The following is a 72,089-nucleotide window of genomic DNA, read 5'->3' as shown; positions in this document are numbered from 1 at the left end:
CTCAAAGCGCTCCAAATGTCCACTTGCAGATTCTAGAAAATCAGTGTTTCAAAACTGCTCTAGCAAAAGAAGAGCTCTGCTCTTTGAGTTGAATGCACCCATAACACAGAAGTTTGTGAAAATGCTTCTGACTAGTTTTTGTGGGAGGGTGTCCCGTTTCCAATGAATTCGTATAAGCGGTCCAAATATCCACTTGCAGATTCTACAAAAAGAGTGTTTCAAAACGGCTACATGCAAACGAAGGTTCAACTCTGTGAGTTGAATGCACACATCACACAAAAGTTTGTCAGAGTGCTTGTCTATTTTTTGTGTGAAGGTGTCCGGTTTCCAACGAATTCCTATAAGCCTTCCAAATTTCCACTTGCAGATTCTACAAAACAAGTGTTTCAAAACTTCTCTGTCAAAAGGAATGTTCAACTCTGGGAATTTAATGCACGCACCACAATGAAGTTTCAGAGAATGCTTCTGTCTAGTTTTTATGTGAAGATATTTCTTTTCCACCACAGGCCTCAAGGCACTCCAAATGTCCACTTGCAGATACTAGGAAAAGAGTGTTTCAAAACTGCTCTATCAAAAGAAAGGTTCAATTCCGTGAGCTGAATGCTCACATCACAGAGAAGTTTCTGAGAATGCTTCTGTCTAGTTTTTGTGTGAGGGTGTCCCGTTTCCAATGCATTCTTATAACAGGTCCAAATATCCACTTGCTGATACTAGAAAAAGAGTGTTTCAAAACTGCTACATTTAAAAAAAGGTTAAACTCTGTGATTTGAATGCACATATCACACAGAAGTCTGTCAGAATGCTTCTGTCTTGTTTTTGTGTGAAGATGTCCCGTTTCCAACGAATTACTGTAAGCGGTCCAAATTTCCACGAGCACATTCTACAAAAAAAGTGTTTCGAAACTTCTCTGTCAAAAGGAATGCTCAAATCTGTGAATTTAATGCACGCACGTGAAAGAAGTTTCAGAGAATGCTTCTTCCTAGTTTTTATGTGAAGATATTTCCTTTCCACCACAGGCCTCAAGGCGCTCCAAATGTCCACTTGCAGATTGTAGAAAAGGAGTGTTTCAAAACTGCACCATCAAAAGAAAGGTTGAGCTCTGTGAGCTGCATGCTCACATCACACAGAAGTTTGTGAGAATGCTTCTGTCTAGTTTTTCTGCGACGGTGTCCCGTGTCCAACGAGTTCCAATAAGTGGTCCCAATATCCACTTGCAGATGCTATACAAAGAGTCTTTCAAAACTTCCCTGTCAAAAGGAATGTTCAAATCTGTGAGGTGAATGCACACACCACAAAGACGTTTCAGGGATTGCTTATGTCTACTTGTTATGTGAAGATATTTCCTTTCGAAAACAGGCCTCCAATCGCTCCAAATGTCCACTTGCATATTCTAGGAAAAGTTTGTTTCAAAACTGCTCTACCAAAAGTAAGGTTCACATCTGTGAGTTGAGATCACACATCAGAAAGGAGTTTGTGGGAATGCTTCTGTCTCCTTTGTGTATGAGGATGTCTCGTTTCCATCAAATTGCTATAAGTGGTCCAAATATCCACATGGAGATTCTAGAAAAAGTGTGTTTCAAAACTGCTGTAACAAAAGGAATGTTCAACCCTGAGAGTTGAAGGCACACATCACAAAGTGGTTTCTGAGAATGCTTCTTTCTAGGTTTTATGTGAAGACATTTCGTTTTTCACAGCAGGCCTCAGACCTCTCCAAATGTCCAATTGTAGATTACACAAAAAGAGTGTTTCGTGGCTGCTGTAACAAAAGGAATGTTCCACTACGTGAATTGAATGCAAACAACACAAAGTCGTTGCTGAGAACGCTTCTTTCTAGGTTATATGTGAAGATGTTACCTTTTCGACCACAGGCCTCATAGCTTTCCGAATGACCACTTGCATCTACTGCAGAAGGAGTGTTTCAAAACTAATCCAGTAAAAGAAAGTTAAACTCTGTGAGTTGAATGCACACATCGCAGATAAGTTTGTGAGAAAGCTTTTCTCTAGTTTTTGTGAGAACTTGTCCCGTTTCCAATGAATTCCTATAAACGGTCCAAGTTGCCACCTGCAGTTTCTACAAAAAGAGTGTTTCACAACTTCTCAGTCAAAAGGAATGTTCAACTCTGAGGGTGACTGCATGCACCACAAGGAAGTTTCAGAAAATGCATCTGTCTAGATTTAGTGAAGATATTTCCTTTCCACCACAGGCCTAAAAGCGCTCCAAATGTCCACTTGCAGATTCTAGAAAAAGAGTGTTTCAAAACTGCCTTATCAAAAGAAAGGTTCAGCTCTGTGAGCTGAATGCTCACGTCACAGAAGCATTTGTGAGAATGCTTCTGTCTAGTTTTTGTGTGAGGCTGTCCCGTTTCCAACGAATTCCTATAAGCGGTCCAAATATCCACTTGCAGATTCTATGAAAAGAGTGTTTCAAAACTTCTCTGTCAATAGGAATGTTCAACTCTGTGAGCTGAATGCACACACCACAAAGAAGTTTTAGAGAATGCTTCTGTCTACTTGTTATGTGAAGATATTTCCTTTGCACCACAGGCCTCAAAGCGCTCCAAATGTCCTCTTGCAGATTCTAGAAAATCAGTGTTTCAAAACTGCTCTAGCAAAAGAAGAGCTCAGCTCTTTGCGTTGAATGCACCCATAACACAGAAGTTTGTGAAAATGCTTCTGACTAGTTTTTGTGTGAGGGTGTCCCGTTTCCAATGAATTCCTCTAAGCGGTCCAAATATCCACTTGCAGATTCTACAAAGGAGTGTTTCAAAACGGCTACATGCAAACGAAGGTTGAACTCTGTGAGTTGAATGCACACATCACACAAAAGTTTGTCAGAGTGATTGTCTATTTTTTGTGTGAAGGTGACCGGTTTCCAACGAATTCCTATAAGCCTTCCAAATTTCCACTTGCAGATTCTACAAAACAAGTGTTTCAAAACTTCTCTGTCAAAAGGAATGTTCAACACTGGGAATTTAATCCACACACCACAAAGAAGTTTCAGAGAATGCTTCTGTCTAGTTTTTATGTGAAGATATTTCTTTTCCACCACAGGCCTCAAGGCACTCCAAATGTCCACTTGCAGATTCTAGGAAAAGAGTGTTTCAAAACTGCTCTATCAAAAGAAAGGTTCAACTCTGTGAGCTGAATGCTCACATCGCAGAGAAGTTTCTGAGAATGCTTCTGTCTAGTTTTTGTGTGAGGGTGTCCCGTTTCCAATGCATTCCTATAACAGGTCCAAATATCCACTTGCAGATACTAGAAAAAGAGTGTTTCAAAACTGCTACATTTAAAAAAAGGTTAAACTCTGTGAGTTCAATGCACATATCACTCAGAAGTCTGTCAGAATTCTTCTGTCTTGTTTTTGTGTGAAGATGTCCCGTTTCCAACGAATTACTGTAAGCGGTCCAAATTTCCACGAGCACATTCTACAAAAAAAGTGTTTCGAAACTTCTCTGTCAAAAGGAATGCTCAAATCTGTGAATTTAATGCACGCACGAGAAAGAAGTTTCAGAGAATGCTTCTGCCTAGTTTTTATGTGAAGATATTTCCTTTCCACCACAGGCCTCAAGGCGCTCCAAATGTCCACTTGCAGATTGTAGAAAAGGAGTGTTTCAAAACTGCACCATCAAAAGAAAGGTTGAGCTCTGTGAGCTGCATGCTCACATCACACAGAAGTTTGTGAGAATGCTTCTGTCTAGTTTTTCTGCGACGGTGTCCCGTGTCCAACGAGTTCCAATAAGCGGTCCAAATATCCACTTGCAGATGCTATAAAAAGAGTCTTTCAAAACTTCCCTGTCAAAAGGAATGTTCAAATCTGTGAGGTGAATGCACACACCAAAAATTAGTTTCAGAGAATGCTTATGTCTACTTCTTATGTGAAAATATTTCCTTTCGAAAACAGGCCTCCAATCGCTCCAAATGTCCACTTGCATATTCTAGGAAAAGTTTGTTTCAAAACTGCTCTACCAAAAGTAAGGTTCACATCTGTGAGTTGAGATCACACATCAGAAAGGAGTTTGTGGGAATGCTTCTGTCTCCTTTGTGTATGAGGATGTCTCGTTTCCATCAAATTGCTATAAGTGGTCCAAATATCCACATGGAGATTCTAGAAAAAGTGTGTTTCAAAACTGCTGTAACAAAAGGAATGTTCAACCCTGAGAGTTGAAGGCACACATCACAAAGTGGTTTCTGAGAATGCTTCTTTCTAGGTTTTATGTGAAGATATTTCGTTTTCCACAGCAGGCCTCACAGCTCTCCAAATGTCCAATTGCAGATTACACAAAAAGAGTGTTTCGTGGCTGCTGTAACAAAAGGAATGTTCCACTATGTGAATTGAATGCAAACAACACAAAGTCGTTGCTGAGAACGCTTCTTTCTAGGTTATATGTGAAGATGTTACCTTTTCGACCACAGGCCTCATAGCTTTCCGAATGACCACTTGCATCTACTGCAAAAGGAGTGTTTCAAAACTAATCCTGTAAAACAAAGATAAACTCTGTGAGTTGAATGCACACATCGCAGATAAGTTTGTGAGAAAGCTTTTCTCTAGTTTTTGTGAGAAGTTGTTCCGTTTCCAATGAATTCCTATAAACGGTCCAAGTTGCCACTTGCAGTTTCTACAAAAAGAGTGTTTCACAACTTCTCAGTCAAAAGGAATGTTCAACTCTGAGGGTGACTGCATGCACCACAAGGAAGTTTCAGAAAATGCATCTGTCTAGTTTTTTAGTGAAGATATTTCCTTTCCACCACAGGCCTAAAAGCGCTCCAAATGTCCACTTGCAGATTCTAGAAAAAGAGTGTTTCAAAACTGCCTTATCAAAAGAAAGGTTCAGCTCTGTGAGCTGAATGCTCACGTCACAGAAGCATTTGTGAGAATGCTTCTGTCTAGTGTTTGTGTGAGGCTGTCCCGTTTCCAACGAATTCCTATAAGCGGTCCAAATATCCACTTGCAGATTCTACAAAAAGAGTGTTTCAAAACGGCTACATGCAAACGAAGGTTCAACTCTGTGAGTTGAATGCACACATCACACAAAAGTTTGTCAGAGTGCTTGTCTATTTTTTGTGTGAAGGTGTCCGGTTTCCAACGAATTCCTATAAGCCTTCCAAATTTCCACTTGCAGATTCCACAAAACAAGTGTTTCAAAACTTCTCTGTCAAAAGGAATGTTCAACTCTGTGAATTTAATGCACGCACCACAAAGAAGTTTCAGAGAATGCTTCTGTCTAGTTTTTATGTGAAGATATTTCTTTTCCACCACAGGCCTCAAGGCACTCCAAATGTCCACTTGCAGATTCCAGGAAAAGAGTGTTTCAAAACTGCTACATTTAAAAAAAGGTTAAACTCTGTGAGTTGAATGCACATATCCACAGAAGACTGTCAGAATGCTTCTGTCTTGTTTTTGTGTGAAGATGTCCCGTTTCCAACGAATTACTGTAAGCGGTCCAAATTTCCACGAGCACATTCTACAAAAAAAGTGTTTCGAAACTTCTCTGTCAAAAGGAATGCTCAAATCTGTGAATTTAATGCACGCACGAGAAAGAAGTTTCAGAGAATGCTTCCGCCTAGTTTTTATGTGAAGATATTTCCTTTCCACCACAGGCCTCAAGGCACTCCAAATGTCCACTTGCAGATTGTAGAAAAGGAGTGTTTCAAAACTGCACCATCAAAAGAAATGTTGAGCTCTGTGAGCTGCATGCTCACATCACACAGAAGTTTGTGAGAATGCTTCTGTCTAGTTTTTCTGCGACGGTGTCCCGTGTCCAACGAGTTCCAATAAGCGGTCCGAATATCCACTTGCAGATGCTATAAAAAGATTCTTTCAAAACTTCCCTGTCAAAAGGAATGTTCAAATCTGTGAGGTGAATGCACACACCACAAAGAAGTTTCAGAGAATGCTTATGTCTACTTGTTATGTGAAGATATTTCCTTTCGATAACAGGCCTCCAATCGCTCCAAATGTCCACTTGCATATTCTAGGAAAAGGTTGTTTCAAAACTGCTCTACCAAAAGTAAGGTTCACATCTGTGAGTTGAGATCACACATCAGAAAGGAGTTTGTGAGAATGCTTCTGTCTCCTTTGTGTATGAGGATGTCTCGTTTCCATCAAATTGCTATAAGTGGTCCAAATATCCACATGGAGATTCTAGAAAAAGTGTGTATCAAAACTGCTGTAACAAAAGGAATGTTCAACCCTGAGAGTTGAAGGCACACATCACAAAGTGGTTTCTGAGAATGCTTCTTTCTAGGTTTTATGTGAAGATATTTCGTTTTCCACAGCAGGCCTCAGAGCTCTCCAAATGTCCAATTGCAGATTACACAAAAAGAGTGTTTCGTGGCTGCTGTAACAAAAGGAATGTTCCACTATGTGAATTGAATGCAAACAACAGAAAGTCGTTGCTGAGAACGCTTCTTTCTAGGTTATATGTGAAGATGTTACCTTTTCGACCACAGGCCTCATAGCTTTCCGAATGACCACTTGCATCTACTGCAAAAGGAGTGTTTCAAAACTAATCCTGTAAAAGAAAGATAAACTCTGTGAGTTGAATGCACACATCGCAGATAAGTTTGTGAGAAAGCTTTTCTCTAGTTTTAGTGAGAATTTGTCCCGTTTCCAATGAATTCCTGTAAACGGTCCAAGTTGCCACTTGCAGTTTCTACAAAAAGAGTGTTTCACAACTTCTCAGTCAAAAGGAATGTTCAACTCTGAGGGTGACTGCATGCACCACAAGGAAGTTTCAGAAAATGCATCTGTCTAGTTTTTTAGTGAAGATATTTCCTTTCCACCACAGGCCTAAAAGCGCTCCAAATGTCCACTTGCAGATTCTAGAAAAAGAGTGTTTCAAAACTGCCTTATCAAAAGAAAGGTTCAGCTCTGTGAGCTGAATGCTCACGTCACAGAAGCATTTGTGAGAATGCTTCTGTCTAGTGTTTGTGTGAGGCTGTCCCGTTTCCAACGAATTCCTATAAGCGGTCCAAATATCCACTTGCAGATTCCATGAAAAGAGGGTTTCAAAACTTCTCTGTCAAAAGGAATGTTCAACTCTGTGAGCTGAATGCACACACCACAAAGAAGTTTCAGAGAATGCTTCTGTCTACTTGTTATGTGAAGATATTTCCTTTGCCCCACAGGCCTCAAAGCGCTCCAAATGTCCACTTGCAGATTGTAGAAAATCAGTGTTTCAAAACTGCTCTAGCAAAAGAAGAGCTCAGCTCTTTGAGTTGAATGCACCCATAACACAGAAGTTTGTGAAAATGCTTCTGACTAGTTTTGGTGTGAGGGTGTCCCGTTTCCAATGAATTCCTATAAGCGGTCCAAATATCCACTTGCAGATTCTACAAAAAGAGTGTTTCAAAACGGCTACATGCAAACGAAGGTTCAACTCTGTGAGTTGAATGCACACATCACACAAAAGTTTGTCAGAGTGCTTGTCTATTTTTTGTGTGAAGGTGTCCGGTTTCCAACGAATTCCTATAAGCCTTCCAAATTTCCACTTGTAGATTCCACAAAACAAGTGTTTCAAAACTTCTCTGTCAAAAGGAATGTTCAACTCTGGGAATTTAATGCACGCACCACAAAGAAGTTTCAGAGAATGCTTCTGTCTAGTTTTTATGTGAAGATATTTCTTTTCCACCACAGGCCTCAAGGCACTCCAAATGTCCACTTGCAGATTCTAGGAAAAGAGTGTTTCAAAACTGCTCTATCAAAAGAAAGGTTCAACCCTGTGAGCTGAATGCTCACATCACAGAGAAGTTTCTGAGAATGCTTCTGTCTAGTTTTTGTGTGAGGGTGTCCCGTTTCCAATGCATTCCTATAACAGGTCCAAATATGCACTTGCAGATTCTAGAAAAAGAGTGTTTCAAAACTGCTACATTTAAAAAAAGGTTAAACTCTGTGAGTTGAATGCACATATCCCACAGAAGACTGTCAGAATGCTTCTGTCTTGTTTTTGTGTGAAGATGTCCCGTTTGCAACGAATTACTGTAAGCGGTCCAAATTTCCACGAGCACATTCTACAAAAAAAGTGTTTCGAAACTTCTCTGTCAAAAGGAATGCTCAAATCTGTGAATTTAATGCACGCACGAGAAAGAAGTTTCAGAGAATGCTTCCGCCTAGTTTTTATGTGAAGATATTTCCTTTCCACCACAGGCCTCAAGGCACTCCAAATGTCCACTTGCAGATTGTAGAAAAGGAGTGTTTCAAAACTGCACCATCAAAAGAAAAGTTGAGCTCTGTGAGCTGCATGCTCACATCACACAGAAGTTTGCGAGAATGCTTCTGTCTAGTTTTTCTGCGACGGTGTCCCGTGTCCAACGAGTTCCAATAAGCGGTCCGAATATCCACTTGCAGATGCTATAAAAAGAGTCTTTCAAAACTTCCCTGTCAAAAGGAATGTTCAAATCTGTGAGGTGAATGCACACACCACAAAGAAGTTTCAGAGAATGCTTATGTCTACTTGTTATGTGAAGATATTTCCTTTCAATAACAGGCCTCCAATCGCTCCAAATGTCCACTTGCATATTCTAGGAAAAGGTTCTTTCAAAACTGCTCTACCAAAAGTAAGGTTCACATCTGTGAGTTGAGATCACACATCGGAAAGGAGTTTGTGGGAATGCTTCTGTCTCCTTTGTGGATGAGGGTGTCTCGTTTCCATCAAATTGCTATAAGGGGTCCAAATATCCACATGGAGATTCTAGAAAAAGTGTGTTTCAAAACTGCTGTAACAAAAGGAATGTTCAACCCTGAGAGTTGAAGGCACACATCACAAAGTGGTTTCTGAGAATGCTTCTTTCTAGGTTTTATGTGAAGATATTTCGTTTTCCACAGCAGGCCTCAGAGCTCTCCAAATGTCCAATTGCAGATTACACAAAAAGAGTGTTTCGTGGCTGCTGTAACAAAAGGAATGTTCCACTATGTGAATTGAATGCAAACAACACAAAGTCGTTGCTGAGAACGCTTCTTTCTAGGTTATATGTGAAGATGTTACCTTTTCGACCACAGGCCTCATAGCTTTCCGAATGACCACTTCCATCTACTGCAAAAGCAGTGTTTCAAAACTAATCCTGTAAAAGAAAGATAAACTCTGTGAGTTGAATGCACACATCGCAGATAAGTTTGTGAGAAAGCTTTTCTCTAGTTTTAGTGAGAATTTGTCCCGTTTCCAATGAATTCCTGTAAACGGTCCAAGTTGCCACTTGCAGTTTCTACAAAAAGAGTGTTTCACAACTTCTCAGTCAAAAGGAATGTTCAACTCTGAGGGTGACTGCATGCACCACAAGGAAGTTTCAGAAAATGCTTCTGTCTAGTTTTTGTGTGAGGCTGTCCCGTTTCCAACGAATTCCTATAAGCGGTCCAAATATCCACTTGCAGATTCTATGAAAAGAGTGTTTCAAAACTTCTCTGTCAATAGGAATGTTCAACTCTGTGAGCTGAATGCACACACCACAAAGAAGTTTTAGAGAATGCTTCTGTCTACTTGTTATGTGAAGATATTTCCTTTGCACCACAGGCCTCAAAGCGCTCCAAATGTCCTCTTGCAGATTCTAGAAAATCAGTGTTTCAAAACTGCTCTAGCAAAAGAAGAGCTCAGCTCTTTGCGTTGAATGCACCCATAACACAGAAGTTTGTGAAAATGCTTCTGACTAGTTTTTGTGTGAGGGTGTCCCGTTTCCAATGAATTCCTCTAAGCGGTCCAAATATCCACTTGCAGATTCTACAAAGGAGTGTTTCAAAACGGCTACATGCAAACGAAGGTTGAACTCTGTGAGTTGAATGCACACATCACACAAAAGTTTGTCAGAGTGATTGTCTATTTTTTGTGTGAAGGTGACCGGTTTCCAACGAATTCCTATAAGCCTTCCAAATTTCCACTTGCAGATTCTACAAAACAAGTGTTTCAAAACTTCTCTGTCAAAAGGAATGTTCAACACTGGGAATTTAATCCACACACCACAAAGAAGTTTCAGAGAATGCTTCTGTCTAGTTTTTATGTGAAGATATTTCTTTTCCACCACAGGCCTCAAGGCACTCCAAATGTCCACTTGCAGATTCTAGGAAAAGAGTGTTTCAAAACTGCTCTATCAAAAGAAAGGTTCAACTCTGTGAGCTGAATGCTCACATCGCAGAGAAGTTTCTGAGAATGCTTCTGTCTAGTTTTTGTGTGAGGGTGTCCCGTTTCCAATGCATTCCTATAACAGGTCCAAATATCCACTTGCAGATACTAGAAAAAGAGTGTTTCAAAACTGCTACATTTAAAAAAAGGTTAAACTCTGTGAGTTCAATGCACATATCACTCAGAAGTCTGTCAGAATTCTTCTGTCTTGTTTTTGTGTGAAGATGTCCCGTTTCCAACGAATTACTGTAAGCGGTCCAAATTTCCACGAGCACATTCTACAAAAAAAGTGTTTCGAAACTTCTCTGTCAAAAGGAATGCTCAAATCTGTGAATTTAATGCACGCACGAGAAAGAAGTTTCAGAGAATGCTTCTGCCTAGTTTTTATGTGAAGATATTTCCTTTCCACCACAGGCCTCAAGGCGCTCCAAATGTCCACTTGCAGATTGTAGAAAAGGAGTGTTTCAAAACTGCACCATCAAAAGAAAGGTTGAGCTCTGTGAGCTGCATGCTCACATCACACAGAAGTTTGTGAGAATGCTTCTGTCTAGTTTTTCTGCGACGGTGTCCCGTGTCCAACGAGTTCCAATAAGCGGTCCAAATATCCACTTGCAGATGCTATAAAAAGAGTCTTTCAAAACTTCCCTGTCAAAAGGAATGTTCAAATCTGTGAGGTGAATGCACACACCAAAAATTAGTTTCAGAGAATGCTTATGTCTACTTCTTATGTGAAAATATTTCCTTTCGAAAACAGGCCTCCAATCGCTCCAAATGTCCACTTGCATATTCTAGGAAAAGTTTGTTTCAAAACTGCTCTACCAAAAGTAAGGTTCACATCTGTGAGTTGAGATCACACATCAGAAAGGAGTTTGTGGGAATGCTTCTGTCTCCTTTGTGTATGAGGATGTCTCGTTTCCATCAAATTGCTATAAGTGGTCCAAATATCCACATGGAGATTCTAGAAAAAGTGTGTTTCAAAACTGCTGTAACAAAAGGAATGTTCAACCCTGAGAGTTGAAGGCACACATCACAAAGTGGTTTCTGAGAATGCTTCTTTCTAGGTTTTATGTGAAGATATTTCGTTTTCCACAGCAGGCCTCACAGCTCTCCAAATGTCCAATTGCAGATTACACAAAAAGAGTGTTTCGTGGCTGCTGTAACAAAAGGAATGTTCCACTATGTGAATTGAATGCAAACAACACAAAGTCGTTGCTGAGAACGCTTCTTTCTAGGTTATATGTGAAGATGTTACCTTTTCGACCACAGGCCTCATAGCTTTCCGAATGACCACTTGCATCTACTGCAAAAGGAGTGTTTCAAAACTAATCCTGTAAAACAAAGATAAACTCTGTGAGTTGAATGCACACATCGCAGATAAGTTTGTGAGAAAGCTTTTCTCTAGTTTTTGTGAGAAGTTGTTCCGTTTCCAATGAATTCCTATAAACGGTCCAAGTTGCCACTTGCAGTTTCTACAAAAAGAGTGTTTCACAACTTCTCAGTCAAAAGGAATGTTCAACTCTGAGGGTGACTGCATGCACCACAAGGAAGTTTCAGAAAATGCATCTGTCTAGTTTTTTAGTGAAGATATTTCCTTTCCACCACAGGCCTAAAAGCGCTCCAAATGTCCACTTGCAGATTCTAGAAAAAGAGTGTTTCAAAACTGCCTTATCAAAAGAAAGGTTCAGCTCTGTGAGCTGAATGCTCACGTCACAGAAGCATTTGTGAGAATGCTTCTGTCTAGTGTTTGTGTGAGGCTGTCCCGTTTCCAACGAATTCCTATAAGCGGTCCAAATATCCACTTGCAGATTCTACAAAAAGAGTGTTTCAAAACGGCTACATGCAAACGAAGGTTCAACTCTGTGAGTTGAATGCACACATCACACAAAAGTTTGTCAGAGTGCTTGTCTATTTTTTGTGTGAAGGTGTCCGGTTTCCAACGAATTCCTATAAGCCTTCCAAATTTCCACTTGCAGATTCCACAAAACAAGTGTTTCAAAACTTCTCTGTCAAAAGGAATGTTCAACTCTGTGAATTTAATGCACGCACCACAAAGAAGTTTCAGAGAATGCTTCTGTCTAGTTTTTATGTGAAGATATTTCTTTTCCACCACAGGCCTCAAGGCACTCCAAATGTCCACTTGCAGATTCCAGGAAAAGAGTGTTTCAAAACTGCTACATTTAAAAAAAGGTTAAACTCTGTGAGTTGAATGCACATATCCACAGAAGACTGTCAGAATGCTTCTGTCTTGTTTTTGTGTGAAGATGTCCCGTTTCCAACGAATTACTGTAAGCGGTCCAAATTTCCACGAGCACATTCTACAAAAAAAGTGTTTCGAAACTTCTCTGTCAAAAGGAATGCTCAAATCTGTGAATTTAATGCACGCACGAGAAAGAAGTTTCAGAGAATGCTTCCGCCTAGTTTTTATGTGAAGATATTTCCTTTCCACCACAGGCCTCAAGGCACTCCAAATGTCCACTTGCAGATTGTAGAAAAGGAGTGTTTCAAAACTGCACCATCAAAAGAAATGTTGAGCTCTGTGAGCTGCATGCTCACATCACACAGAAGTTTGTGAGAATGCTTCTGTCTAGTTTTTCTGCGACGGTGTCCCGTGTCCAACGAGTTCCAATAAGCGGTCCGAATATCCACTTGCAGATGCTATAAAAAGATTCTTTCAAAACTTCCCTGTCAAAAGGAATGTTCAAATCTGTGAGGTGAATGCACACACCACAAAGAAGTTTCAGAGAATGCTTATGTCTACTTGTTATGTGAAGATATTTCCTTTCGATAACAGGCCTCCAATCGCTCCAAATGTCCACTTGCATATTCTAGGAAAAGGTTGTTTCAAAACTGCTCTACCAAAAGTAAGGTTCACATCTGTGAGTTGAGATCACACATCAGAAAGGAGTTTGTGAGAATGCTTCTGTCTCCTTTGTGTATGAGGATGTCTCGTTTCCATCAAATTGCTATAAGTGGTCCAAATATCCACATGGAGATTCTAGAAAAAGTGTGTATCAAAACTGCTGTAACAAAAGGAATGTTCAACCCTGAGAGTTGAAGGCACACATCACAAAGTGGTTTCTGAGAATGCTTCTTTCTAGGTTTTATGTGAAGATATTTCGTTTTCCACAGCAGGCCTCAGAGCTCTCCAAATGTCCAATTGCAGATTACACAAAAAGAGTGTTTCGTGGCTGCTGTAACAAAAGGAATGTTCCACTATGTGAATTGAATGCAAACAACAGAAAGTCGTTGCTGAGAACGCTTCTTTCTAGGTTATATGTGAAGATGTTACCTTTTCGACCACAGGCCTCATAGCTTTCCGAATGACCACTTGCATCTACTGCAAAAGGAGTGTTTCAAAACTAATCCTGTAAAAGAAAGATAAACTCTGTGAGTTGAATGCACACATCGCAGATAAGTTTGTGAGAAAGCTTTTCTCTAGTTTTAGTGAGAATTTGTCCCGTTTCCAATGAATTCCTGTAAACGGTCCAAGTTGCCACTTGCAGTTTCTACAAAAAGAGTGTTTCACAACTTCTCAGTCAAAAGGAATGTTCAACTCTGAGGGTGACTGCATGCACCACAAGGAAGTTTCAGAAAATGCATCTGTCTAGTTTTTTAGTGAAGATATTTCCTTTCCACCACAGGCCTAAAAGCGCTCCAAATGTCCACTTGCAGATTCTAGAAAAAGAGTGTTTCAAAACTGCCTTATCAAAAGAAAGGTTCAGCTCTGTGAGCTGAATGCTCACGTCACAGAAGCATTTGTGAGAATGCTTCTGTCTAGTGTTTGTGTGAGGCTGTCCCGTTTCCAACGAATTCCTATAAGCGGTCCAAATATCCACTTGCAGATTCCATGAAAAGAGGGTTTCAAAACTTCTCTGTCAAAAGGAATGTTCAACTCTGTGAGCTGAATGCACACACCACAAAGAAGTTTCAGAGAATGCTTCTGTCTACTTGTTATGTGAAGATATTTCCTTTGCCCCACAGGCCTCAAAGCGCTCCAAATGTCCACTTGCAGATTGTAGAAAATCAGTGTTTCAAAACTGCTCTAGCAAAAGAAGAGCTCAGCTCTTTGAGTTGAATGCACCCATAACACAGAAGTTTGTGAAAATGCTTCTGACTAGTTTTGGTGTGAGGGTGTCCCGTTTCCAATGAATTCCTATAAGCGGTCCAAATATCCACTTGCAGATTCTACAAAAAGAGTGTTTCAAAACGGCTACATGCAAACGAAGGTTCAACTCTGTGAGTTGAATGCACACATCACACAAAAGTTTGTCAGAGTGCTTGTCTATTTTTTGTGTGAAGGTGTCCGGTTTCCAACGAATTCCTATAAGCCTTCCAAATTTCCACTTGTAGATTCCACAAAACAAGTGTTTCAAAACTTCTCTGTCAAAAGGAATGTTCAACTCTGGGAATTTAATGCACGCACCACAAAGAAGTTTCAGAGAATGCTTCTGTCTAGTTTTTATGTGAAGATATTTCTTTTCCACCACAGGCCTCAAGGCACTCCAAATGTCCACTTGCAGATTCTAGGAAAAGAGTGTTTCAAAACTGCTCTATCAAAAGAAAGGTTCAACCCTGTGAGCTGAATGCTCACATCACAGAGAAGTTTCTGAGAATGCTTCTGTCTAGTTTTTGTGTGAGGGTGTCCCGTTTCCAATGCATTCCTATAACAGGTCCAAATATGCACTTGCAGATTCTAGAAAAAGAGTGTTTCAAAACTGCTACATTTAAAAAAAGGTTAAACTCTGTGAGTTGAATGCACATATCCCACAGAAGACTGTCAGAATGCTTCTGTCTTGTTTTTGTGTGAAGATGTCCCGTTTGCAACGAATTACTGTAAGCGGTCCAAATTTCCACGAGCACATTCTACAAAAAAAGTGTTTCGAAACTTCTCTGTCAAAAGGAATGCTCAAATCTGTGAATTTAATGCACGCACGAGAAAGAAGTTTCAGAGAATGCTTCCGCCTAGTTTTTATGTGAAGATATTTCCTTTCCACCACAGGCCTCAAGGCACTCCAAATGTCCACTTGCAGATTGTAGAAAAGGAGTGTTTCAAAACTGCACCATCAAAAGAAAAGTTGAGCTCTGTGAGCTGCATGCTCACATCACACAGAAGTTTGCGAGAATGCTTCTGTCTAGTTTTTCTGCGACGGTGTCCCGTGTCCAACGAGTTCCAATAAGCGGTCCGAATATCCACTTGCAGATGCTATAAAAAGAGTCTTTCAAAACTTCCCTGTCAAAAGGAATGTTCAAATCTGTGAGGTGAATGCACACACCACAAAGAAGTTTCAGAGAATGCTTATGTCTACTTGTTATGTGAAGATATTTCCTTTCAATAACAGGCCTCCAATCGCTCCAAATGTCCACTTGCATATTCTAGGAAAAGGTTCTTTCAAAACTGCTCTACCAAAAGTAAGGTTCACATCTGTGAGTTGAGATCACACATCGGAAAGGAGTTTGTGGGAATGCTTCTGTCTCCTTTGTGGATGAGGGTGTCTCGTTTCCATCAAATTGCTATAAGGGGTCCAAATATCCACATGGAGATTCTAGAAAAAGTGTGTTTCAAAACTGCTGTAACAAAAGGAATGTTCAACCCTGAGAGTTGAAGGCACACATCACAAAGTGGTTTCTGAGAATGCTTCTTTCTAGGTTTTATGTGAAGATATTTCGTTTTCCACAGCAGGCCTCAGAGCTCTCCAAATGTCCAATTGCAGATTACACAAAAAGAGTGTTTCGTGGCTGCTGTAACAAAAGGAATGTTCCACTATGTGAATTGAATGCAAACAACACAAAGTCGTTGCTGAGAACGCTTCTTTCTAGGTTATATGTGAAGATGTTACCTTTTCGACCACAGGCCTCATAGCTTTCCGAATGACCACTTCCATCTACTGCAAAAGCAGTGTTTCAAAACTAATCCTGTAAAAGAAAGATAAACTCTGTGAGTTGAATGCACACATCGCAGATAAGTTTGTGAGAAAGCTTTTCTCTAGTTTTAGTGAGAATTTGTCCCGTTTCCAATGAATTCCTGTAAACGGTCCAAGTTGCCACTTGCAGTTTCTACAAAAAGAGTGTTTCACAACTTCTCAGTCAAAAGGAATGTTCAACTCTGAGGGTGACTGCATGCACCACAAGGAAGTTTCAGAAAATGCTTCTGTCTAGTTTTTGTGTGAGGCTGTCCCGTTTCCAACGAATTCCTATAAGCGGTCCAAATATCCACTTGCAGATTCTATGAAAAGAGTGTTTCAAAACTTCTCTGTCAATAGGAATGTTCAACTCTGTGAGCTGAATGCACACACCACAAAGAAGTTTTAGAGAATGCTTCTGTCTACTTGTTATGTGAAGATATTTCCTTTGCACCACAGGCCTCAAAGCGCTCCAAATGTCCTCTTGCAGATTCTAGAAAATCAGTGTTTCAAAACTGCTCTAGCAAAAGAAGAGCTCAGCTCTTTGCGTTGAATGCACCCATAACACAGAAGTTTGTGAAAATGCTTCTGACTAGTTTTTGTGTGAGGGTGTCCCGTTTCCAATGAATTCCTCTAAGCGGTCCAAATATCCACTTGCAGATTCTACAAAGGAGTGTTTCAAAACGGCTACATGCAAACGAAGGTTGAACTCTGTGAGTTGAATGCACACATCACACAAAAGTTTGTCAGAGTGATTGTCTATTTTTTGTGTGAAGGTGACCGGTTTCCAACGAATTCCTATAAGCCTTCCAAATTTCCACTTGCAGATTCTACAAAACAAGTGTTTCAAAACTTCTCTGTCAAAAGGAATGTTCAACACTGGGAATTTAATCCACACACCACAAAGAAGTTTCAGAGAATGCTTCTGTCTAGTTTTTATGTGAAGATATTTCTTTTCCACCACAGGCCTCAAGGCACTCCAAATGTCCACTTGCAGATTCTAGGAAAAGAGTGTTTCAAAACTGCTCTATCAAAAGAAAGGTTCAACTCTGTGAGCTGAATGCTCACATCGCAGAGAAGTTTCTGAGAATGCTTCTGTCTAGTTTTTGTGTGAGGGTGTCCCGTTTCCAATGCATTCCTATAACAGGTCCAAATATCCACTTGCAGATACTAGAAAAAGAGTGTTTCAAAACTGCTACATTTAAAAAAAGGTTAAACTCTGTGAGTTCAATGCACATATCACTCAGAAGTCTGTCAGAATTCTTCTGTCTTGTTTTTGTGTGAAGATGTCCCGTTTCCAACGAATTACTGTAAGCGGTCCAAATTTCCACGAGCACATTCTACAAAAAAAGTGTTTCGAAACTTCTCTGTCAAAAGGAATGCTCAAATCTGTGAATTTAATGCACGCACGAGAAAGAAGTTTCAGAGAATGCTTCTGCCTAGTTTTTATGTGAAGATATTTCCTTTCCACCACAGGCCTCAAGGCGCTCCAAATGTCCACTTGCAGATTGTAGAAAAGGAGTGTTTCAAAACTGCACCATCAAAAGAAAGGTTGAGCTCTGTGAGCTGCATGCTCACATCACACAGAAGTTTGTGAGAATGCTTCTGTCTAGTTTTTCTGCGACGGTGTCCCGTGTCCAACGAGTTCCAATAAGCGGTCCAAATATCCACTTGCAGATGCTATAAAAAGAGTCTTTCAAAACTTCCCTGTCAAAAGGAATGTTCAAATCTGTGAGGTGAATGCACACACCAAAAATTAGTTTCAGAGAATGCTTATGTCTACTTCTTATGTGAAAATATTTCCTTTCGAAAACAGGCCTCCAATCGCTCCAAATGTCCACTTGCATATTCTAGGAAAAGTTTGTTTCAAAACTGCTCTACCAAAAGTAAGGTTCACATCTGTGAGTTGAGATCACACATCAGAAAGGAGTTTGTGGGAATGCTTCTGTCTCCTTTGTGTATGAGGATGTCTCGTTTCCATCAAATTGCTATAAGTGGTCCAAATATCCACATGGAGATTCTAGAAAAAGTGTGTTTCAAAACTGCTGTAACAAAAGGAATGTTCAACCCTGAGAGTTGAAGGCACACATCACAAAGTGGTTTCTGAGAATGCTTCTTTCTAGGTTTTATGTGAAGATATTTCGTTTTCCACAGCAGGCCTCACAGCTCTCCAAATGTCCAATTGCAGATTACACAAAAAGAGTGTTTCGTGGCTGCTGTAACAAAAGGAATGTTCCACTATGTGAATTGAATGCAAACAACACAAAGTCGTTGCTGAGAACGCTTCTTTCTAGGTTATATGTGAAGATGTTACCTTTTCGACCACAGGCCTCATAGCTTTCCGAATGACCACTTGCATCTACTGCAAAAGGAGTGTTTCAAAACTAATCCTGTAAAACAAAGATAAACTCTGTGAGTTGAATGCACACATCGCAGATAAGTTTGTGAGAAAGCTTTTCTCTAGTTTTTGTGAGAAGTTGTTCCGTTTCCAATGAATTCCTATAAACGGTCCAAGTTGCCACTTGCAGTTTCTACAAAAAGAGTGTTTCACAACTTCTCAGTCAAAAGGAATGTTCAACTCTGAGGGTGACTGCATGCACCACAAGGAAGTTTCAGAAAATGCATCTGTCTAGTTTTTTAGTGAAGATATTTCCTTTCCACCACAGGCCTAAAAGCGCTCCAAATGTCCACTTGCAGATTCTAGAAAAAGAGTGTTTCAAAACTGCCTTATCAAAAGAAAGGTTCAGCTCTGTGAGCTGAATGCTCACGTCACAGAAGCATTTGTGAGAATGCTTCTGTCTAGTGTTTGTGTGAGGCTGTCCCGTTTCCAACGAATTCCTATAAGCGGTCCAAATATCCACTTGCAGATTCTACAAAAAGAGTGTTTCAAAACGGCTACATGCAAACGAAGGTTCAACTCTGTGAGTTGAATGCACACATCACACAAAAGTTTGTCAGAGTGCTTGTCTATTTTTTGTGTGAAGGTGTCCGGTTTCCAACGAATTCCTATAAGCCTTCCAAATTTCCACTTGCAGATTCCACAAAACAAGTGTTTCAAAACTTCTCTGTCAAAAGGAATGTTCAACTCTGTGAATTTAATGCACGCACCACAAAGAAGTTTCAGAGAATGCTTCTGTCTAGTTTTTATGTGAAGATATTTCTTTTCCACCACAGGCCTCAAGGCACTCCAAATGTCCACTTGCAGATTCCAGGAAAAGAGTGTTTCAAAACTGCTACATTTAAAAAAAGGTTAAACTCTGTGAGTTGAATGCACATATCCACAGAAGACTGTCAGAATGCTTCTGTCTTGTTTTTGTGTGAAGATGTCCCGTTTCCAACGAATTACTGTAAGCGGTCCAAATTTCCACGAGCACATTCTACAAAAAAAGTGTTTCGAAACTTCTCTGTCAAAAGGAATGCTCAAATCTGTGAATTTAATGCACGCACGAGAAAGAAGTTTCAGAGAATGCTTCCGCCTAGTTTTTATGTGAAGATATTTCCTTTCCACCACAGGCCTCAAGGCACTCCAAATGTCCACTTGCAGATTGTAGAAAAGGAGTGTTTCAAAACTGCACCATCAAAAGAAATGTTGAGCTCTGTGAGCTGCATGCTCACATCACACAGAAGTTTGTGAGAATGCTTCTGTCTAGTTTTTCTGCGACGGTGTCCCGTGTCCAACGAGTTCCAATAAGCGGTCCGAATATCCACTTGCAGATGCTATAAAAAGATTCTTTCAAAACTTCCCTGTCAAAAGGAATGTTCAAATCTGTGAGGTGAATGCACACACCACAAAGAAGTTTCAGAGAATGCTTATGTCTACTTGTTATGTGAAGATATTTCCTTTCGATAACAGGCCTCCAATCGCTCCAAATGTCCACTTGCATATTCTAGGAAAAGGTTGTTTCAAAACTGCTCTACCAAAAGTAAGGTTCACATCTGTGAGTTGAGATCACACATCAGAAAGGAGTTTGTGAGAATGCTTCTGTCTCCTTTGTGTATGAGGATGTCTCGTTTCCATCAAATTGCTATAAGTGGTCCAAATATCCACATGGAGATTCTAGAAAAAGTGTGTATCAAAACTGCTGTAACAAAAGGAATGTTCAACCCTGAGAGTTGAAGGCACACATCACAAAGTGGTTTCTGAGAATGCTTCTTTCTAGGTTTTATGTGAAGATATTTCGTTTTCCACAGCAGGCCTCAGAGCTCTCCAAATGTCCAATTGCAGATTACACAAAAAGAGTGTTTCGTGGCTGCTGTAACAAAAGGAATGTTCCACTATGTGAATTGAATGCAAACAACAGAAAGTCGTTGCTGAGAACGCTTCTTTCTAGGTTATATGTGAAGATGTTACCTTTTCGACCACAGGCCTCATAGCTTTCCGAATGACCACTTGCATCTACTGCAAAAGGAGTGTTTCAAAACTAATCCTGTAAAAGAAAGATAAACTCTGTGAGTTGAATGCACACATCGCAGATAAGTTTGTGAGAAAGCTTTTCTCTAGTTTTAGTGAGAATTTGTCCCGTTTCCAATGAATTCCTGTAAACGGTCCAAGTTGCCACTTGCAGTTTCTACAAAAAGAGTGTTTCACAACTTCTCAGTCAAAAGGAATGTTCAACTCTGAGGGTGACTGCATGCACCACAAGGAAGTTTCAGAAAATGCATCTGTCTAGTTTTTTAGTGAAGATATTTCCTTTCCACCACAGGCCTAAAAGCGCTCCAAATGTCCACTTGCAGATTCTAGAAAAAGAGTGTTTCAAAACTGCCTTATCAAAAGAAAGGTTCAGCTCTGTGAGCTGAATGCTCACGTCACAGAAGCATTTGTGAGAATGCTTCTGTCTAGTGTTTGTGTGAGGCTGTCCCGTTTCCAACGAATTCCTATAAGCGGTCCAAATATCCACTTGCAGATTCCATGAAAAGAGGGTTTCAAAACTTCTCTGTCAAAAGGAATGTTCAACTCTGTGAGCTGAATGCACACACCACAAAGAAGTTTCAGAGAATGCTTCTGTCTACTTGTTATGTGAAGATATTTCCTTTGCCCCACAGGCCTCAAAGCGCTCCAAATGTCCACTTGCAGATTGTAGAAAATCAGTGTTTCAAAACTGCTCTAGCAAAAGAAGAGCTCAGCTCTTTGAGTTGAATGCACCCATAACACAGAAGTTTGTGAAAATGCTTCTGACTAGTTTTGGTGTGAGGGTGTCCCGTTTCCAATGAATTCCTATAAGCGGTCCAAATATCCACTTGCAGATTCTACAAAAAGAGTGTTTCAAAACGGCTACATGCAAACGAAGGTTCAACTCTGTGAGTTGAATGCACACGTCACACAAAAGTTTGTCAGAGTGCTTGTCTATTTTTTGTGTGAAGGTGTCCGGTTTCCAACGAATTCCTATAAGCCTTCCAAATTTCCACTTGTAGATTCCACAAAACAAGTGTTTCAAAACTTCTCTGTCAAAAGGAATGTTCAACTCTGGGAATTTAATGCACGCACCACAAAGAAGTTTCAGAGAATGCTTCTGTCTAGTTTTTATGTGAAGATATTTCTTTTCCACCACAGGCCTCAAGGCACTCCAAATGTCCACTTGCAGATTCTAGGAAAAGAGTGTTTCAAAACTGCTCTATCAAAAGAAAGGTTCAACCCTGTGAGCTGAATGCTCACATCACAGAGAAGTTTCTGAGAATGCTTCTGTCTAGTTTTTGTGTGAGGGTGTCCCGTTTCCAATGCATTCCTATAACAGGTCCAAATATGCACTTGCAGATTCTAGAAAAAGAGTGTTTCAAAACTGCTACATTTAAAAAAAGGTTAAACTCTGTGAGTTGAATGCACATATCCCACAGAAGACTGTCAGAATGCTTCTGTCTTGTTTTTGTGTGAAGATGTCCCGTTTGCAACGAATTACTGTAAGCGGTCCAAATTTCCACGAGCACATTCTACAAAAAAAGTGTTTCGAAACTTCTCTGTCAAAAGGAATGCTCAAATCTGTGAATTTAATGCACGCACGAGAAAGAAGTTTCAGAGAATGCTTCCGCCTAGTTTTTATGTGAAGATATTTCCTTTCCACCACAGGCCTCAAGGCACTCCAAATGTCCACTTGCAGATTGTAGAAAAGGAGTGTTTCAAAACTGCACCATCAAAAGAAAAGTTGAGCTCTGTGAGCTGCATGCTCACATCACACAGAAGTTTGCGAGAATGCTTCTGTCTAGTTTTTCTGCGACGGTGTCCCGTGTCCAACGAGTTCCAATAAGCGGTCCGAATATCCACTTGCAGATGCTATAAAAAGAGTCTTTCAAAACTTCCCTGTCAAAAGGAATGTTCAAATCTGTGAGGTGAATGCACACACCACAAAGAAGTTTCAGAGAATGCTTATGTCTACTTGTTATGTGAAGATATTTCCTTTCAATAACAGGCCTCCAATCGCTCCAAATGTCCACTTGCATATTCTAGGAAAAGGTTCTTTCAAAACTGCTCTACCAAAAGTAAGGTTCACATCTGTGAGTTGAGATCACACATCGGAAAGGAGTTTGTGGGAATGCTTCTGTCTCCTTTGTGGATGAGGGTGTCTCGTTTCCATCAAATTGCTATAAGGGGTCCAAATATCCACATGGAGATTCTAGAAAAAGTGTGTTTCAAAACTGCTGTAACAAAAGGAATGTTCAACCCTGAGAGTTGAAGGCACACATCACAAAGTGGTTTCTGAGAATGCTTCTTTCTAGGTTTTATGTGAAGATATTTCGTTTTCCACAGCAGGCCTCAGAGCTCTCCAAATGTCCAATTGCAGATTACACAAAAAGAGTGTTTCGTGGCTGCTGTAACAAAAGGAATGTTCCACTATGTGAATTGAATGCAAACAACACAAAGTCGTTGCTGAGAACGCTTCTTTCTAGGTTATATGTGAAGATGTTACCTTTTCGACCACAGGCCTCATAGCTTTCCGAATGACCACTTCCATCTACTGCAAAAGCAGTGTTTCAAAACTAATCCTGTAAAAGAAAGATAAACTCTGTGAGTTGAATGCACACATCGCAGATAAGTTTGTGAGAAAGCTTTTCTCTAGTTTTAGTGAGAATTTGTCCCGTTTCCAATGAATTCCTGTAAACGGTCCAAGTTGCCACTTGCAGTTTCTACAAAAAGAGTGTTTCACAACTTCTCAGTCAAAAGGAATGTTCAACTCTGAGGGTGACTGCATGCACCACAAGGAAGTTTCAGAAAATGCTTCTGTCTAGTTTTTGTGTGAGGCTGTCCCGTTTCCAACGAATTCCTATAAGCGGTCCAAATATCCACTTGCAGATTCTATGAAAAGAGTGTTTCAAAACTTCTCTGTCAATAGGAATGTTCAACTCTGTGAGCTGAATGCACACACCACAAAGAAGTTTTAGAGAATGCTTCTGTCTACTTGTTATGTGAAGATATTTCCTTTGCACCACAGGCCTCAAAGCGCTCCAAATGTCCTCTTGCAGATTCTAGAAAATCAGTGTTTCAAAACTGCTCTAGCAAAAGAAGAGCTCAGCTCTTTGCGTTGAATGCACCCATAACACAGAAGTTTGTGAAAATGCTTCTGACTAGTTTTTGTGTGAGGGTGTCCCGTTTCCAATGAATTCCTCTAAGCGGTCCAAATATCCACTTGCAGATTCTACAAAGGAGTGTTTCAAAACGGCTACATGCAAACGAAGGTTGAACTCTGTGAGTTGAATGCACACATCACACAAAAGTTTGTCAGAGTGATTGTCTATTTTTTGTGTGAAGGTGACCGGTTTCCAACGAATTCCTATAAGCCTTCCAAATTTCCACTTGCAGATTCTACAAAACAAGTGTTTCAAAACTTCTCTGTCAAAAGGAATGTTCAACACTGGGAATTTAATCCACACACCACAAAGAAGTTTCAGAGAATGCTTCTGTCTAGTTTTTATGTGAAGATATTTCTTTTCCACCACAGGCCTCAAGGCACTCCAAATGTCCACTTGCAGATTCTAGGAAAAGAGTGTTTCAAAACTGCTCTATCAAAAGAAAGGTTCAACTCTGTGAGCTGAATGCTCACATCGCAGAGAAGTTTCTGAGAATGCTTCTGTCTAGTTTTTGTGTGAGGGTGTCCCGTTTCCAATGCATTCCTATAACAGGTCCAAATATCCACTTGCAGATACTAGAAAAAGAGTGTTTCAAAACTGCTACATTTAAAAAAAGGTTAAACTCTGTGAGTTCAATGCACATATCACTCAGAAGTCTGTCAGAATTCTTCTGTCTTGTTTTTGTGTGAAGATGTCCCGTTTCCAACGAATTACTGTAAGCGGTCCAAATTTCCACGAGCACATTCTACAAAAAAAGTGTTTCGAAACTTCTCTGTCAAAAGGAATGCTCAAATCTGTGAATTTAATGCACGCACGAGAAAGAAGTTTCAGAGAATGCTTCTGCCTAGTTTTTATGTGAAGATATTTCCTTTCCACCACAGGCCTCAAGGCGCTCCAAATGTCCACTTGCAGATTGTAGAAAAGGAGTGTTTCAAAACTGCACCATCAAAAGAAAGGTTGAGCTCTGTGAGCTGCATGCTCACATCACACAGAAGTTTGTGAGAATGCTTCTGTCTAGTTTTTCTGCGACGGTGTCCCGTGTCCAACGAGTTCCAATAAGCGGTCCAAATATCCACTTGCAGATGCTATAAAAAGAGTCTTTCAAAACTTCCCTGTCAAAAGGAATGTTCAAATCTGTGAGGTGAATGCACACACCAAAAATTAGTTTCAGAGAATGCTTATGTCTACTTCTTATGTGAAAATATTTCCTTTCGAAAACAGGCCTCCAATCGCTCCAAATGTCCACTTGCATATTCTAGGAAAAGTTTGTTTCAAAACTGCTCTACCAAAAGTAAGGTTCACATCTGTGAGTTGAGATCACACATCAGAAAGGAGTTTGTGGGAATGCTTCTGTCTCCTTTGTGTATGAGGATGTCTCGTTTCCATCAAATTGCTATAAGTGGTCCAAATATCCACATGGAGATTCTAGAAAAAGTGTGTTTCAAAACTGCTGTAACAAAAGGAATGTTCAACCCTGAGAGTTGAAGGCACACATCACAAAGTGGTTTCTGAGAATGCTTCTTTCTAGGTTTTATGTGAAGATATTTCGTTTTCCACAGCAGGCCTCACAGCTCTCCAAATGTCCAATTGCAGATTACACAAAAAGAGTGTTTCGTGGCTGCTGTAACAAAAGGAATGTTCCACTATGTGAATTGAATGCAAACAACACAAAGTCGTTGCTGAGAACGCTTCTTTCTAGGTTATATGTGAAGATGTTACCTTTTCGACCACAGGCCTCATAGCTTTCCGAATGACCACTTGCATCTACTGCAAAAGGAGTGTTTCAAAACTAATCCTGTAAAACAAAGATAAACTCTGTGAGTTGAATGCACACATCGCAGATAAGTTTGTGAGAAAGCTTTTCTCTAGTTTTTGTGAGAAGTTGTTCCGTTTCCAATGAATTCCTATAAACGGTCCAAGTTGCCACTTGCAGTTTCTACAAAAAGAGTGTTTCACAACTTCTCAGTCAAAAGGAATGTTCAACTCTGAGGGTGACTGCATGCACCACAAGGAAGTTTCAGAAAATGCATCTGTCTAGTTTTTTAGTGAAGATATTTCCTTTCCACCACAGGCCTAAAAGCGCTCCAAATGTCCACTTGCAGATTCTAGAAAAAGAGTGTTTCAAAACTGCCTTATCAAAAGAAAGGTTCAGCTCTGTGAGCTGAATGCTCACGTCACAGAAGCATTTGTGAGAATGCTTCTGTCTAGTGTTTGTGTGAGGCTGTCCCGTTTCCAACGAATTCCTATAAGCGGTCCAAATATCCACTTGCAGATTCTACAAAAAGAGTGTTTCAAAACGGCTACATGCAAACGAAGGTTCAACTCTGTGAGTTGAATGCACACATCACACAAAAGTTTGTCAGAGTGCTTGTCTATTTTTTGTGTGAAGGTGTCCGGTTTCCAACGAATTCCTATAAGCCTTCCAAATTTCCACTTGCAGATTCCACAAAACAAGTGTTTCAAAACTTCTCTGTCAAAAGGAATGTTCAACTCTGTGAATTTAATGCACGCACCACAAAGAAGTTTCAGAGAATGCTTCTGTCTAGTTTTTATGTGAAGATATTTCTTTTCCACCACAGGCCTCAAGGCACTCCAAATGTCCACTTGCAGATTCCAGGAAAAGAGTGTTTCAAAACTGCTACATTTAAAAAAAGGTTAAACTCTGTGAGTTGAATGCACATATCCACAGAAGACTGTCAGAATGCTTCTGTCTTGTTTTTGTGTGAAGATGTCCCGTTTCCAACGAATTACTGTAAGCGGTCCAAATTTCCACGAGCACATTCTACAAAAAAAGTGTTTCGAAACTTCTCTGTCAAAAGGAATGCTCAAATCTGTGAATTTAATGCACGCACGAGAAAGAAGTTTCAGAGAATGCTTCCGCCTAGTTTTTATGTGAAGATATTTCCTTTCCACCACAGGCCTCAAGGCACTCCAAATGTCCACTTGCAGATTGTAGAAAAGGAGTGTTTCAAAACTGCACCATCAAAAGAAATGTTGAGCTCTGTGAGCTGCATGCTCACATCACACAGAAGTTTGTGAGAATGCTTCTGTCTAGTTTTTCTGCGACGGTGTCCCGTGTCCAACGAGTTCCAATAAGCGGTCCGAATATCCACTTGCAGATGCTATAAAAAGATTCTTTCAAAACTTCCCTGTCAAAAGGAATGTTCAAATCTGTGAGGTGAATGCACACACCACAAAGAAGTTTCAGAGAATGCTTATGTCTACTTGTTATGTGAAGATATTTCCTTTCGATAACAGGCCTCCAATCGCTCCAAATGTCCACTTGCATATTCTAGGAAAAGGTTGTTTCAAAACTGCTCTACCAAAAGTAAGGTTCACATCTGTGAGTTGAGATCACACATCAGAAAGGAGTTTGTGAGAATGCTTCTGTCTCCTTTGTGTATGAGGATGTCTCGTTTCCATCAAATTGCTATAAGTGGTCCAAATATCCACATGGAGATTCTAGAAAAAGTGTGTATCAAAACTGCTGTAACAAAAGGAATGTTCAACCCTGAGAGTTGAAGGCACACATCACAAAGTGGTTTCTGAGAATGCTTCTTTCTAGGTTTTATGTGAAGATATTTCGTTTTCCACAGCAGGCCTCAGAGCTCTCCAAATGTCCAATTGCAGATTACACAAAAAGAGTGTTTCGTGGCTGCTGTAACAAAAGGAATGTTCCACTATGTGAATTGAATGCAAACAACAGAAAGTCGTTGCTGAGAACGCTTCTTTCTAGGTTATATGTGAAGATGTTACCTTTTCGACCACAGGCCTCATAGCTTTCCGAATGACCACTTGCATCTACTGCAAAAGGAGTGTTTCAAAACTAATCCTGTAAAAGAAAGATAAACTCTGTGAGTTGAATGCACACATCGCAGATAAGTTTGTGAGAAAGCTTTTCTCTAGTTTTAGTGAGAATTTGTCCCGTTTCCAATGAATTCCTGTAAACGGTCCAAGTTGCCACTTGCAGTTTCTACAAAAAGAGTGTTTCACAACTTCTCAGTCAAAAGGAATGTTCAACTCTGAGGGTGACTGCATGCACCACAAGGAAGTTTCAGAAAATGCATCTGTCTAGTTTTTTAGTGAAGATATTTCCTTTCCACCACAGGCCTAAAAGCGCTCCAAATGTCCACTTGCAGATTCTAGAAAAAGAGTGTTTCAAAACTGCCTTATCAAAAGAAAGGTTCAGCTCTGTGAGCTGAATGCTCACGTCACAGAAGCATTTGTGAGAATGCTTCTGTCTAGTGTTTGTGTGAGGCTGTCCCGTTTCCAACGAATTCCTATAAGCGGTCCAAATATCCACTTGCAGATTCCATGAAAAGAGGGTTTCAAAACTTCTCTGTCAAAAGGAATGTTCAACTCTGTGAGCTGAATGCACACACCACAAAGAAGTTTCAGAGAATGCTTCTGTCTACTTGTTATGTGAAGATATTTCCTTTGCCCCACAGGCCTCAAAGCGCTCCAAATGTCCACTTGCAGATTGTAGAAAATCAGTGTTTCAAAACTGCTCTAGCAAAAGAAGAGCTCAGCTCTTTGAGTTGAATGCACCCATAACACAGAAGTTTGTGAAAATGCTTCTGACTAGTTTTGGTGTGAGGGTGTCCCGTTTCCAATGAATTCCTATAAGCGGTCCAAATATCCACTTGCAGATTCTACAAAAAGAGTGTTTCAAAACGGCTACATGCAAACGAAGGTTCAACTCTGTGAGTTGAATGCACACGTCACACAAAAGTTTGTCAGAGTGCTTGTCTATTTTTTGTGTGAAGGTGTCCGGTTTCCAACGAATTCCTATAAGCCTTCCAAATTTCCACTTGTAGATTCCACAAAACAAGTGTTTCAAAACTTCTCTGTCAAAAGGAATGTTCAACTCTGGGAATTTAATGCACGCACCACAAAGAAGTTTCAGAGAATGCTTCTGTCTAGTTTTTATGTGAAGATATTTCTTTTCCACCACAGGCCTCAAGGCACTCCAAATGTCCACTTGCAGATTCTAGGAAAAGAGTGTTTCAAAACTGCTCTATCAAAAGAAAGGTTCAACCCTGTGAGCTGAATGCTCACATCACAGAGAAGTTTCTGAGAATGCTTCTGTCTAGTTTTTGTGTGAGGGTGTCCCGTTTCCAATGCATTCCTATAACAGGTCCAAATATGCACTTGCAGATTCTAGAAAAAGAGTGTTTCAAAACTGCTACATTTAAAAAAAGGTTAAACTCTGTGAGTTGAATGCACATATCCCACAGAAGACTGTCAGAATGCTTCTGTCTTGTTTTTGTGTGAAGATGTCCCGTTTGCAACGAATTACTGTAAGCGGTCCAAATTTCCACGAGCACATTCTACAAAAAAAGTGTTTCGAAACTTCTCTGTCAAAAGGAATGCTCAAATCTGTGAATTTAATGCACGCACGAGAAAGAAGTTTCAGAGAATGCTTCCGCCTAGTTTTTATGTGAAGATATTTCCTTTCCACCACAGGCCTCAAGGCACTCCAAATGTCCACTTGCAGATTGTAGAAAAGGAGTGTTTCAAAACTGCACCATCAAAAGAAAAGTTGAGCTCTGTGAGCTGCATGCTCACATCACACAGAAGTTTGCGAGAATGCTTCTGTCTAGTTTTTCTGCGACGGTGTCCCGTGTCCAACGAGTTCCAATAAGCGGTCCGAATATCCACTTGCAGATGCTATAAAAAGAGTCTTTCAAAACTTCCCTGTCAAAAGGAATGTTCAAATCTGTGAGGTGAATGCACACACCACAAAGAAGTTTCAGAGAATGCTTATGTCTACTTGTTATGTGAAGATATTTCCTTTCAATAACAGGCCTCCAATCGCTCCAAATGTCCACTTGCATATTCTAGGAAAAGGTTCTTTCAAAACTGCTCTACCAAAAGTAAGGTTCACATCTGTGAGTTGAGATCACACATCGGAAAGGAGTTTGTGGGAATGCTTCTGTCTCCTTTGTGGATGAGGGTGTCTCGTTTCCATCAAATTGCTATAAGGGGTCCAAATATCCACATGGAGATTCTAGAAAAAGTGTGTTTCAAAACTGCTGTAACAAAAGGAATGTTCAACCCTGAGAGTTGAAGGCACACATCACAAAGTGGTTTCTGAGAATGCTTCTTTCTAGGTTTTATGTGAAGATATTTCGTTTTCCACAGCAGGCCTCAGAGCTCTCCAAATGTCCAATTGCAGATTACACAAAAAGAGTGTTTCGTGGCTGCTGTAACAAAAGGAATGTTCCACTATGTGAATTGAATGCAAACAACACAAAGTCGTTGCTGAGAACGCTTCTTTCTAGGTTATATGTGAAGATGTTACCTTTTCGACCACAGGCCTCATAGCTTTCCGAATGACCACTTCCATCTACTGCAAAAGCAGTGTTTCAAAACTAATCCTGTAAAAGAAAGATAAACTCTGTGAGTTGAATGCACACATCGCAGATAAGTTTGTGAGAAAGCTTTTCTCTAGTTTTAGTGAGAATTTGTCCCGTTTCCAATGAATTCCTGTAAACGGTCCAAGTTGCCACTTGCAGTTTCTACAAAAAGAGTGTTTCACAACTTCTCAGTCAAAAGGAATGTTCAACTCTGAGGGTGACTGCATGCACCACAAGGAAGTTTCAGAAAATGCTTCTGTCTAGTTTTTGTGTGAGGCTGTCCCGTTTCCAACGAATTCCTATAAGCGGTCCAAATATCCACTTGCAGATTCTATGAAAAGAGTGTTTCAAAACTTCTCTGTCAATAGGAATGTTCAACTCTGTGAGCTGAATGCACACACCACAAAGAAGTTTTAGAGAATGCTTCTGTCTACTTGTTATGTGAAGATATTTCCTTTGCACCACAGGCCTCAAAGCGCTCCAAATGTCCTCTTGCAGATTCTAGAAAATCAGTGTTTCAAAACTGCTCTAGCAAAAGAAGAGCTCAGCTCTTTGCGTTGAATGCACCCATAACACAGAAGTTTGTGAAAATGCTTCTGACTAGTTTTTGTGTGAGGGTGTCCCGTTTCCAATGAATTCCTCTAAGCGGTCCAAATATCCACTTGCAGATTCTACAAAGGAGTGTTTCAAAACGGCTACATGCAAACGAAGGTTGAACTCTGTGAGTTGAATGCACACATCACACAAAAGTTTGTCAGAGTGATTGTCTATTTTTTGTGTGAAGGTGACCGGTTTCCAACGAATTCCTATAAGCCTTCCAAATTTCCACTTGCAGATTCTACAAAACAAGTGTTTCAAAACTTCTCTGTCAAAAGGAATGTTCAACACTGGGAATTTAATCCACACACCACAAAGAAGTTTCAGAGAATGCTTCTGTCTAGTTTTTATGTGAAGATATTTCTTTTCCACCACAGGCCTCAAGGCACTCCAAATGTCCACTTGCAGATTCTAGGAAAAGAGTGTTTCAAAACTGCTCTATCAAAAGAAAGGTTCAACTCTGTGAGCTGAATGCTCACATCGCAGAGAAGTTTCTGAGAATGCTTCTGTCTAGTTTTTGTGTGAGGGTGTCCCGTTTCCAATGCATTCCTATAACAGGTCCAAATATCCACTTGCAGATACTAGAAAAAGAGTGTTTCAAAACTGCTACATTTAAAAAAAGGTTAAACTCTGTGAGTTCAATGCACATATCACTCAGAAGTCTGTCAGAATTCTTCTGTCTTGTTTTTGTGTGAAGATGTCCCGTTTCCAACGAATTACTGTAAGCGGTCCAAATTTCCACGAGCACATTCTACAAAAAAAGTGTTTCGAAACTTCTCTGTCAAAAGGAATGCTCAAATCTGTGAATTTAATGCACGCACGAGAAAGAAGTTTCAGAGAATGCTTCTGCCTAGTTTTTATGTGAAGATATTTCCTTTCCACCACAGGCCTCAAGGCGCTCCAAATGTCCACTTGCAGATTGTAGAAAAGGAGTGTTTCAAAACTGCACCATCAAAAGAAAGGTTGAGCTCTGTGAGCTGCATGCTCACATCACACAGAAGTTTGTGAGAATGCTTCTGTCTAGTTTTTCTGCGACGGTGTCCCGTGTCCAACGAGTTCCAATAAGCGGTCCAAATATCCACTTGCAGATGCTATAAAAAGAGTCTTTCAAAACTTCCCTGTCAAAAGGAATGTTCAAATCTGTGAGGTGAATGCACACACCAAAAATTAGTTTCAGAGAATGCTTATGTCTACTTCTTATGTGAAAATATTTCCTTTCGAAAACAGGCCTCCAATCGCTCCAAATGTCCACTTGCATATTCTAGGAAAAGTTTGTTTCAAAACTGCTCTACCAAAAGTAAGGTTCACATCTGTGAGTTGAGATCACACATCAGAAAGGAGTTTGTGGGAATGCTTCTGTCTCCTTTGTGTATGAGGATGTCTCGTTTCCATCAAATTGCTATAAGTGGTCCAAATATCCACATGGAGATTCTAGAAAAAGTGTGTTTCAAAACTGCTGTAACAAAAGGAATGTTCAACCCTGAGAGTTGAAGGCACACATCACAAAGTGGTTTCTGAGAATGCTTCTTTCTAGGTTTTATGTGAAGATATTTCGTTTTCCACAGCAGGCCTCACAGCTCTCCAAATGTCCAATTGCAGATTACACAAAAAGAGTGTTTCGTGGCTGCTGTAACAAAAGGAATGTTCCACTATGTGAATTGAATGCAAACAACACAAAGTCGTTGCTGAGAACGCTTCTTTCTAGGTTATATGTGAAGATGTTACCTTTTCGACCACAGGCCTCATAGCTTTCCGAATGACCACTTGCATCTACTGCAAAAGGAGTGTTTCAAAACTAATCCTGTAAAACAAAGATAAACTCTGTGAGTTGAATGCACACATCGCAGATAAGTTTGTGAGAAAGCTTTTCTCTAGTTTTTGTGAGAAGTTGTTCCGTTTCCAATGAATTCCTATAAACGGTCCAAGTTGCCACTTGCAGTTTCTACAAAAAGAGTGTTTCACAACTTCTCAGTCAAAAGGAATGTTCAACTCTGAGGGTGACTGCATGCACCACAAGGAAGTTTCAGAAAATGCATCTGTCTAGTTTTTTAGTGAAGATATTTCCTTTCCACCACAGGCCTAAAAGCGCTCCAAATGTCCACTTGCAGATTCTAGAAAAAGAGTGTTTCAAAACTGCCTTATCAAAAGAAAGGTTCAGCTCTGTGAGCTGAATGCTCACGTCACAGAAGCATTTGTGAGAATGCTTCTGTCTAGTGTTTGTGTGAGGCTGTCCCGTTTCCAACGAATTCCTATAAGCGGTCCAAATATCCACTTGCAGATTCTACAAAAAGAGTGTTTCAAAACGGCTACATGCAAACGAAGGTTCAACTCTGTGAGTTGAATGCACACATCACACAAAAGTTTGTCAGAGTGCTTGTCTATTTTTTGTGTGAAGGTGTCCGGTTTCCAACGAATTCCTATAAGCCTTCCAAATTTCCACTTGCAGATTCCACAAAACAAGTGTTTCAAAACTTCTCTGTCAAAAGGAATGTTCAACTCTGTGAATTTAATGCACGCACCACAAAGAAGTTTCAGAGAATGCTTCTGTCTAGTTTTTATGTGAAGATATTTCTTTTCCACCACAGGCCTCAAGGCACTCCAAATGTCCACTTGCAGATTCCAGGAAAAGAGTGTTTCAAAACTGCTACATTTAAAAAAAGGTTAAACTCTGTGAGTTGAATGCACATATCCACAGAAGACTGTCAGAATGCTTCTGTCTTGTTTTTGTGTGAAGATGTCCCGTTTCCAACGAATTACTGTAAGCGGTCCAAATTTCCACGAGCACATTCTACAAAAAAAGTGTTTCGAAACTTCTCTGTCAAAAGGAATGCTCAAATCTGTGAATTTAATGCACGCACGAGAAAGAAGTTTCAGAGAATGCTTCCGCCTAGTTTTTATGTGAAGATATTTCCTTTCCACCACAGGCCTCAAGGCACTCCAAATGTCCACTTGCAGATTGTAGAAAAGGAGTGTTTCAAAACTGCACCATCAAAAGAAATGTTGAGCTCTGTGAGCTGCATGCTCACATCACACAGAAGTTTGTGAGAATGCTTCTGTCTAGTTTTTCTGCGACGGTGTCCCGTGTCCAACGAGTTCCAATAAGCGGTCCGAATATCCACTTGCAGATGCTATAAAAAGATTCTTTCAAAACTTCCCTGTCAAAAGGAATGTTCAAATCTGTGAGGTGAATGCACACACCACAAAGAAGTTTCAGAGAATGCTTATGTCTACTTGTTATGTGAAGATATTTCCTTTCGATAACAGGCCTCCAATCGCTCCAAATGTCCACTTGCATATTCTAGGAAAAGGTTGTTTCAAAACTGCTCTACCAAAAGTAAGGTTCACATCTGTGAGTTGAGATCACACATCAGAAAGGAGTTTGTGAGAATGCTTCTGTCTCCTTTGTGTATGAGGATGTCTCGTTTCCATCAAATTGCTATAAGTGGTCCAAATATCCACATGGAGATTCTAGAAAAAGTGTGTATCAAAACTGCTGTAACAAAAGGAATGTTCAACCCTGAGAGTTGAAGGCACACATCACAAAGTGGTTTCTGAGAATGCTTCTTTCTAGGTTTTATGTGAAGATATTTCGTTTTCCACAGCAGGCCTCAGAGCTCTCCAAATGTCCAATTGCAGATTACACAAAAAGAGTGTTTCGTGGCTGCTGTAACAAAAGGAATGTTCCACTATGTGAATTGAATGCAAACAACAGAAAGTCGTTGCTGAGAACGCTTCTTTCTAGGTTATATGTGAAGATGTTACCTTTTCGACCACAGGCCTCATAGCTTTCCGAATGACCACTTGCATCTACTGCAAAAGGAGTGTTTCAAAACTAATCCTGTAAAAGAAAGATAAACTCTGTGAGTTGAATGCACACATCGCAGATAAGTTTGTGAGAAAGCTTTTCTCTAGTTTTAGTGAGAATTTGTCCCGTTTCCAATGAATTCCTGTAAACGGTCCAAGTTGCCACTTGCAGTTTCTACAAAAAGAGTGTTTCACAACTTCTCAGTCAAAAGGAATGTTCAACTCTGAGGGTGACTGCATGCACCACAAGGAAGTTTCAGAAAATGCATCTGTCTAGTTTTTTAGTGAAGATATTTCCTTTCCACCACAGGCCTAAAAGCGCTCCAAATGTCCACTTGCAGATTCTAGAAAAAGAGTGTTTCAAAACTGCCTTATCAAAAGAAAGGTTCAGCTCTGTGAGCTGAATGCTCACGTCACAGAAGCATTTGTGAGAATGCTTCTGTCTAGTGTTTGTGTGAGGCTGTCCCGTTTCCAACGAATTCCTATAAGCGGTCCAAATATCCACTTGCAGATTCCATGAAAAGAGGGTTTCAAAACTTCTCTGTCAAAAGGAATGTTCAACTCTGTGAGCTGAATGCACACACCACAAAGAAGTTTCAGAGAATGCTTCTGTCTACTTGTTATGTGAAGATATTTCCTTTGCCCCACAGGCCTCAAAGCGCTCCAAATGTCCACTTGCAGATTGTAGAAAATCAGTGTTTCAAAACTGCTCTAGCAAAAGAAGAGCTCAGCTCTTTGAGTTGAATGCACCCATAACACAGAAGTTTGTGAAAATGCTTCTGACTAGTTTTGGTGTGAGGGTGTCCCGTTTCCAATGAATTCCTATAAGCGGTCCAAATATCCACTTGCAGATTCTACAAAAAGAGTGTTTCAAAACGGCTACATGCAAACGAAGGTTCAACTCTGTGAGTTGAATGCACACGTCACACAAAAGTTTGTCAGAGTGCTTGTCTATTTTTTGTGTGAAGGTGTCCGGTTTCCAACGAATTCCTATAAGCCTTCCAAATTTCCACTTGTAGATTCCACAAAACAAGTGTTTCAAAACTTCTCTGTCAAAAGGAATGTTCAACTCTGGGAATTTAATGCACGCACCACAAAGAAGTTTCAGAGAATGCTTCTGTCTAGTTTTTATGTGAAGATATTTCTTTTCCACCACAGGCCTCAAGGCACTCCAAATGTCCACTTGCAGATTCTAGGAAAAGAGTGTTTCAAAACTGCTCTATCAAAAGAAAGGTTCAACCCTGTGAGCTGAATGCTCACATCACAGAGAAGTTTCTGAGAATGCTTCTGTCTAGTTTTTGTGTGAGGGTGTCCCGTTTCCAATGCATTCCTATAACAGGTCCAAATATGCACTTGCAGATTCTAGAAAAAGAGTGTTTCAAAACTGCTACATTTAAAAAAAGGTTAAACTCTGTGAGTTGAATGCACATATCCCACAGAAGACTGTCAGAATGCTTCTGTCTTGTTTTTGTGTGAAGATGTCCCGTTTGCAACGAATTACTGTAAGCGGTCCAAATTTCCACGAGCACATTCTACAAAAAAAGTGTTTCGAAACTTCTCTGTCAAAAGGAATGCTCAAATCTGTGAATTTAATGCACGCACGAGAAAGAAGTTTCAGAGAATGCTTCCGCCTAGTTTTTATGTGAAGATATTTCCTTTCCACCACAGGCCTCAAGGCACTCCAAATGTCCACTTGCAGATTGTAGAAAAGGAGTGTTTCAAAACTGCACCATCAAAAGAAAAGTTGAGCTCTGTGAGCTGCATGCTCACATCACACAGAAGTTTGCGAGAATGCTTCTGTCTAGTTTTTCTGCGACGGTGTCCCGTGTCCAACGAGTTCCAATAAGCGGTCCGAATATCCACTTGCAGATGCTATAAAAAGAGTCTTTCAAAACTTCCCTGTCAAAAGGAATGTTCAAATCTGTGAGGTGAATGCACACACCACAAAGAAGTTTCAGAGAATGCTTATGTCTACTTGTTATGTGAAGATATTTCCTTTCAATAACAGGCCTCCAATCGCTCCAAATGTCCACTTGCATATTCTAGGAAAAGGTTCTTTCAAAACTGCTCTACCAAAAGTAAGGTTCACATCTGTGAGTTGAGATCACACATCGGAAAGGAGTTTGTGGGAATGCTTCTGTCTCCTTTGTGGATGAGGGTGTCTCGTTTCCATCAAATTGCTATAAGGGGTCCAAATATCCACATGGAGATTCTAGAAAAAGTGTGTTTCAAAACTGCTGTAACAAAAGGAATGTTCAACCCTGAGAGTTGAAGGCACACATCACAAAGTGGTTTCTGAGAATGCTTCTTTCTAGGTTTTATGTGAAGATATTTCGTTTTCCACAGCAGGCCTCAGAGCTCTCCAAATGTCCAATTGCAGATTACACAAAAAGAGTGTTTCGTGGCTGCTGTAACAAAAGGAATGTTCCACTATGTGAATTGAATGCAAACAACACAAAGTCGTTGCTGAGAACGCTTCTTTCTAGGTTATATGTGAAGATGTTACCTTTTCGACCACAGGCCTCATAGCTTTCCGAATGACCACTTCCATCTACTGCAAAAGCAGTGTTTCAAAACTAATCCTGTAAAAGAAAGATAAACTCTGTGAGTTGAATGCACACATCGCAGATAAGTTTGTGAGAAAGCTTTTCTCTAGTTTTAGTGAGAATTTGTCCCGTTTCCAATGAATTCCTGTAAACGGTCCAAGTTGCCACTTGCAGTTTCTACAAAAAGAGTGTTTCACAACTTCTCAGTCAAAAGGAATGTTCAACTCTGAGGGTGACTGCATGCACCACAAGGAAGTTTCAGAAAATGCATCTGTCTAGTTTTTTAGTGAAGATATTTCCTTTCCACCACAGGCCTCAAAGCGCTCCAAATGTCCACTTGCAGATTCTAGAAAAAGAGTGTTTCAAAACTGCCTTATCAAAAGAAAGGTTCAGCTCTGTGAGCTGAATGCTCACGTCACAGAAGCATTTGTGAGAATGCTTCTGTCTAGTGTTTGTGTGAGGCTGTCCCGTTTCCAACGAATTCCTATAAGCGGTCCAAATATCCACTTGCAGATTCCATGAAAAGAGGGTTTCAAAACTTCTCTGTCAAAAGGAATGTTCAACTCTGTGAGCTGAATGCACACACCACAAAGAAGTTTCAGAGAATGCTTCTGTCTACTTGTTATGTGAAGATATTTCCTTTGCACCACAGGCCTCAAAGCGCTCCAAATGTCCACTTGCAGATTGTAGAAAATCAGTGTTTCAAAACTGCTCTAGCAAAAGAAGAGCTCAGCTCTTTGAGTTGAATGCACCCATAACACAGAAGTTTGTGAAAATGCTTCTGACTAGTTTTGGTGTGAGGGTGTCCCGTTTCCAATGAATTCCTATAAGCGGTCCAAATATCCACTTGCAGATTCTACAAAAAGAGTGTTTCAAAACGGCTACATGCAAACGAAGGTTCAACTCTGTGAGTTGAATGCACACATCACACAAAAGTTTGTCAGAGTGCTTGTCTATTTTTTGTGTGAAGGTGTCCGTTTTCCAACGAATTCCTATAAGCCTTCCAAATTTCCACTTGCAGATTCCACAAAACAAGTGTTTCAAAACTTCTCTGTCAAAAGGAATGTTCAACTCTGGGAATTTAATGCACGCACCACAAAGAAGTTTCAGAGAATGCTTCTGTCTAGTTTTTATGTGAAGATATTTCTTTTCCACCACAGGCCTCAAGGCACTCCAAATGTCCACTTGCAGATTCTAGAAAAAGAGTGTTTCAAAACTGCTCTATCAAGAGAAAGGTTCAACTCTGTGAGCTGAATGATCACATCACAGAGAAGTTTCTGAGAATGCTTCTGTCTAGTTTTTGTGTGAAGATGTCCCGTTTCCAACGAATTACTGTAAGAGGTCCAAATTTCCACGAGCACATTCTACCAAAAAAGTGTTTCGAAACTTCTCTGTCAAAACGAATGCTCAAATCTGTGAATTTAATGCATGCACGAGAAAGAAGTTTCAGAGAATGCTTCTGCCTAGTTTTTATGTGAAGATATTTCCTTTCCACCACAGGCCTCAAGGCACACCAAATGTCCACTTGCAGATTGTAGAAAAGGAGAGTTTCAAAACTGCACCATCAAAAGAAAAGTTGAGCTCTGTGAGCTGAATGCTCACATCACACAGAAGTTTGTGAGAATGCTTCTGTCTAGTTTTTCTGCGACGGTGTCCCGTGTCCAACGAGTTCCAATAAGCGGTCCGAATATCCACTTGCAGATGTTTTAAAAGGATTCTTTCAAATCATCCCTGTCAAAAGGAATCTTCAAATCTGTGAGGTGAATGCACACACCACAAAGAAGTTTCAGAGAATGCTTATGTCTACTTGTTATGTGAAGATATTTCCTTTCGAAAACAGGCCTCCAATCACTCCAAATGTCCACTTGCATATTCTAGGAAAAGGTCGTTTCCAAACTGCTCTACCAAAAGTAAGGTTCACATCTGTGAGTTGAGATCACACATCAGAAAGGAGTTTGTGGGAATGCTTCTGTCTCCTTTGTGTATGAGGATGTCTCGTTTAAATCAAATTGCTATAAGTGGTCCAAATATCCACATGGAGATTCTAGAAAAAGTGTGTTTCAAAACTGCTGTAACAAAAGGAATGTTCAACCCTGAGAGTTGAAGGCACACATCACAAAGTGGTTTCTGAGAATGCTTCTTTCTAGGTTTTATGTGAAGACATTTCGTTTTTCACAGCAGGCCTCAGACCTCTCCAAATGTCCAATTGTAGATTACACAAAAAGTGTGTTTCGTGGCTGCTGTAACAAGAGGAATGTTCCACTATGTGAATTGAATGCAAACAACACAAAGTCGTTGCTGAGAACGCTTCTTTCTAGGTTATATGTGAAGATGTTACCTTTTCGACCACAGGCCTCATAGCTTTCCGAATGACCACTTGCATCTACTGCAAAAGGAGTGTTTCAAAACTAATCCTGTAAAAGAAAGATAAACTCTGTGAGTTGAATGCACACATCGCAGATAAGTTTGTGAGAAAGCTTTTCTCTAGTTTTTGTGAGAAGTTGTCCCGTTTCCAATGAATTCCTATAAACGGTCCAAGTTGCCACTTGCAGTTTCTACAAAAAGAGTGTTTCACAACTTCTCAGTCAAAAGGAATGTTCAACTCTGAGGGTGACTGCATGCATCACAAGGAAGTTTCAGAAAATGCATCTGTCTAGTTTTTTAGTGAAGATATTTCCTTTCCACCACAGGCCTAAAAGCGCTCCAAATGTCCACTTGCAGATTCTAGAAAAAGAGTGTTTCAAAACTGCCTTATCAAAAGAAAGGTTCAGCTCTGTGAGCTGAATGCTCACGTCACAGAAGCTTTTGTGAGAATGCTTCTGTCTAGTGTTTGTTTGAGGCTGTCCCGTTTCCCACGAATTCCTATAAGCGGTCCAAATATCCACTTTCAGATTCTATGAAAAGAGGGTTTCAAACTTCTCTGTCAAAAGGAATGTTCAAGTCTGTGAGCTGAATGCACACACCACAAAGAAGTTTCAGAGAATGCTTCTGTCTACTTGTTATGTGAAGATATTTCCTTTGCACCACAGGCCTCAAAGCGCTCCAAATGTCCACTTGCAGATTCTAGAAAATCAGTGTTTCAAAACTGCTCTAGCAAAAGAAGAGCTCTGCTCTTTGAGTTGAATGCACCCATAACACAGAAGTTTGTGAAAATGCTTCTGACTAGTTTTTGTGGGAGGGTGTCCCGTTTCCAATGAATTCGTATAAGCGGTCCAAATATCCACTTGCAGATTCTACAAAAAGAGTGTTTCAAAACGGCTACATGCAAACGAAGGTTCAACTCTGTGAGTTGAATGCACACATCACACAAAAGTTTGTCAGAGTGCTTGTCTATTTTTTGTGTGAAGGTGTCCGGTTTCCAACGAATTCCTATAAGCCTTCCAAATTTCCACTTGCAGATTCTACAAAACAAGTGTTTCAAAACTTCTCTGTCAAAAGGAATGTTCAACTCTGGGAATTTAATGCACGCACCACAATGAAGTTTCAGAGAATGCTTCTGTCTAGTTTTTATGTGAAGATATTTCTTTTCCACCACAGGCCTCAAGGCACTCCAAATGTCCACTTGCAGATACTAGGAAAAGAGTGTTTCAAAACTGCTCTATCAAAAGAAAGGTTCAATTCCGTGAGCTGAATGCTCACATCACAGAGAAGTTTCTGAGAATGCTTCTGTCTAGTTTTTGTGTGAGGGTGTCCCGTTTCCAATGCATTCTTATAACAGGTCCAAATATCCACTTGCTGATACTAGAAAAAGAGTGTTTCAAAACTGCTACATTTAAAAAAAGGTTAAACTCTGTGATTTGAATGCACATATCACACAGAAGTCTGTCAGAATGCTTCTGTCTTGTTTTTGTGTGAAGATGTCCCGTTTCCAACGAATTACTGTAAGCGGTCCAAATTTCCACGAGCACATTCTACAAAAAAAGTGTTTCGAAACTTCTCTGTCAAAAGGAATGCTCAAATCTGTGAATTTAATGCACGCACGTGAAAGAAGTTTCAGAGAATGCTTCTTCCTAGTTTTTATGTGAAGATATTTCCTTTCCACCACAGGCCTCAAGGCGCTCCAAATGTCCACTTGCAGATTGTAGAAAAGGAGTGTTTCAAAACTGCACCATCAAAAGAAAGGTTGAGCTCTGTGAGCTGCATGCTCACATCACACAGAAGTTTGTGAGAATGCTTCTGTCTAGTTTTTCTGCGACGGTGTCCCGTGTCCAACGAGTTCCAATAAGTGGTCCAAATATCCACTTGCAGATGCTATACAAAGAGTCTTTCAAAACTTCCCTGTCAAAAGGAATGTTCAAATCTGTGAGGTGAATGCACACACCACAAAGACGTTTCAGGGATTGCTTATGTCTACTTGTTATGTGAAGATATTTCCTTTCGAAAACAGGCCTCCAATCGCTCCAAATGTCCACTTGCATATTCTAGGAAAAGTTTGTTTCAAAACTGCTCTACCAAAAGTAAGGTTCACATCTGTGAGTTGAGATCACACATCAGAAAGGAGTTTGTGGGAATGCTTCTGTCTCCTTTGTGTATGAGGATGTCTCGTTTCCATCAAATTGCTATAAGTGGTCCAAATATCCACATGGAGATTCTAGAAAAAGTGTGTTTCAAAACTGCTGTAACAAAAGGAATGTTCAACCCTGAGAGTTGAAGGCACACATCACAAAGTGGTTTCTGAGAATGCTTCTTTCTAGGTTTTATGTGAAGACATTTCGTTTTTCACAGCAGGCCTCAGACCTCTCCAAATGTCCAATTGTAGATTACACAAAAAGAGTGTTTCGTGGCTGCTGTAACAAAAGGAATGTTCCACTACGTGAATTGAATGCAAACAACACAAAGTCGTTGCTGAGAACGCTTCTTTCTAGGTTATATGTGAAGATGTTACCTTTTCGACCACAGGCCTCATAGCTTTCCGAATGACCACTTGCATCTACTGCAGAAGGAGTGTTTCAAAACTAATCCAGTAAAAGAAAGTTAAACTCTGTGAGTTGAATGCACACATCGCAGATAAGTTTGTGACAAAGCTTTTCTCTAGTTTTTGTGAGAAGTTGTCCCGTTTCCAATGAATTCCTATAAACGGTCCAAGTTGCCACTAGCAGTTTCTACAAAAAGAGTGTTTCACAACTTCTCAGTCCAAAGGTATGTTCAACTCTGAGGGTGACTGCATGCACCACAAGGAAGTTTCAGAAAATGCATCTGTCTAGTTTTTAATGAAGATATTTCCTTTCCACCACAGGCCTAAAAGCGCTCCAAATGTCCACTTGCAGATTCTAGAAAAAGAGTGTTTCAAAACTGCCTTATCAAAAGAAAGGTTCAGCTCTGTGAGCTGAATGCTCACGTCACAGAAGCATTTGTGAGAATGCTTCTGTCTAGTGTTTGTGTGAGGCTGTCCCGTTTCCAACGAATTCCTATAAGCGGTCCAAATATCCACTTGCAGATTCTACAAAAAGAGTGTTTCAAAACGGCTACATGCAAACGAAGGTTCAACTCTGTGAGTTGAATGCACACATCACACAAAAGTTTGTCAGAGTGCTTGTCTATTTTTTGTGTGAAGGTGTCCGGTTTCCAACGAATTCCTATAAGCCTTCCAAATTTCCACTTGCAGATTCCACAAAACAAGTGTTTCAAAACTTCTCTGTCAAAAGGAATGTTCAACTCTGTGAATTTAATGCACGCACCACAAAGAAGTTTCAGAGAATGCTTCTGTCTAGTTTTTATGTGAAGATATTTCTTTTCCACCACAGGCCTCAAGGCACTCCAAATGTCCACTTGCAGATTCCAGGAAAAGAGTGTTTCAAAACTGCTACATTTAAAAAAAGGTTAAACTCTGTGAGTTGAATGCACATATCCACAGAAGACTGTCAGAATGCTTCTGTCTTGTTTTTGTGTGAAGATGTCCCGTTTCCAACGAATTACTGTAAGCGGTCCAAATTTCCACGAGCACATTCTACAAAAAAAGTGTTTCGAAACTTCTCTGTCAAAAGGAATGCTCAAATCTGTGAATTTAATGCACGCACGAGAAAGAAGTTTCAGAGAATGCTTCCGCCTAGTTTTTATGTGAAGATATTTCCTTTCCACCACAGGCCTCAAGGCACTCCAAATGTCCACTTGCAGATTGTAGAAAAGGAGTGTTTCAAAACTGCACCATCAAAAGAAATGTTGAGCTCTGTGAGCTGCATGCTCACATCACACAGAAGTTTGTGAGAATGCTTCTGTCTAGTTTTTCTGCGACGGTGTCCCGTGTCCAACGAGTTCCAATAAGCGGTCCGAATATCCACTTGCAGATGCTATAAAAAGATTCTTTCAAAACTTCCCTGTCAAAAGGAATGTTCAAATCTGTGAGGTGAATGCACACACCACAAAGAAGTTTCAGAGAATGCTTATGTCTACTTGTTATGTGAAGATATTTCCTTTCGATAACAGGCCTCCAATCGCTCCAAATGTCCACTTGCATATTCTAGGAAAAGGTTGTTTCAAAACTGCTCTACCAAAAGTAAGGTTCACATCTGTGAGTTGAGATCACACATCAGAAAGGAGTTTGTGAGAATGCTTCTGTCTCCTTTGTGTATGAGGATGTCTCGTTTCCATCAAATTGCTATAAGTGGTCCAAATATCCACATGGAGATTCTAGAAAAAGTGTGTATCAAAACTGCTGTAACAAAAGGAATGTTCAACCCTGAGAGTTGAAGGCACACATCACAAAGTGGTTTCTGAGAATGCTTCTTTCTAGGTTTTATGTGAAGATATTTCGTTTTCCACAGCAGGCCTCAGAGCTCTCCAAATGTCCAATTGCAGATTACACAAAAAGAGTGTTTCGTGGCTGCTGTAACAAAAGGAATGTTCCACTATGTGAATTGAATGCAAACAACAGAAAGTCGTTGCTGAGAACGCTTCTTTCTAGGTTATATGTGAAGATGTTACCTTTTCGACCACAGGCCTCATAGCTTTCCGAATGACCACTTGCATCTACTGCAAAAGGAGTGTTTCAAAACTAATCCTGTAAAAGAAAGATAAACTCTGTGAGTTGAATGCACACATCGCAGATAAGTTTGTGAGAAAGCTTTTCTCTAGTTTTAGTGAGAATTTGTCCCGTTTCCAATGAATTCCTGTAAACGGTCCAAGTTGCCACTTGCAGTTTCTACAAAAAGAGTGTTTCACAACTTCTCAGTCAAAAGGAATGTTCAACTCTGAGGGTGACTGCATGCACCACAAGGAAGTTTCAGAAAATGCATCTGTCTAGTTTTTTAGTGAAGATATTTCCTTTCCACCACAGGCCTAAAAGCGCTCCAAATGTCCACTTGCAGATTCTAGAAAAAGAGTGTTTCAAAACTGCCTTATCAAAAGAAAGGTTCAGCTCTGTGAGCTGAATGCTCACGTCACAGAAGCATTTGTGAGAATGCTTCTGTCTAGTGTTTGTGTGAGGCTGTCCCGTTTCCAACGAATTCCTATAAGCGGTCCAAATATCCACTTGCAGATTCCATGAAAAGAGGGTTTCAAAACTTCTCTGTCAAAAGGAATGTTCAACTCTGTGAGCTGAATGCACACACCACAAAGAAGTTTCAGAGAATGCTTCTGTCTACTTGTTATGTGAAGATATTTCCTTTGCCCCACAGGCCTCAAAGCGCTCCAAATGTCCACTTGCAGATTGTAGAAAATCAGTGTTTCAAAACTGCTCTAGCAAAAGAAGAGCTCAGCTCTTTGAGTTGAATGCACCCATAACACAGAAGTTTGTGAAAATGCTTCTGACTAGTTTTGGTGTGAGGGTGTCCCGTTTCCAATGAATTCCTATAAGCGGTCCAAATATCCACTTGCAGATTCTACAAAAAGAGTGTTTCAAAACGGCTACATGCAAACGAAGGTTCAACTCTGTGAGTTGAATGCACACATCACACAAAAGTTTGTCAGAGTGCTTGTCTATTTTTTGTGTGAAGGTGTCCGGTTTCCAACGAATTCCTATAAGCCTTCCAAATTTCCACTTGTAGATTCCACAAAACAAGTGTTTCAAAACTTCTCTGTCAAAAGGAATGTTCAACTCTGGGAATTTAATGCACGCACCACAAAGAAGTTTCAGAGAATGCTTCTGTCTAGTTTTTATGTGAAGATATTTCTTTTCCACCACAGGCCTCAAGGCACTCCAAATGTCCACTTGCAGATTCTAGGAAAAGAGTGTTTCAAAACTGCTCTATCAAAAGAAAGGTTCAACCCTGTGAGCTGAATGCTCACATCACAGAGAAGTTTCTGAGAATGCTTCTGTCTAGTTTTTGTGTGAGGGTGTCCCGTTTCCAATGCATTCCTATAACAGGTCCAAATATGCACTTGCAGATTCTAGAAAAAGAGTGTTTCAAAACTGCTACATTTAAAAAAAGGTTAAACTCTGTGAGTTGAATGCACATATCCCACAGAAGACTGTCAGAATGCTTCTGTCTTGTTTTTGTGTGAAGATGTCCCGTTTGCAACGAATTACTGTAAGCGGTCCAAATTTCCACGAGCACATTCTACAAAAAAAGTGTTTCGAAACTTCTCTGTCAAAAGGAATGCTCAAATCTGTGAATTTAATGCACGCACGAGAAAGAAGTTTCAGAGAATGCTTCCGCCTAGTTTTTATGTGAAGATATTTCCTTTCCACCACAGGCCTCAAGGCACTCCAAATGTCCACTTGCAGATTGTAGAAAAGGAGTGTTTCAAAACTGCACCATCAAAAGAAAAGTTGAGCTCTGTGAGCTGCATGCTCACATCACACAGAAGTTTGCGAGAATGCTTCTGTCTAGTTTTTCTGCGACGGTGTCCCGTGTCCAACGAGTTCCAATAAGCGGTCCGAATATCCACTTGCAGATGCTATAAAAAGAGTCTTTCAAAACTTCCCTGTCAAAAGGAATGTTCAAATCTGTGAGGTGAATGCACACACCACAAAGAAGTTTCAGAGAATGCTTATGTCTACTTGTTATGTGAAGATATTTCCTTTCAATAACAGGCCTCCAATCGCTCCAAATGTCCACTTGCATATTCTAGGAAAAGGTTCTTTCAAAACTGCTCTACCAAAAGTAAGGTTCACATCTGTGAGTTGAGATCACACATCGGAAAGGAGTTTGTGGGAATGCTTCTGTCTCCTTTGTGGATGAGGGTGTCTCGTTTCCATCAAATTGCTATAAGGGGTCCAAATATCCACATGGAGATTCTAGAAAAAGTGTGTTTCAAAACTGCTGTAACAAAAGGAATGTTCAACCCTGAGAGTTGAAGGCACACATCACAAAGTGGTTTCTGAGAATGCTTCTTTCTAGGTTTTATGTGAAGATATTTCGTTTTCCACAGCAGGCCTCAGAGCTCTCCAAATGTCCAATTGCAGATTACACAAAAAGAGTGTTTCGTGGCTGCTGTAACAAAAGGAATGTTCCACTATGTGAATTGAATGCAAACAACACAAAGTCGTTGCTGAGAACGCTTCTTTCTAGGTTATATGTGAAGATGTTACCTTTTCGACCACAGGCCTCATAGCTTTCCGAATGACCACTTCCATCTACTGCAAAAGCAGTGTTTCAAAACTAATCCTGTAAAAGAAAGATAAACTCTGTGAGTTGAATGCACACATCGCAGATAAGTTTGTGAGAAAGCTTTTCTCTAGTTTTAGTGAGAATTTGTCCCGTTTCCAATGAATTCCTGTAAACGGTCCAAGTTGCCACTTGCAGTTTCTACAAAAAGAGTGTTTCACAACTTCTCAGTCAAAAGGAATGTTCAACTCTGAGGGTGACTGCATGCACCACAAGGAAGTTTCAGAAAATGCATCTGTCTAGTTTTTTAGTGAAGATATTTCCTTTCCACCACAGGCCTCAAAGCGCTCCAAATGTCCACTTGCAGATTCTAGAAAAAGAGTGTTTCAAAACTGCCTTATCAAAAGAAAGGTTCAGCTCTGTGAGCTGAATGCTCACGTCACAGAAGCATTTGTGAGAATGCTTCTGTCTAGTGTTTGTGTGAGGCTGTCCCGTTTCCAACGAATTCCTATAAGCGGTCCAAATATCCACTTGCAGATTCCATGAAAAGAGGGTTTCAAAACTTCTCTGTCAAAAGGAATGTTCAACTCTGTGAGCTGAATGCACACACCACAAAGAAGTTTCAGAGAATGCTTCTGTCTACTTGTTATGTGAAGATATTTCCTTTGCACCACAGGCCTCAAAGCGCTCCAAATGTCCACTTGCAGATTGTAGAAAATCAGTGTTTCAAAACTGCTCTAGCAAAAGAAGAGCTCAGCTCTTTGAGTTGAATGCACCCATAACACAGAAGTTTGTGAAAATGCTTCTGACTAGTTTTGGTGTGAGGGTGTCCCGTTTCCAATGAATTCCTATAAGCGGTCCAAATATCCACTTGCAGATTCTACAAAAAGAGTGTTTCAAAACGGCTACATGCAAACGAAGGTTCAACTCTGTGAGTTGAATGCACACATCACACAAAAGTTTGTCAGAGTGCTTGTCTATTTTTTGTGTGAAGGTGTCCGTTTTCCAACGAATTCCTATAAGCCTTCCAAATTTCCACTTGCAGATTCCACAAAACAAGTGTTTCAAAACTTCTCTGTCAAAAGGAATGTTCAACTCTGGGAATTTAATGCACGCACCACAAAGAAGTTTCAGAGAATGCTTCTGTCTAGTTTTTATGTGAAGATATTTCTTTTCCACCACAGGCCTCAAGGCACTCCAAATGTCCACTTGCAGATTCTAGAAAAAGAGTGTTTCAAAACTGCTCTATCAAGAGAAAGGTTCAACTCTGTGAGCTGAATGATCACATCACAGAGAAGTTTCTGAGAATGCTTCTGTCTAGTTTTTGTGTGAAGATGTCCCGTTTCCAACGAATTACTGTAAGAGGTCCAAATTTCCACGAGCACATTCTACCAAAAAAGTGTTTCGAAACTTCTCTGTCAAAACGAATGCTCAAATCTGTGAATTTAATGCATGCACGAGAAAGAAGTTTCAGAGAATGCTTCTGCCTAGTTTTTATGTGAAGATATTTCCTTTCCACCACAGGCCTCAAGGCACACCAAATGTCCACTTGCAGATTGTAGAAAAGGAGAGTTTCAAAACTGCACCATCAAAAGAAAAGTTGAGCTCTGTGAGCTGAATGCTCACATCACACAGAAGTTTGTGAGAATGCTTCTGTCTAGTTTTTCTGCGACGGTGTCCCGTGTCCAACGAGTTCCAATAAGCGGTCCGAATATCCACTTGCAGATGTTTTAAAAGGATTCTTTCAAATCATCCCTGTCAAAAGGAATCTTCAAATCTGTGAGGTGAATGCACACACCACAAAGAAGTTTCAGAGAATGCTTATGTCTACTTGTTATGTGAAGATATTTCCTTTCGAAAACAGGCCTCCAATCGCTCCAAATGTCCACTTGCATATTCTAGGAAAAGGTCGTTTCCAAACTGCTCTACCAAAAGTAAGGTTCACATCTGTGAGTTGAGATCACACATCAGAAAGGAGTTTGTGGGAATGCTTCTGTCTCCTTTGTGTATGAGGATGTCTCGTTTAAATCAAATTGCTATAAGTGGTCCAAATATCCACATGGAGATTCTAGAAAAAGTGTGTTTCAAAACTGCTGTAACAAAAGGAATGTTCAACCCTGAGAGTTGAAGGCACACATCACAAAGTGGTTTCTGAGAATGCTTCTTTCTAGGTTTTATGTGAAGACATTTCGTTTTTCACAGCAGGCCTCAGACCTCTCCAAATGTCCAATTGTAGATTACACAAAAAGTGTGTTTCGTGGCTGCTGTAACAAGAGGAATGTTCCACTATGTGAATTGAATGCAAACAACACAAAGTCGTTGCTGAGAACGCTTCTTTCTAGGTTATATGTGAAGATGTTACCTTTTCGACCACAGGCCTCATAGCTTTCCGAATGACCACTTGCATCTACTGCAAAAGGAGTGTTTCAAAACTAATCCTGTAAAAGAAAGATAAACTCTGTGAGTTGAATGCACACATCGCAGATAAGTTTGTGAGAAAGCTTTTCTCTAGTTTTTGTGAGAAGTTGTCCCGTTTCCAATGAATTCCTATAAACGGTCCAAGTTGCCACTTGCAGTTTCTACAAAAAGAGTGTTTCACAACTTCTCAGTCAAAAGGAATGTTCAACTCTGAGGGTGACTGCATGCATCACAAGGAAGTTTCAGAAAATGCATCTGTCTAGTTTTTTAGTGAAGATATTTCCTTTCCACCACAGGCCTAAAAGCGCTCCAAATGTCCACTTGCAGATTCTAGAAAAAGAGTGTTTCAAAACTGCCTTATCAAAAGAAAGGTTCAGCTCTGTGAGCTGAATGCTCACGTCACAGAAGCTTTTGTGAGAATGCTTCTGTCTAGTGTTTGTTTGAGGCTGTCCCGTTTCCCACGAATTCCTATAAGCGGTCCAAATATCCACTTTCAGATTCTATGAAAAGAGGGTTTCAAACTTCTCTGTCAAAAGGAATGTTCAAGTCTGTGAGCTGAATGCACACACCACAAAGAAGTTTCAGAGAATGCTTCTGTCTACTTGTTATGTGAAGATATTTCCTTTGCACCACAGGCCTCAAAGCGCTCCAAATGTCCACTTGCAGATTCTAGAAAATCAGTGTTTCAAAACTGCTCTAGCAAAAGAAGAGCTCTGCTCTTTGAGTTGAATGCACCCATAACACAGAAGTTTGTGAAAATGCTTCTGACTAGTTTTTGTGGGAGGGTGTCCCGTTTCCAATGAATTCGTATAAGCGGTCCAAATATCCACTTGCAGATTCTACAAAAAGAGTGTTTCAAAACGGCTACATGCAAACGAAGGTTCAACTCTGTGAGTTGAATGCACACATCACACAAAAGTTTGTCAGAGTGCTTGTCTATTTTTTGTGTGAAGGTGTCCGGTTTCCAACGAATTCCTATAAGCCTTCCAAATTTCCACTTGCAGATTCTACAAAACAAGTGTTTCAAAACTTCTCTGTCAAAAGGAATGTTCAACTCTGGGAATTTAATGCACGCACCACAATGAAGTTTCAGAGAATGCTTCTGTCTAGTTTTTATGTGAAGATATTTCTTTTCCACCACAGGCCTCAAGGCACTCCAAATGTCCACTTGCAGATACTAGGAAAAGAGTGTTTCAAAACTGCTCTATCAAAAGAAAGGTTCAATTCCGTGAGCTGAATGCTCACATCACAGAGAAGTTTCTGAGAATGCTTCTGTCTAGTTTTTGTGTGAGGGTGTCCCGTTTCCAATGCATTCTTATAACAGGTCCAAATATCCACTTGCTGATACTAGAAAAAGAGTGTTTCAAAACTGCTACATTTAAAAAAAGGTTAAACTCTGTGATTTGAATGCACATATCACACAGAAGTCTGTCAGAATGCTTCTGTCTTGTTTTTGTGTGAAGATGTCCCGTTTCCAACGAATTACTGTAAGCGGTCCAAATTTCCACGAGCACATTCTACAAAAAAAGTGTTTCGAAACTTCTCTGTCAAAAGGAATGCTCAAATCTGTGAATTTAATGCACGCACGTGAAAGAAGTTTCAGAGAATGCTTCTTCCTAGTTTTTATGTGAAGATATTTCCTTTCCACCACAGGCCTCAAGGCGCTCCAAATGTCCACTTGCAGATTGTAGAAAAGGAGTGTTTCAAAACTGCACCATCAAAAGAAAGGTTGAGCTCTGTGAGCTGCATGCTCACATCACACAGAAGTTTGTGAGAATGCTTCTGTCTAGTTTTTCTGCGACGGTGTCCCGTGTCCAACGAGTTCCAATAAGTGGTCCAAATATCCACTTGCAGATGCTATACAAAGAGTCTTTCAAAACTTCCCTGTCAAAAGGAATGTTCAAATCTGTGAGGTGAATGCACACACCACAAAGACGTTTCAGGGATTGCTTATGTCTACTTGTTATGTGAAGATATTTCCTTTCGAAAACAGGCCTCCAATCGCTCCAAATGTCCACTTGCATATTCTAGGAAAAGTTTGTTTCAAAACTGCTCTACCAAAAGTAAGGTTCACATCTGTGAGTTGAGATCACACATCAGAAAGGAGTTTGTGGGAATGCTTCTGTCTCCTTTGTGTATGAGGATGTCTCGTTTCCATCAAATTGCTATAAGTGGTCCAAATATCCACATGGAGATTCTAGAAAAAGTGTGTTTCAAAACTGCTGTAACAAAAGGAATGTTCAACCCTGAGAGTTGAAGGCACACATCACAAAGTGGTTTCTGAGAATGCTTCTTTCTAGGTTTTATGTGAAGACATTTCGTTTTTCACAGCAGGCCTCAGACCTCTCCAAATGTCCAATTGTAGATTACACAAAAAGAGTGTTTCGTGGCTGCTGTAACAAAAGGAATGTTCCACTACGTGAATTGAATGCAAACAACACAAAGTCGTTGCTGAGAACGCTTCTTTCTAGGTTATATGTGAAGATGTTACCTTTTCGACCACAGGCCTCATAGCTTTCCGAATGACCACTTGCATCTACTGCAGAAGGAGTGTTTCAAAACTAATCCAGTAAAAGAAAGTTAAACTCTGTGAGTTGAATGCACACATCGCAGATAAGTTTGTGACAAAGCTTTTCTCTAGTTTTTGTGAGAAGTTGTCCCGTTTCCAATGAATTCCTATAAACGGTCCAAGTTGCCACTAGCAGTTTCTACAAAAAGAGTGTTTCACAACTTCTCAGTCCAAAGGTATGTTCAACTCTGAGGGTGACTGCATGCACCACAAGGAAGTTTCAGAAAATGCATCTGTCTAGTTTTTAATGAAGATATTTCCTTTCCACCACAGGCCTAAAAGCGCTCCAAATGTCCACTTGCAGATTCTAGAAAAAGAGTGTTTCAAAACTGCCTTATCAAAAGAAAGGTTCAGCTCTGTGAGCTGAATGCTCACGTCACAGAAGCATTTGTGAGAATGCTTCTGTCTAGTGTTTGTGTGAGGCTGTCCCGTTTCCAACGAATTCCTATAAGCGGTCCAAATATCCACTTGCAGATTCTATGAAAAGAGTGTTTCAAAACTTCTCTATCAAAAGGAATGTTCAACTCTGTGAGCTGAATGCACACACCACAAAGAAGTTTTAGAGAATGCTTCTGTCTACTTGTTATGTGAAGATATTTCCTTTGCACCACAGGCCTCAAAGCGCTCCAAATGTCCTCTTGCAGATTCTAGAAAATCAGTGTTTCAAAACTGCTCAAAAAAAGAAGAGCGCAGCTCTTTGAGTTGAATGCACCCATAACACAGAAGTTTGTGAAAATGCTTCTGACTAGTTTTAGTGTGAGGGATTCCCGTTTCCAATGAATTCCTCTGAGCGCTCCAAATATCCACTTGCAGATTCTACAAAAAGAGTGTTTCAAAACGGCTACATGCAAACGAAGGTTCAACTCTGTGAGTTGAATGCACATATCACACAAAAGTTTGTCAGAGTGCTCGTCTATATTGTGTGTGAAGGTGTCCGGTTTCCAACGAATTCCTATAAGCCTTCCAAATTTCCACTTGCAGATTCTACAAAACAAGTGTTTCAAAACTTCTCTGTCAAAAGGAATGTTCAACTCTGTGAATTTAATGCACGCACCACAATGTAGTTTCAGAGAATGCTTCTGTCTAGTTTTTATGGGAAGATATTTCTTTTCCACCACAGGCCTCAAGGCACTCCAAATTTCCACTTGCAGATTCTAGAAAAAGAGTGTTTCAAAACTGCTCTATCAAAAGAAAGGTTCAACACTGTGAGCTGAATGCTCACATCACAGAGAAGTTTCTGAGAATGCTTCTGTCTAGTTTTTGTGTGAGGGTGTCCCGTTTCCAATGCATTCCTATAACAGGTCCAAATATCCGCTTGCAGATACTAGAAAAAGAGTGTTTCAAAACTGCTACATTTAAAAAAAGGTTAACCTCTGCGTGTTGAATGCACATATCACACAGAAGTCTGTCAGAATGCTTCTGTCTTGTTTTTGTGTGAAGATGTCCCGTTTCCAACGAATTACTGTAAGCGGTCCAAATTTCCACGAGCACATTCTACAAAAAAAGTGTTTCGAAACTTCTCTGTCAAAAGGAATGCTCAAATCGGTGAATTTAATGCACGCACGAGAAAGAAGTTTCAGAGAATGCTTCTGCCTAGTTTTTATGTGAAGATATTTCCTTTCCACCACAGGCCTCAAGGCGCTCCAAATGTCCACTTGCAGATTCTAGAAAATCAGTGTTTCAAAACTGCTCTAGCAAAAGAAGAGCTCAGCTCTATGAGTTGAATGCACCCATAACACAGAAGTTTGTGAAAATGCTTCTGACTAGTTTTTGTGTGAGGTTGTGCGGTTTCCAATGAATTCGTATAAGCGGTCCAAATATCCACTTGCAGATTCTACAAAAAGAGTGTTTCAAAACGGCTACATGCAAACGAAGGTTCAACTCTGTGAGTTGAATGCACACATCACACAAAAGTTTGTCAGAGTGCTTGTCTATTTTTTGTGTGAAGGTGTCCGGTTTCCAACGAATTCCTATAAGCCTTCCAAATTTCCACTTGCAGATTCTACAAAACAAGTGTTTCAAAACTTCTCTGTCAAAAGGAGTGTTCAACTCTGGGAATTTAATGCACGCACCACAAAGAAGTTTCAGAGAATGCTTCTGTCTAGTTTTTATGTGAAGATATTTCTTTTCCACCACAGGCCTCAAGGCACTCCAAATGTCCACTTGCAGATTCTAGGAAAAGAGTGTTTCAAAACTGCTCTATCAAAAGAAAGGTTCAACTCTGTGAGCTGAATGCTCACATCACAGAGAAGTTTCTGAGAATGCTTCTGTCTAGTTTTTGTGTGAGGGTGTCCCGTTTCCAATGCATTCCTATAACAGGTCCAAATATCCACTTGCAGATACTAGAAAAAGAGTGTTTCAAAACTGCTACATTTAAAAAAAGGTTAAACTCTGTGAGTTCAATGCACATATCACACAGAAGTCTGTCAGAATGCTTCTGTCTTGTTTTTGTGTGAAGATGTCCCGTTTCCAACGAATTACTATAAGCGGTCCAAATTTCCACGAGCACATTCTACCAAAAAAGTGTGTCGAAACTTCTCTGTCAAAAGGAATGCTCAAATCCGTGAATTTAATGCACGCACGAGAAAGAAGTTTCAGAGAATGCTTCTGCCTAGTTTTTATGTGAAGATATTTCCTTTCCACCACAGGCCTCAAGGCGCTCCAAATGTCCACTTGCAGATTGTCGAAAATGAGTGTTTCAAAACTGCACCATCAAAAGAAAAGTTGAGCTCTGTGAGCTGCATGCTCACATCACACAGAAGTTTGTGAGAATGCTTCTGTCTAGTTTTTCTGCGACGGTGTCCCGTGTCCAACGAGTTCCAATAAGCGGTCCAAATATCCAATTGCAGATGCTATAAAAAGAGTCTTTCAAAACTTCCCTGTCAAAAGGAATGTTCAAATCTGTGAGGTGAATGCACACACCACAAAGAAGTTTCAGAGAATGCTTATGTCTACTTGTTATGTGAAGATATTTCCTTTCGATAACAGGCCTCCAATCGCTCCAAATGTCCACTTGAATATTCTAGGAAAAGGTTGTTTCAAAACTGCTCTATCAAAAGTAAGGTTCACGTCTGTGAGTTGAGATCACACATCAGAAAGGAGTTTGTGGGAATGCTTCTGTCTCCTTTGTGTATGAGGATGTCTCGTTTCCATCAAATTGCTATAAGTGGTCCAAATATCCACATGGAGATTCTAGAAAAAGTGTGTTTCAAAACTGCTGTAACAAAAGGAATGTTCAACCCTGAGAGTTGAAGGCACACATCACAAAGTGGTTTCTGAGAATGCTTCTTTCTAGGTTTTATGTGAAGATATTTCGTTTTCCACTGCAGGCCTCAGAGCTCTCCAAATGTCCAATTGCAGATTACACAAAAAGAGTGTTTCGTGGCTGCTGTAACAAAAGGAATGTTCCACTATGTGAATTGAATGCAAACAACACAAAGTCGTTGCTGAGAACGCTTCTTTCTAGGTTATATGTGAAGATGTTACCTTTTCGACCACAGGCCTCATAGCTTTCCGAATGACCACTTGCATCTACTGCAGAAGGAGTGTTTCAAAACTAATCCTGTAAAAGAAAGTTAAACGCTGTGAGTTGAATGCACACATCGCAGATAAGTTTCTGACAAAGCTTTTCTCTAGTTTTTGTGAGAAGTTGTCCCGTTTCCAATGAATTCCTATAAACGGTCCAAGTTGCCACTTGCAGTTTCTACAAAAAGAGTGTTTCACAACTTCTCAGTCAAAAGGAATGTTCAACTCTGAGGGTGACTGCATGCACCACAAGGAAGTTTCAGAAAATGCATCTGTCTAGTTTTTTAGTGAAGATATTTCCTTTCCACCACAGGCCTAAATGCACTCCAAATGTCCACTTGCAGATTCTAGAAAAAGAGTGTTTCAAAACTGCCTTATCAAAAGAAAGGTTCAGCTCTGTGAGCTGAATGCTCACGTCACAGAAGCATTTGTGAGAATGCTTCTGTCTAGTGTTTGTGTGAGGCTGTCCCGTTTCCAACGAATTCCTATAAGCGGTCCAAATATCCACTTGCAGATTCTATGAAAAGAGGGTTTCAAAACTTCTCTGTCAAAAGGAATGTTCAACTCTGTGAGCTGAATGCACACACCACAAAGAAGTTTCAGAGAATGCTTCTTTCTACTTGTTATGTGAAGATATTTCCTTTGCACCACAGGCCTCAAAGCACTCCAAATGTCCACTTGCAGATTCTAGAAAATCAGTGTTTCAAAACTGCTCCAGCAAAAGAAGAGCTCAGCTCTTTGAGTTGAATGCACCCATAACACAGAAGTTTGTGAAAATGCTTCTGACTAGTTTTTGTGTGAGGGTGTCCCGTTTCCAATGAATTCCTCTAAGCGGTCCAAATATCCACTTGCAGATTCTACAAAAAGAGTGTTTCAAAACGGCTACATGCAAACGAAGTTTCAACTCTTTGAGTTGAATGCACACATCAAAAAAAGTTTGCCAGAGTGCTTGTCTATTTTCTGTGTGAAGGTGTCCAGTTTCCAACGGATTCCTGTAAGCCTTCCAAATTTCCACTTGCAGATTCTACAAAACAAGTGTTTCAAAACTTCTCTGTCAAAAGGAATGTTCAACTCTGTGAATTTAATGCACGCACCACAAAGAAGTTTCAGAGAATGCTTCTGTCTAGTTTTTATGTGAAGATATTTCTTTTCCACCACAGGCCTCAAGGCACTCCAAATGTCCACTTGCAGATTCTAGAAAAAGAGTCTTTCAAAACTGCTCTATCAAAAGAAAGGTTCAACTCTGTGAGCTGCATGCTCACATCACACAGAAGTTTGTGAGAATGCTTCTGTCTAGTTTTTCTGCGACGGTGTCCCGTTTCCAACGAGTTCCAATAAGCGGTCCAAATATCCACTTGCAGATGCTATAAAAAGAGTCTTTCAAAACGTCCCTGTCAAAAGGAATGTTCAAATCTGTGAGGTGAATGCACACACCACAAAGAAGTTTCAGAGAATGCTTATGTCTACTTGTTATGTGAAGATATTTCCTTTCGAAAACAGGCCTCCAATCTCTCCAAATGTCCTCTTGCATATTCTAGGAAAAGTTTGTTTCAAAACTGCTCTACCAAAAGTAAGGTTCACATCTGTGAGTTGAGATCACACATCAGAAAGGAGTTTGTGGGAATGCTTCTGTCTCCTTTGTGTATGAGGATGTCTCGTTTCCATCAAATTGCTATAAGTGGTCCAAATATCCACATGGAGATTCTAGAAAAAGTGTGTTTCAAAACTGCTGTAACAAAAGGAATGTTCAACCCTGAGAGTTGAAGGCACACATCACTAAGTGGTTTCTGAGAATGCTTCTTTCTAGGTTTTATGTGAAGACATTTCGTTTTTCACAGCAGGCCTCAGACCTCTCCAAATGTCCAATTGTAGATTACACAAAAAGAGTGTTTCGTGGCTGCTGTAACAAAAGGAATGTTCCACTATGTGAATTGAATGCAAACAACACAAAATCGTTGCTGAGAACGCTTCTTTCTAGGTTATATGTGAAGATGTTAACTTTTCGACCACAGGCCTCATAGCTTTCCGAATGACCACTTGCATCTACTGCAGAAGGAGTGTTTCAAAACTAATCCAGTAAAAGAAAGTTAAACTCTGTGAGTTGAATGCACACATCGCAGATAAGTTTGTGAGAAAGTTTTCTCTAGTTTTTGTGAGAACTTGTCCCGTTTCCAATGAATTCCTATAAACGGTCCAAGTTGCCACCTGCAGTTTCTACAAAAAGAGTGTTTCACAACTTCTCAGTCAAAAGGAATGTTCAACTCTGAGGGTGACTGCATGCACCACAAGGAAGTTTCAGAAAATGCATCTGTCTAGTTTTTAGTGAAGATATTTCCTTTCCACCACAGGCCTAAAAGCGCTCCAAATGTCCACTTGCAGATTCCAGAAAAAGAGTGTTTCAAAACTGCCTTATCAAAAGAAAGGTTCAGCTCTGTGAGCTGAATGCTCACGTCACAGAAGCATTTGTGAGAATGCTTCTGTCTAGTTTTTGTGTGAGGCTGTCCCGTTTCCAACGAATTCCTATAAGCGGTCCAAATATCCACTTGCAGATTCTATGAAAAGAGTGTTTCAAAACTTCTCTGTCAAAAGGAATGTTCAACTCTGTGAGCTGAATGCACACACCACAAAGAAGTTTTAGAGAATGCTTCTGTCTACTTGTTATGTGAAGATATTTCCTTTGCACCACAGGCCTCAAAGCGCTCCAAATGTCCTCTTGCAGATTCTAGAAAATCAGTGTTTCAAAACTGCTCTAGCAAAAGAAGAGCTCAGCTCTTTGCGTTGAATGCACCCATAACACAGAAGTTTGTGAAAATGCTTCTGACTAGTTTTTGTGTGAGGGTGTCCCGTTTCCAATGAATTCCTCTAAGCGGTCCAAATATCCACTTGCAGATTCTACAAAGGAGTGTTTCAAAACGGCTACATGCAAACGAAGGTTGAACTCTGTGAGTTGAATGCACACATCACACAAAAGTTTGTCAGAGTGATTGTCTATTTTTTGTGTGAAGGTGACCGGTTTCCAACGAATTCCTATAAGCCTTCCAAATTTCCACTTGCAGATTCTACAAAACAAGTGTTTCAAAACTTCTCTGTCAAAAGGAATGTTCAACACTGGGAATTTAATGCACACACCACAAAGAAGTTTCAGAGAATGCTTCTGTCTAGTTTTTATGTGAAGATATTTCTTTTCCACCACAGGCCTCAAGGCACTCCAAATGTCCACTTGCAGATTCTAGGAAAAGAGTGTTTCAAAACTGCTCTATCAAAAGAAAGGTTCAACTCTGTGAGCTGAATGCTCACATCGCAGAGAAGTTTCTGAGAATGCTTCTGTCTAGTTTTTGTGTGAGGGTGTCCCGTTTCCAAAGCATTCCTATAACAGGTCCAAATATCCACTTGCAGATACTAGAAAAAGAGTGTTTCAAAACTGCTACATTTAAAAAAAGGTTAAACTCTGTGAGTTCAATGCACATATCACTCAGAAGTCTGTCAGAATTCTTCTGTCTTGTTTTTGTGTGAAGATGTCCCGTTTCCAACGAATTACTGTAAGCGGTCCAAATTTCCACGAGCACATTCTACAAAAAAAGTGTTTCGAAACTTCTCTGTCAAAAGGAATGCTCAAATCTGTGAATTTAATGCACGCACGAGAAAGAAGTTTCAGAGAATGCTTCTGCCTAGTTTTTATGTGAAGATATTTCCTTTCCACCACAGGCCTCAAGGCGCTCCAAATGTCCACTTGCAGATTGTAGAAAAGGAGTGTTTCAAATCTGCACCATCAAAAGAAAGGTTGAGCTCTGTGAGCTGCATGCTCACATCACACAGAAGTTTGTGACAATGCTTCTGTCTAGTTTTTCTGCGACGGTGTCCCTTGTCCATCGAGTTCCAATAAGTGGTCCAAATATCCACTTGCAGATGCTATAAAAAGAGTCTTTCAAAACTTCCCTGTCAAAAGGAATGTTCAAATATGTGAGGTGAATGCACACACCACAAAGAACTTTCAGAGAATGCTTATGTCTACTTGTTATGTGAAGATATTTCCTTTCGATAACAGGCCTCCAATCGCTCCAAATGTCCCCTTGCAAATTCTAGGAAAAGGTTGTTTCAAAACTGCTCTATCAAAAGTAAGGTTCACGTCTGTGAGTTGAGATCACACATCAGACAGGAGTTTGTGGGAATGCTTCTGTCTCCTTTGTGTATGAGGATGTCTCGTTTCCATCAAATTGCTATAAGTGGTCCAAATATCCACATGGAGAATCTAGAAAAAGTGTGTTTCAAAACTTTTGTAACAAAAGGAATGTTCAACCCTGAGAGTTGAAGGCACACATCACAAAGTGGTTTCTGAGAATGCTTCTTTCTAGGTTTTATGTGAAGATATTTCGTTTTCCACTGCAGGCCCCAGAGCTCTCCAAATGTCCAATTTCAGATTACACAAAAAGAGTGTTTCGTGGCTGCTGTAACAAAAGGAATGTTCCACTATGTGAATTGAATGCAAACAACACAAAGTCGTTGCTGAGAACGCTTCTTTCTAGGTTATATGTGAAGATGTTACCTTTTCGACCACAGGCCTCATAGCTTTCCGAATGACCACTTGCATCTACTGCAAAAGGAGTGTTTCAAAACTAAAGCTGTAAAAGAAAGTTAAACTCTGTGAGTTGAATGCACACATCGCAGATAGGTTTGTGAGAAAGCTTTTCTCTAGTTTTTGTGAGAAGTTGTCCCGTTTCCAGTGAATTCCTATAAACGGTCCAAGTTGCCACTTGCAGTTTCTACAAAAAGAGTGTTTCACAACTTCTCAGTCAAAAGGAATGTTCAACTCTGAGGGTGACTGCATGCACCACAAGGAAGTTTCAGAAAATGCATCTGTCTAGTTTTTTAGTGAAGATATTTCCTTTCCACCACAGGCCTAAATGCGCTCCAAATGTCCACTTGCAGATTCTAGAAAAAGAGTGTTTCAAAACTGCCTTATCAAAAGAAAGGTTCAGCTCTCTGAGCTGAATGCTCACGTCACAGAAGCATTTGTGAGAATGCTTCTGTCTAGTGTTTGTGTGAGGCTGTCCCGTTTCCAACGAATTCCTATAAGCGGTCCAAATATCCACTTGCAGATTCTATGAAAAGAGGGTTTCAAAACTTCTCTGTCAAAAGGAATGTTCAACTCTGTGAGCTGAATGCACACACCACAAAGAAGTTTCAGAGAATGCTTCTTTCTACTTGTTATGTGAAGATATTTCCTTTGCACCACAGGCCTCAAAGCACTCCAAATGTCCACTTGCAGATTCTAGAAAGTCAGTGTTTCAAAACTGCTCCAGCAACAGAAGAGCTCAGCTCTTTGAGTTGAATGCACCCATAACACAGAAGTTTGTGAAAATGCTTCTGACTAGTTTTTGTGTGAGGGTGTCCCGTTTCCAATGAATTCCTCTAAGCGGTCCAAATATCCACTTGCAGATTCTACAAAAAGAGTGTTTCAAAACGGCTACATGCAAACGAAGGTTCAACTCTTTGAGTTGAATGCACACATCACAAAAAAGTTTGCCAGAGTGCTTGTCTATTTTCTTTGTGAAGGTGTCCAGTTTCCAACGGATTCCTGTAAGCCTTCCAAATTTCCACTTGCAGATTCTACAAAACAAGTGTTTCAAAACTTCTCTGTCAAAAGGAATGTTCAACTCTGTGAATTTAATGCACGCACCACAAAGAAGTTTCAGAGAATGCTTCTGTCTAGTTTTTATGTGAAGATATTTCTTTTCCACCACAGGCCTCAAGGCACTCCAAATGTCCACTTGCAGATTCTAGAAAAAGAGTGTTTCAAAACTGCTCTATCAAAAGAAAGGTTCAACTCTGTGAGCTGCATGCTCACATCACACAGAAGTTTGTGAGAATGCTTCTGTCTAGTTTTTCTGCGACGGTGTCCCGTTTCCAACGAGTTCCAATAAGCGGTCCAAATATCCACTTGCAGATGCTATAAAAAGAGTCTTTCAAAACTTCCCTGTCAAAAGGAATGTTCAAATCTGTGAGGTGAATGCACACACCACAAAGAAGTTTCAGAGAATGCTTATGTCTACTTGTTATGTGAAGATATTTCCTTTGGAAAACAGGCCTCCAATCTCTCCAAATGTCCTCATGCATATTCTAGGAAAAGGTTGTTTCAAAACTGCTCTAACAAAAGTAAGGTTCACATCTGTGAGTTGAGATCGCACATCAGAAAGGAGTTTGTGGGAATGCTTCTGTCTCCTTTGTGGATGAGGATGTCTCGTTTCCATCAAATTGCTATAAGTGGTCCAAATATCCACATGGAGATTCTAGAAAAAGTGTGTTTCAAAACTGCTGTAACAAAAGGAATGTTCAACCCTGAGAGTTGAAGGCACACATCACAAAGTGGTTTCTGAGAATGCTTCTTTCTATGTTTTATGTGAAGACATTTCGTTTTCCACAGCAGGCCTCAGAGCTCTCCAAATGTCCAATTGCAGATTACACGAAAAGAGTGTTTCGTGGCTGCTGTAACAAAAGGAATGTTCCACTATGTGAATTGAATGCAAACAACACAAAGTCGTTGCTGAGAACGCTTCTTTCTAGGTTATATGTGAAGATGTTACCTTTTCGACCACAGGCCTCATAGCTTTCCGAATGACCACTTGCATCTACTGCAAAAGGAGTGTTTCAAAACTAATCCAGTAAAAGAAAGTTAAACTCTGTGAGTTGAATGCACACTTCGCAGATAAGTTTGTGAGAAAGCTTTTCTCTAGTTTTTGTGAGAAGTTGTCCCGTTTCCAATGAATTCCTGTAAACGGTCCAAGTTGCCACTTGCAGTTTCTACAAAAAGAGTGTTTCACAACTTCTCAGTCAAAAGGAATGTTCAACTCTGAGGGTGACTGCATGCACCACAAGGAAGTTTCAGAAAATGCGTCTGTCTAGTTTTTTAGTGAAGATATTTCCTTTCCACCACAGGCCTAAAAGCGCTCCAAATGTCCACTTGCAGATTCTAGAAAATCAGTGTTTCAAAACTGCTCTAGCAAAAGAAGAGCTCAGCTCTTTGAGTTGAATGCACCCATAACACAGAAGTTTGTGAAAATGCTTCTGACTAGTTTTTGTGGGAGGGTGTGCGGTTTCCAATGAATTCGTATAAGCGGTCCAAATATCCACTTGCAGATTCTACAAAAAGAGTGTTTCAAAACGACTACATGCAAACGAAGGTTCAACTCTGTGAGTTGAATGCACACATCACACAAAAGTTTGTCAGAGTGCTTGTCTATTTTTTGTGTGAAGGTGTCCGGTTTCCAACGAATTCCTATAAGCCTTCCAAATTTCCACTTGCAGATTCTACAAAACAAGTGTTTCAAAACTTCTCTGTCAAAAGGAATGTTCAACTCTGTGAATTTAATGCACGCACCACAAAGAAGTTTCAGAGAATGCTTCTGTCTAGTTTTTATGTGAAGATATTTCTTTTCCACCACAGGCCTCAAGGCACTCCAAATGTCCACTTGCAGATTCTAGGAAAAGAGTGTTTCAAAACTGCTCTATCAAAAGAAAGGTTCAACTCTGTGAGCTGAATGCTCACATCACAGAGAAGTTTCTGAGAATGCTTCTGTCTAGTTTTTGTGTGAGGGTGTCCCGTTTCCAATGCATTCCTATAACAGGTCCAAATATCCACTTGCAGATACTAGAAAAAGAGTGTTTCAAAACTGTTGCATTTAAAAAAATGTTAAACTCTGTGAGTTCAATGCACATATCCCACAGTACTCTATCAGAATGCTTCTGTCTTGTTTTTGTGTGAAGATGTCCCGTTTCCAACGAATTACTGTAAGCGGTCCAAATTTCCACGAGCACATTCTACAAAAAAAGTGTTTCAAAACTTCTCTGTCAAAAGGAATGCTCAAATCTGTGAATTTAATGCACGCACGAGAAAGAAGTTTCAGAGAATGCTTCTGCCTAGTTTTTATGTGAAGATATTTCCTTTCCACCACAGGCCTCAAGGCGCTCCAAATGTCCACTTGCAGATTGTAGAAAAGGAGTGTTTCAAAACTGCACCATCAAAAGAAAGGTTGAGCTCTGTGAGCTGCATGCTCACATCACACAGAAGTTTGTGAGAATGCTTCTGTCTAGTTTTTCTGCGACGGTGTCCCTTTTCCAACGAGTTCCAATAAGCGGTCCAAATATCCACTTGCAGATGCTATAAAAAGAGTCTTTCAAAACTTCCCTGTCAAAAGGAATGTTCAAATATGTGAGGTGAATGCACACACCACAAAGAAGTTTCAGAGAATGCTTATGTCTACTTGTTATGTGAAGGTATTTCCTTTTGACAACAGGCCTTCAATAGCTCCAAATGTCCACTTGCATATTCTAGGAAAGGGTTGTTTCAAAACTGCTCTACCAAAAGTAAGGTTCACGTCTGTGAGTTGAGATCACACATCAGAAAGGAGTTTGTGGGAATGCTTCTGTCTCCTTTGTGTATGAGGATGTCTCGTTTCCATCAAATTGCTATAAGTGGTCCAAATATCCACATGGAGATTCTAGAAAAAGTGGGTTTCAAAACTGCTGTAACAAAAGGAATGTTCAACCCTGAGAGTTGAAGGCACACATCACAAAGTGGTTTCTGAGAAGGCTTCTTTCTAGGTTTTATGTGAAGACATTTCGTTTTCCACAGCAGGCCTCAGAGCTCTCCAAATGTCCCATTGCAGATTACACAAAAAGAGTGTTTCGTGGCTGCTGTAACAAAAGGAATGTTCCACTATGTGAATTGAATGCAAACAACAGAAAGTCGTTGCTGAGAACGCTTCTTTCTAGGTTATATGTGAAGATGTTACCTTTTCGACCACAGGCCTCATAGCTTTCCGAATGACCACTTGCATCTATTGCAAAAGGAGTGTTTCAAAACTAATCCAGTAAAAGAAAGTTAAACTCTGTGAGTTGAATGCACACATCGCAGGTAAGTTTGTGAGAAAGCTTTTCTCTAGTTTTTGTGAGAAGTTGTCCCGTTTCCAATGAATTCCTATAAACGGTCCAAGTTGCCACTTGCAGTTTCTACAAAAAGAGTGTTTCACAACTTCTCAGTCAAAAGGAATGTTCAACTCTGAGGGTGACTGCATGCACCACAAGGAAGTTTCAGAAAATGCATCTGTCTAGTTTTTTAGTGAAGATATTTCCTTTCCACCACAGGCCTAAAAGTGCTCCAAATGTCCACTTGCAGATTCTAGAAAAAGAGTGTTTCAAAACTGCCTTATCAAAAGAAAGTTTCAGCTCTGTGAGCTGAATGCTCACGTCACAGAAGCATTTGTGAGAATGCTTCTGTCTAGTGTTTGTGTGAGGCTGTCCCTTTTCCAACGAATTCCTATAAGCGGTCCAAATATCCACTTGCAGATTCTATGAAAAGAGGGTTTCAAACTTCTCTGTCAAAAGGAATGTTCAACTCTGTGAGCTGAATGCACAGACCACAAAGAAGTTTCAGAGAATGCTTCTGTCTACTTGTTATGTGAAGATATTTCCTTTGCACCACAGGCCTCAAAGCACTCCAAATGTCCACATGCAGTTCCTAGAAAATCAGTGTTTTAAAACTGCTCTAGCAAAAGAAGAGCTCAGTTCTTTGAGTTGAATGCACCCATAACACAGAAGTTTGGGAAAATGCTTCTGACTAGTTTTTGTGTGAGGGTGTCCCGTTTCCAATGAATTCCTCTAAGCGGTCCAAATATCCACTTGCAGATTCTACAAAAAGAGTGTTTCAAAACGGCTACATGCAAACGAAGGTTCAACTCTGTGAGTTGAATGCACACATCACACAAAAGTTTGTCAGAGTGCTTGTCTATTTTTTGTGTGAAGGTGTCCGGTTTCCAACGAATTCCTATAAGCCTTCCAAATTTCCACTTGCAGATTCTACAAAACAAGTGTTTCAAAACTTCTCTGTCAAAAGGAATGTTCAACTCTGGGAATTTAATGCACACACCAAAAAGTAGTTTCAGAGAATGCTTCTGTCTAGATTTTATGTGAAGATATTTCTTTTCCACCACAGGCCTCAAGGCACTCCAAATGTCCACATGCAGATTCTAGGAAAAGAGTGTTTCAAAACTGCTCTATCAAAAGAAAGGTTCAACTCTGTGAGTTGAATGCTCACATCACAGAGAAGTTTCTGAGAATGCTTCTGTCTAGTTTTTGTGTGAGGGTGTCCCGTTTCCAATGCATTCCTATCACAGGTCCAAATATCCACTTGCAGATACTAGAAAAAGAGTGTTTCAAAACTGCTACATTTAAAAAAAGGTTAAACTCTGTGAGTTGAATGCAGATATCACACAGAAGTCTGTCAGAATGCTTCTGCCTTGTTTTTGTGTGAAGATGTCCCGTTTCCAACGAATTACTGTAAGCGGTCCAAATTTCCACGAGCACATTCTACCAAAAAAGTGTTTCGAAACTTCCCTGTCAAAAGGAATGCTCAAATCTGTGAATTTAATGCACGCACGAGAAAGGAGTTTCAGAGAATGCTTCTCCCTAGTTTTTTTGTGAAGATATTTCCTTTCCACCGCAGGCCTCAAGGTGCTCCAAATGTCCACTTGCAGATTGTAGAAAAGGAGTGTTTCAAAACTGCACCATCAAAAGAAAGGTTGAGCTCTGTGAGCTGCATGCTCACATCACACAGAAGTTTGTGAGAATGCTTCTGTCTTGTTTTTCTGCGTCGGTGTCCCTTGTCCAACGAGTTCCAATAAGCGGTCCAAATATCCACTTGCAGATGCTATAAAAAGAGTCTTTGAAACTTCCCTGTCAAAAGGAATGTTCAAATCTGTGAGGTGAATGCACACACCATAAAGAAATTTCAGAGAATGCTTATGTCTACTTGTTATGTGAAGATATTTCCTTTCCAAAACAGGCCTCCAATCGCTCAAAATGTCCACTTGCAGATTCTAGGAAAAGGTTGTTTCAAAACTGCTCTACCAAAAGTAAGGTTCACATCTGTGAGTTGAGATCACACATCAGAAAGGAGTTTGTGGGAATGCTTCTATCTCCTTTGTGTATGAGGATGTCTCTTTTCCATCAAATTTCTATAAGTGGTCCAAATATCCACATGGGGATTCTAGAAAAAGTGTGTTTCAAAACTGCTGTAACAAAAGGAATGTTCAACCCTGAGAGTTGAAGGCACACATCACAAAGTGGTTTCTGAGAATGCTTCTTTCTAGGTTTTATGTGAAGACATTTCGTTTTCCACAGCAGGCCTCACAGCTCTCCAAATGTCCAATTGCAGATTACACAAAAAGAGTGTTTCGTGGCTGCTGTAACAAAAGTAATGTTCCACTATGTGAACTGAATGCAAACAACACAAAATCGTTGCTGAGAACGCTTCTTTCTAGGTTATATGTGAAGATGTTACCTTTTCGACCACAGGCCTCATAGCTTTCCGAATGACCACTTGCATCTACTGCAGAAGGAGTGTTTCAAAACTAATCCTGTAAAAGAAAGTTAAACTCTGTGAGTTGAATGCACACATCGCAGATAAGTTTGTGAGAAAGCTTTTCCCTAGTTTTTGTGAGAAGTTGTCCCGTTTCCAATGAATTCCTGTAAACGGTCCAAGTTGCCACTTGCAGTTTCTACAAAAAGAGTGTTTCACAACTTCTCAGTCAAAAGGAATGTTCAACTCTGAGGGTGACTGCATGCACCACAAGGAAGTTTCAGCAAATGCATCTGTCTAGTTTTTTAGTGAAGATATTTCCTTTCCACCAGAGGCCTCAAAGCGCTCCAAATGTCCCCTTGCAGATTCTAGAAAATCAGTGTTTCAAATCTGCTCTTAAAAAAGAAGAGATCAGCTCTTTGAGTTGAATGCACCCGTAACACAGAAGTTTGTGAAAATGCTTCTGACTAGTTTTTGTGTGAGGGTGTCCCGTTTCCAATGAATTCGTATAAGCGGTCCAAATATCCACTTGCAGATTCTACAAAAAGAGTGTTTCAAAACGGCTACATGCAAACGAAGGTTCAACACTGTGAGTTGAATGCACACATCACACAAAAGTTTGTCAGAGTGCTTGTCTATTTTTTGTGTGAAGGTGTCCGTTTTCCAACGAATTCCTATAAGCCTTCCAAATTTCCACTTGCAGATTCTACAAAACAAGTGTTTCAAAACTTCTCTGTCAAAAGGAATGTTCAACTCTGGGAACTTAATGCACGCACCACAAAGAAGTTTCAGAGAATGCTTCTGTCTAGTTTTTATGTGAAGATATTTCTTTTCCACCACAGGCCTCAAGGCACTCCAAATGTCCACTTGCAGATTCTAGGAAAAGAGTGTTTCAAAACTGCTCTATCAAAAGAAAGGTTCAACTCTGTGAGCTGAATGCTCACATCGCAGAGAAGTTTCTGAGAATGCTTCTGTCTAGTTTTTGTGTGAGGGTGTCCCGTTTCCAATGCATTCCTCTAACGGTTCCAAATATCCACTTGCAGATACTAGAAAAAGAGTGTTTCAAAACTGCTACATTTAAAAAAAGGTTAAACTCTGTGAGTTCAATGCACATATCACACAGAAGTCTGTCAGAATTGTTATGTCTTGTTTTTGTGTGAAGATGTCCCGTTTCCAACGATTTACTGTAAGCGGTCCAAATTTCCACGGGCACATTCTACAAAAAGTGTTTCGAAACTTCTCTGTCAAAAGGAATGCTCAAATCTGTGAATTTAATGCACGGACGAGAAAGAAGTTTCAGAGAATGCTTCTGCCTAGTTTTTATGTGAAGATATTTCCTTTCCACCACAGGCCTCAAGGCGCTCCAAATGTCCACTTGCAGATTGTAGAAAAGGAGTGTTTCAAAACTGCACCATGAAAAGAAAGGTTGAGCTCTGTGAGCTGCATGCTCACATCACACAGAAGTTTGTGAGAATGCTTCTGTCTAGTTTTTCTGCGATGGTGTCCCGTGTCCAACGAGTTCCAATAAGCGGTCCAAATATCCACTTGCAGATGCTATAAAAAGAGTCTATCAAAACTTCCCTGTCAAAAGGAATGTTCAAATCTGTGAGGTGAATGCACACACCAAAAAGTAGTTTCAGAGAATGCTTATGTCTACTTGTTATGTGAAGATATTTCCTTTCGAAAACAGGCCTCCAATCGCTCCAAATGTCCACTTGCATATTCTAGGAAAAGGTTGTTTCAAAACTGCTCTACCAAAAGTAAGCTTCACATCTGTGAGTTGAGAGCACACATCAGAAAGGAGTTTGTGGGAATGCTTCTGTCTCCTTTGTGTATGAGGATGTCTCGTTTCCATCAAATTGCTATAAGTGGTCCAAATATCCACATGGAGATTCTAGAAAAAGTGTGTTTCAAAACTGCTGTAACAAAAGGAATGTTCAACCCTGAGAGTTGAAGGCACACATCACAAAGTGGTTTCTGAGAATGCTTCTTTCTAGGTTTTATGTGAAGATGTTTCGTTTTCCACAGCAGGCCTCAGAGCTCTGCAAATGTCCAATTGCAGATTACACAAAAAGAGTGTTTCGTGGCTGCTGTAACAAAAGTAATGTTCCACTATGTGAATGGAATGCAAACAACACAAAGTCGTTGCTGAGAACGCTTCTTTCTAGGTTATATGTGAAGATGTTACCTTTTCGAACACAGGCCTCATAGCTTTCCGAATGACCACTTGCATCTACTGCAAAAGGAGTGTTTCAAAACTAATCCTGTAAAAGAAAGTTAAACTCTGTGAGTTGAATGCACACATCGCAGATAAGTTTGTGAGAAAGCTTTTCTCTAGTTTTTGTGAGAACTTGTCCCGCTTCCAGTGAATTCCTATAAACGGTCCAAGTTGCCACTTGCAGTTTCTTCAAAAAGAGTGTTTCACAACTTCTCAGTCAAAAGGAATGTTCAACTCTGAGGGTGACTGCATGCACCACAAGGAAGTTTCAGAAAATGCATCTGTCTAGTTTTTTAGTGAAGATATTTCCTTTCCACCACAGGCCTAAAAGCGCTCCAAATGTCCACTTTCAGATTCCAGAAAAAGAGTGTTTCAAGACTGTCTTATCAAAAGAAAGGTTCAGCTCTGTGAGCTGAATGATCAAGTCACAGAAGCATTTGTGGGAATGCTTCTGTCTGGTGTTTGTGTGAGGCTGTCCCGTTTCCAACGAACTCCTATAAGCGGTCCAAATATCCACTTGCAGATTCTATGAAAAGGGTGTTTCAAAACTTCTCTGTCAAAAGGAATGTTCAACTCTGTGAGCTGAATGCACACACCACAAAGAAGTTTCAGAGAATGCTTCTTTCTACTTGTTATGTGAAGATATTTCCTTTGCAGCACAGGCCTCAAATCGCTCCAAATGTCCACTGGCAGATTCTAGAGAATGAGTGTTTCAAAACTGCTCTAGAAAAAGCAGAGCGCAGCTCTTTGATTTGAATGCACCCACAACACAGAAGTTTGTGAAAATGCTTCTGACTAGTTTTAGTGTGAGGGTTTCCCTTTTCCAATGAATTCCTCTGAGCGGTCCAAATATCCACTTGCTGATTCTACAAAAAGAGTGTTTCAAAACGGCTACATGCAAACGAAGGTTCAACACTGTGAGTTGAATGCACATATCACACAAAAGTTTGTCAGAGTGCTTGTCTATATTTTGTGTGAAGGTGTCCAGTTTCCAATGAATTCCTATAAGCCTTCCAAATTTCCACTTGCAGATTCTACAAAACGAGTGTTTCAAAACTTCTCTGTCAAAAGGAATGTTCAACTCTGTGAATTTAATGCACGCACAACAAAGTAGTCTCAGAGAATGCTTCTGTCTAGTTTTTATGTGAAGATATTTCTTTTCCACCACAGGCCTCAAGGCACTCCAAATGTCCACTTGCAGATTCTAGAAAAAGAGTGTTTCAAAACTGCTGTATCAAAAGAAAGGTTCAACTCTGTGAGCTGAATGCTCACATCACAGAGAAGTTTCTCAGAATGCTTCTGTCTAGTTTTTGTGTGAGGGTGTCCCGTTTCCAATGCATTCCTATAACAGGCCCAAATATCCACTTGCAGATACTAGAAAAAGAGTGTTTCAAAACTCCTACATTTAAAAAAAGGTTAAACTCTGTGAGTTCAATGCACATATCACACAGAAGTCTGTCAGAATGCTTCTGTCTTGTTTTTGTGTGAAGATGTCCCGTTTCCAACGAATTACTTTAAGCGGTCCAAATTTCCACGAGCACATTCTACCAAAAAAGTGGTTCGAAACTTCTCTGTCAAAAGGAATGCTCCAATCCGTGAATTTAATGAACGCACGAGAAAGAAGTTTCAGAGAATGCTTCTGCCTAGTTTTTATGTGAAGATATTTCCTTTCCACCACAGGCCTCAAGGCGCTCCAAATGTCCACTTGCAGATTGTAGAAAAGGAGTGTTTCAAAACTGCACCATCAAAAGAAAAGTTGAGCTCTGTGAGCTGCATACTCACATCACACAGAAGTTTGTGAGAATGCTTCTGTCTAGTTTTTCTGCGACGGTGTCCCGTGTCCAACGAGTTCCAATAAGCGGTCCAAATATCCAATTGCAGATGCTATAAAAAGAGTCTTTCAAAACTTCCGTGTCAAAAGGAATGTTCAAATCTGTGAGGTGAATGCACACACCACAAAGAAGTTTCAGATAATGCTTATGTCTACTTGTTATGTGAAGATATTTCCTTTCGAAAACAGGCCTCCAATCGCTCCAAATGTCCACTTGCATATTCTAGGAAAAGGTTGTTTCAAAACTGCTCTACCAAAAGTAAGCTTCACATCTGTGAGTTGAGAGCACACATCAGAAAGGAGTTTGTGGGAATGCTTCTGTCTCCTTTGTGTATGAGGATGTCTCGTTTCCATCAAATTGCTATAAGTGGTCCAAATATCCACATGGAGATTCTAGAAAAAGTGTGTTTCAAAACTGCTGTAACAAAAGGAATGTTCAACCCTGAGAGTTGAAGGCACACATCACAAAGTGGTTTCTGAGAATGCTTCTTTCTAGGTTTTATGTGAAGATGTTTCGTTTTCCACAGCAGGCCTCAGAGCTCTCCAAATGTCCAATTGCAGATTACACAAAAAGAGTGTTTCGTGGCTGCTGTAACAAAAGTAATGTTCCACTATGTGAATTGAATGCAAACAACACAAAGTCGTTGCTGAGAACGCTTCTTTCTAGGTTATATGTGAAGATGTTACCTTTTCGAACACAGGCCTCATAGCTTTCCGAATGACCACTTGCATCTACTGCAAAAGGAGTGTTTCAAAACTAATCCTGTAAAAGAAAGTTAAACTCTGTGAGTTGAATGCACACATCGCAGATAAGTTTGTGAGAAAGCTTTTCTCTAGTTTTTGTGAGAACTTGTCCCGCTTCCAGTGAATTCCTATAAACGGTCCAAGTTGCCACTTGCAGTTTCTTCAAAAAGAGTGTTTCACAACTTCTCAGTCAAAAGGAATGTTCAACTCTGAGGGTGACTGCATGCACCACAAGGAAGTTTCAGAAAATGCATCTGTCTAGTTTTTTAGTGAAGATATTTCCTTTCCACCACAGGCCTAAAAGCGCTCCAAATGTCCACTTTCAGATTCCAGAAAAAGAGTGTTTCAAGACTGTCTTATCAAAAGAAAGGTTCAGCTCTGTGAGCTGAATGATCAAGTCACAGAAGCATTTGTGGGAATGCTTCTGTCTGGTGTTTGTGTGAGGCTGTCCCGTTTCCAACGAACTCCTATAAGCGGTCCAAATATCCACTTGCAGATTCTATGAAAAGGGTGTTTCAAAACTTCTCTGTCAAAAGGAATGTTCAACTCTGTGAGCTGAATGCACACACCACAAAGAAGTTTCAGAGAATGCTTCTTTCTACTTGTTATGTGAAGATATTTCCTTTGCAGCACAGGCCTCAAATCGCTCCAAATGTCCACTGGCAGATTCTAGAGAATGAGTGTTTCAAAACTGCTCTAGAAAAAGCAGAGCGCAGCTCTTTGATTTGAATGCACCCACAACACAGAAGTTTGTGAAAATGCTTCTGACTAGTTTTATTGTGAGGGTTTCCCTTTTCCAATGAATTCCTCTGAGCGGTCCAAATATCCACTTGCTGATTCTACAAAAAGAGTGTTTCAAAACGGCTACATGCAAACGAAGGTTCAACACTGTGAGTTGAATGCACATATCACACAAAAGTTTGTCAGAGTGCTTGTCTATATTTTGTGTGAAGGTGTCCAGTTTCCAATGAATTCCTATAAGCCTTCCAAATTTCCACTTGCAGATTCTACAAAACGAGTGTTTCAAAACTTCTCTGTCAAAAGGAATGTTCAACTCTGTGAATTTAATGCACG

Source organism: Pongo pygmaeus, chromosome 18, assembly GCF_028885625.2.
Source record: "Pongo pygmaeus isolate AG05252 chromosome 18, NHGRI_mPonPyg2-v2.0_pri, whole genome shotgun sequence".
In the NCBI taxonomy this organism is placed as follows: Eukaryota; Metazoa; Chordata; class Mammalia; order Primates; family Hominidae; genus Pongo; species Pongo pygmaeus.
The sequence above is the reverse complement of the archived record's forward strand: the minus strand, read 5'-3'. Positions refer to the sequence as shown.